Here is a 72,089-nt window from a genome sequence, read left to right as displayed (position 1 = left end):
AAAACACCAATACCCCATAACTGAAAAACCAGAAAAACCCTATATTTTTACATACCCAATTCGCCATCTATGAAGAATTAATAAATACGGATAGAAATTAGGTATTTGAAAGAAGAGATTAGGGAAGAAGATTTGGATAAACGGAGAGCGAAGAGAGTGCAGGATAGAAAGATATAACCCCAACTTCAAAACCAGCAGAAGAAAAAAAAAAAGGTATGATTTAGGGTTTAAAATTATCTGTCATCAATCTGAAACTAGGATTCAATTTTGTTGGATATAAAATGAAAGTCGGCAATTTATGGTTAGGTGTTTAAGATTTTGAATGACAAGTGGTTTTCTGAAACTTTATTTGGTTAATTGAAGATGAGATTTTGTTTTTAAAATTTTGGGGTTTCTGAAACTGAATCTTAGTTTGTTTATCATGTTTTTATGTTAGTTTCTGGTATTATCATATATTATCATTTTTTTATTTTGCTGTTACAACATTCTTAATAACAAACTTGTTGTAATGTTAGTTTGTGGCATTACCATAGATTATCATTTTCTGGTTTTGTTATTCTGATGTTACAACATGCTTATCTTTTATGTTTTGTGATAAGATGTGTAAATGATGCTTCAGTTATGCTTATTGTAATGAAAAACTTGTGGTTTAATCTTTACAAATCAATGGGTATGTGGGGGTTAAATTTTAGAATTTACAATAGACTCTGGGAAATGAGGGTTTATAACATGATTTATATTGAAGAATTAGGGCACTATATGACTAAATTGTGTATGGTGCTTATGACATTGGCTCTTGGTGGTAAGATTAAACGCTGTCATATTATCTTTTTTCCTCTGATGTATGGCCATAAACTATGATTCTTTTGCAACTTAAAACACTGGCATGTACCTATTTTAAAATTTGATCCATAAGTTGTTCCTCCTGTTGTAATTTAAGATTGCATTTATTTGGCTTGTTGAGTGTGAAGGATCTATCCTTCCACTGGTGTATACCAATGATGCTCACAGTAAAAACTAGTTGATTTTTCAATTGGTAGCGGCCAGACAACCGTAGGGATGTGGTATCCACAGATAACGCGTTTAATTCATTCATATTTTTCTACTAACTACATCTCACATGTATAATGCATTTCATCAACTTTTAGTCTTGTTTCTTTGTTAGCTTGTTTTGGTCAATAGAACTTTCGGATTATTTATGCTGGTGCTGGTATGTGTGTGTTGCACGTAGTTTTAGGTAGATAAGAACTTATTTATTCTTAATCACTATAACTTTGTGTTCGGAGTGTACTTTGAGTAACTAAAGAATTTGAATTACTACTATGTTATTACTAATCTCGACTATATTATTTTTGTAGGTTCCAAGTTATGGGTGCAGGAGGGAAGAAGAAGAAGTGTTCTCGAAAAGTGAAATTTGTTGTTCATGTGGATAAAACAGTGTTGGATGCCATAATTGAGGACAAAAGAGTGGTATCTACAGATGGTGTTGAAAGGTAGATATGTGACATTTAGCTTATTAAGGCTAACCATTCATTTTATGTGTTGTGTCTGGTCACTTTTTTTTTTTTTTATTGCTGGAGATTCACATAAGATATTTTCTGAGAATAATAATCAGTAAAGCTCGAGGAGCTGAATACTTACTTTGAGATATAGTTTTGAATCTACTTGTTCTAATATATGATTGTATGATATATTGTAATTGTGCCAACGTTGAGCATTCCCTGTCAAATGCTGAAATGTATGCATTAATGGCCTATAAGTTAAATTTGAACAATAACAATAGTTTAGTTATTTATATATAAAAGAAAGTTAGATGCCTCTATGCGAATCCTATTTTTTCCATGTTGATGCATTGTTCTTTCTAGGTGTATTTGGTATAAGCCACTTGTAAACGGGAACTAGGCCGGTCATTCCTTGAGTCACTTTTACAACTTGAATATAGGTGGTTATTGGATTAGGTTGAATGTACAACTATTTATCTTTTTTTAATGTTCTTGCTTGTCGCTCTCAAATACTTTATTCTAAGAACTTGTATGTTGTTATTGGTGTAACTATTTATTTCTGTATTGTAGGATGTTTCTTCACCCTGCCAGGTAACTGGCTCATACGTGCAATGTAAAAACATACTCAAGACCAAAGGTTTTGAAGTGGGTGCGTAACCTGCTGGCTCCTGCTGAGCAAGATAAATTTATGTCAACTGCAATTGTCCCCTTACTGCAGCTGCCCATGCAAAAGTGGTCTGGTTCCTTATTTCATTTCTTATTGGCTAGTCAGATCTCCTCGGGTGATGAAGGTGATAAGGGTAACCGTGAAGAAATGCGGGTAATGGTTTGCGGAAAGGAACTCTCCTTCGGAAAGAAAGAGTTTGCATTGATTTCAGGGCTTAGTTTTAGGAAGTCGAACAAAAAATTTTCTCGTCCCGCCACGAAGCCCTGCCTTAAGATGAAGCATTTCCCCGATGAAGGAAAACCAGTAACTGGAAAATGTTTGAAATTATTTCTTTTTGGCAAAGAGGTGGAGGAGGAGGAGGACGACGAAAAAAAATCGAGGAAATGTCACCGATCAAGCAAAAAGGAGGAGGAGGAAAAATTGCGTGAATGTCACCAATCAAGCAAATCTAATGCTGAATGTGAAAATATCAGAATCCCACTGGAATCTGATGACAAGGTGAAATTGTCGTTACTATACGTTGTCCACAGGTATGTCTTGGGAAACGGAGATGACAAAGTAGTTGAGTATGATCACTGGTACCTGGTGGATAACCTCGTCGACTTAAACTCTTATCCTTGGGGTGAAATAGAGTTCAACAGAACTTTTGACAGTAGCAATGTTGCCTTATTTTATCAGATTGAGGCCGACAAGCCTGTTGGTAGCGAGGTGACTTACAAGTCTCAAGGAATGGCCCATGTCCTGGTGGTGAGAATCAGTTGGGTTGATATTTTTTAGTTTAATTTTTTGCGATTGTTGTTTTATAGTTTTTCATTTTATCACCAAGGTTTGGGGTCTGGAAGTGTTGCCGAGATTGCTTAGCGGGTTTGGAAAAAATACTATTTTTGCAAATTGGTGTCCCCATATGCATAGTATTACATGCAATTCAGTAATACACCATGTTGATCTACTTAAGGTTTTGGAGGACTCAAAGGTATGAAGTAATAACTACCTTAGTTACTTTATTTTTTTGTTTGATGTATTGTTAATTTGGTCGAGTGACTTCATAAAATTACAGGATGAAGTGTGTAATGACATTATGTGGCATAGAGAAGATGCAAAGCGGTTGGTAATGTTGGGGTTATGTGAAGGTCCCTTGGTAAATGACGAAGAAGAAGATTCGTTAAAGAATGAAAATGCGGTGGAGAAAGAAGATCTGTTTGAGAAGGGTGGGGAAGAAAATATGTTAAAGTCTGAAAATGTTTTTGTGGATGAAAAGGTTCCGGAGGAGAGCAGCATGGATGATGATGAGGACGAAGAAGATCTGTTAGGGAATGAAAATGTGGTAGAGGACATAACATGTGCGGCACCTCATAGCTCCCAACCTGATGCTCTTTTTTCTAGGACATCAGCTTCAGTTATTGCTTCTTTCGAGTCTTTTGTCAAAAATGCAATGATTGGTCATACGGAGGATTTGAAAAAGACAGTGATTGGTGAAATGGAGGTACTTAAAAGTGCAGTGAAGGGTCAGTTGGAGGAGTTAAGCGTCCAGGTAAGTAATAGCCATAAAACAATGTTGAATCATGTGGAGTGTTTAACTGCCGAGATCAAATCAATAAAGGATAAGATTGGTGAAACCCAGACGTACAACGCATTGTCAAAGACAAAAACGGTGAGTTAATTGGAAATTCTTTGTATTAAGATAGATAGGATGTCACATCTATTATGATATTGAAGTTTTATTAATATTTATGTTGTTTTAACAGGGGACTCCACCTGGAGGACATAATGAAGAAGGAGGTTTCGATGGTGCGGCAATGCAGGAGCCAGATGTGACTCCTGGAAATGGATCCAACAGTACTGAGTTAAGTCCACGATTTCCGTACAATCCTCCAAATAACGAAGTTGATGTGAGACGACCTGTTGTAAGTATTCGTTTCATCTCTAGTTTTGTTGCTACATTAGCACGTATATCTTTCGTACTTTTTTCAGAAGACTATCATGGTATGACTTTTTGATTGTGTCTGATATGTAGGAAGAAAACATTTGTAACAACTCAATGGGGAAAAAAAAAGCATCAGAAAAATAAACTCTGCACTGGCCCTGTTGCACCCATTATCGTTCTTTCTGATGATGTTACAAAAGGTCAGGGAAGGGCTAGGAGGAAAGTAAAACATGCACCTTCCCTGTTGCCCCCGTATACTCCTCCTACATGGAAGTGGCGAAAAAGAACGTAAAAAAGGTTCCTACAGGCGAAGAGCCTGTTATCACGAATTATTTTGAAGAATACATATGGGATCAGAGAATAACGAAGCAGGATATAGATGATGTGAACAGATGCATAAACCTCGGGTTAGCCTCCTCCCTAGTATACCCTTTTGTTTCCGTGCCTTGTTGTTTCTCCTCCCTAGTATACCCTTTTGTTTCTCTGTCTTGTTGTATATGTGTAAACTAACAATCATGGTGTTGCCTTGTACTGAATCTTAATTTATCACAGCAAGGAACATGGCGATAACTATAATGGTGATGGTACATCATTGTTCTCTTGCTCTGAGTATCAACTACTATTACGTTCAACTGGTTGGTTAGGCGGTAAAGTAAGTCAGATTGCATCATTTGATATTGACGACTAAATATGATGATGAGAACATTATTTGGGTTGTGAAGTTATATGTTTATTGGTGTGCCTGCAGATTATTGACAGTGCATTGGTGCTTTTGCACAAGTCTTATCCTTCTAACAAATCGACTGGTACCTGGTCATACTTTGAAACTCACTTACCGGTAAGTTTTTGTGCAAAATAGATTGGATATTTTCTACTTATTTATATTATTGCATGAATACATTGTGACTGAGCTGCCTTGCTCGTGAAACAACAACATTTTGCGAATGGTGATTTTGCCCAAGTTGACAGATTCAGATTAGGGTTAGCAGGACGCCGTGGTTCACCACCTAGTGAGAATTTACCCTCTTGGGATAAGGTTGATGTCGTATATGGTGTAGTTTGTATTCAAAATATTCACTGGGTTGCAGTCTCCATTCAAGTAAAGGAGAAGACAATTATAATTTATGATTCTCTTAGACCGAATAGTGATAATCGCTCAAGCAAAATTCACCCGGAAGTCGGTCAAATTCGTGATTATTTAGAGAAAGCATACAACTGCGGTCCATGGTGGTGTAGATATGACTTAAAAACCCCTAAGAAAAATGATACCTGAGTCTTACTTGAAATCTGTTTTTAACCTTGAATTTTTAACCTTATATTTGGAAAATTGATCCATATACTATTTATGCAGTAACTCTTGTGGGGTGTTTGCTTTCAAGTTTATCGAGCATATGGTCAGGAAGATTCCTGTTTGTGAAGTCGAACCTGCTTTCGCTACTCGTTATCGATGAGAACTTGCGGTGCAGCTATTCAAGAAAAAATTCATAGAGGTGAATGGCACAAGTGGTGAACAGTAACCTGTAATCATATGATCTTGTAGTATAATTCCTGGCCAGCATGTTGGTCCCTGTTTTTTGGATGTGTATAGTTGAAAAAGATGTCAGTTGTAGTTCTAAATCTAAGTTAGTGGCGATGGACTCTTATACCCTGGATATATCTGTTTATATTTTGTTGATCATGTTATGATCCTTCAGTTATGTATGTATAGCGCCTTGTCTCTGCTTTTAAACGTGTCTGCTTCTAAAAATTGATGCTTAGATATTTTATCTACTCCATGTTCTTTGAAGGGAGTTAGCAGCTTAGTGTCAGCTAAATATCACTGGTTTGGTGACTTGAAATTTAAAAACTAAGAATACACAGGTAGGAAAAATGTGTATAAAAAATCCACTAAAGTTTAAAAACAATATAAAATACATAGGCAGTAAAAATATCCAACAGAACTTAGTTAGTAATTCTCCGAATTATTCCCGAATAGTAAATCATATTTTCATCATGCATATCCTATAATCTTTTTTTCTTTTCAACATGCTTAGTCCGTCTCTATCTCTATCCTGAGAGAGATCATCTCAGGATCCTATAATCTTATTTTGCTGATTTGTCTCCTTCTTTTGCTGTCTGAGCTTCCTCTACCTCTTCCTAGTCTCTCAGTCTTAATTAACCTAGGACGTGCGGCAGAATGATATGTTTTGCATGCAACCTAGTTCTGTCTTGATTTGTCAAAATTAATTGTGGCTTTCTATCCCTTCCCTGGTGGTCTTTTCAAAAAAAAAAAAAAAACACAAAACCAAGCTTATGCGGGTCCCATGACTACTCTTGAAGTCGGATCCGGGTCGAACTCTCCAGACCCGGTACCAAATACCGATTCCCCATCTTTATCTGATAATAATATCTCTATTGCAAGAAGACTATCTTTCTCTTCGCCTTTTTGGGGGGATTCTCTTGAATCCCTAATTTCACCTTCTGTTCCAGTGAGCCCTGAAAGATTCTTATCTAGGAACACCTCTATTTGTAGATAAAACCAAAATAAAACTGTTTGAAAGCATAATAGAAAAAATGGAACACAGAGAAACTTGTTTTCTGTTTGTGTATTTTCAAGTGTTCTATTTGTTGTTCTTATGGATTAACAACACAAATCTCTTGAGACTATACCTTGTTATGTGGATTCAAAACACACCTTGTGGATTCAAGGCTATTTCTTATCGTTACCGCTGCGTCAGAGAGTAGGGTCTAACTCGTGTAATATACGAACCCGGGATGATAAGAACTCATAATCCATCCTCGGTTCATCCGAGTGAGAGACTCGGGTCTAACTCATGTAATATACGAACCCGGGATGATAAGAACTCATAATCCATCCTCAGTTCATCCGAGTGAGAGACTCGGGTCTAACTCATGTAATATACGAAACCGGGATGATAAGAACTCATATGATCCATCCTCAGTTCATCCGAGTGAGAGACTCCAGTCTCACTCGTGTAATATACGAAACCGGGATGATAAGAACTCATATAATCCATCCTCAGTTCATCCGAATGAGAACCTCGTGTCTAACTCTAGTAATCTTTGAACCCGAGATGTCGAAATCCGATATATTTCATATTCAGTTCATCGAAATGAGAACCTCTGTTTATACTCTAGTAATCTTTGAACCCGAGATGTTGAAATATGATATATTTCATCTCTATTAATTCGAAATATGACAATGTGAAATATGATCGATATCTAGACGTGGACTAAAATATACACGACATTTATTAATATACTTGGTCATAATGAAGGTTGTTAATACCCCGAAAACACGAATTGAGTTTAGCAAAGAAACACAAAGAAACCCAATTTAGCAAAGAAACACAAACTTCATGATATGTATGAACAAAATAGGTTTATGTAAACCATTGGATTCTTAATCCGTATGAGACACAATAGATGGTTATTGGCCATCGATTTAGGGAGAAACCCTAAATGTCGCGAATTTTCCCTAAAGATTCACAATAATTACAACCGTTGCCACCAATATAAGCAAACCATAACCCTAATTATCACTTTTACCTGTTGTATCCCCTCTCTCTTCATCAGTTCATTTGCAAACGAGAACCAGACCAGCCAAAATATCTCCTCCTCTCTTTGAACTCTACCATTACCAACCATTTAAGCCTTATATGACAAAACCTCATTAAAATTCATTATGATTATTAACCTTCAACATCTCTCAATTGCGCAGCAGTTATGTTTGATTTTACAAAATCAGCAGGTACAGTTATGGTTTTTATTAAAAAAAAAAAATTCTCTTCTTGATTTCTTACTGGTCGATTTTCTTAATGGGGGTTTAACAATTATTTTTTCTGGTTCGTTTCCGGTAGATGGAACAGCTTAAGTTGCAGTTCAGATCTTTTACAGGTAGATCTCAACATCTTTAGACGCAGTTCATATCGGGTATACTTGATTTTATTCGACTTAGGTGATTTTTACCTTTTGTATAATACTGATGTTAGGTTTGGCTTGTTGATTTTAACCATTTTTTTTTTGGTATTTTTATGCAGATGCATGGAGTTAGGTTTTAATATGGGATTTATCGGTTTGTTGTTAGGTTAGTTACTTAAATTGAATGACTTGAACTTTAATTTGATATGGAAGTTATGTATTGGTGTTATTTTTTTTTTTTTTTTTTTTTGCAGGTTGAGAAACTAAAGAAAGAAAATGAATCCTAAGATGAATAGAGAACTAAGTTAGGAACATAGAAACACGCCCAACTGAAGCTGAGAAGAAATTGAAGGACTCCAATTTGAAGCTAGTGAATGTAAGGACTTCAATTGAAGCTGAGAAATTGATATGGAAGTTGTGGATTGGTGTTGATGATATATAATTTTTGTTTGTTTGTTGTTTTTGCAGGTTGAGAACGTAAGGAAAGAAGTTGAAACTCCTGAAGAGTTCTTTACCCTGGCCCACATTTTCGGTCCAAGATCCACTACAAATTTTAAAGAAGCGGGGCTCACTAAACCTAGGTCTCTCATAGCAAGTTCATACTCATCATTGCTAAACGCTTTTGCAGCTCTTGTAAATGCCACCGAAGCTGCGGCGCTGTGGTAGGTCTGTTTGATATTTTCTGCAAGGTCAAACATTACAGGACTGACCTATAAGTACAACATGAAGCATGCATATATATATATATATATCTGAAATGTATCATACAACAGAGTGGACAACAAAACTTGTTTGGACTGTACATATATATGTGGCCACTATTGGACATATTTTTAAGAGATTAAGGGGCATGATGCAAATAGAGAATAGATTTTAGTGGTTCACGATAAATATTTAGTAACTAGCAAAAAAAAGAAGACAAAATCTCAAAAATATTTCATACATCGTTTTATCCCAAGGACACTCTTCCTTCCTTCCTGTTCTTGAACACTCAACAACTCCCAATCTAATTTGATGGTGATTGAAATCACTCTAAAAATATCATAGATTATCATCATTTATATAACATATAGGTAATTAAAATCATGAACTATTTTCTATTAGTTGTTAATACTCTCAATTTTTATCAATTTGTTATACTACTTTTGATAGACTTGTTGCTTGCTGCTAACGCTGTCTCATGCTACTTTAGAAAACCAATTCCGAAATCCTAATGATGTCGTCATTTTGAGTCCACCAATCATGCAGTTAAACATATACTTTTTGTGTGAATCCTTTTAAAATTTAATGTCCATGGTAACTATCTTCAAGTGTCCTATCATGGTTTACTTGATGAACAATTAAAACTAGCTGAACTTCAAGTATGCAAAAATATTTTACTTGATGCAAATATAACACTTCTTTCTTAGATGGATGAGTTGCATTTGCAGGTAATGTACAAGAGATTTAGTTTAGTTGCCCATGTAGTATCTGATAGGTTGGGATTAGTGAACTGTATGGCATGTCAATGCTTTGAAAATATAGAATTTTGAAGTGTTAAATCATCCCTATTTGATGTCAAATTACGCTGTGGATATGCAATACAAAGCCTCATCATATTAAACGATCAATGAGAACGAGACACTCTAATGGGGTAACAATTTTTCTCAGGCTTCGGGGCAGCAAGAACTCAGGGATGGCCCTGGTACTACTGTCATGGACCTGAATGCTGTACCAAGTACATTATATGTAATATGATGTTATTTTCATTGACTTCATAACTCTATCTAGATACGCACATATAAAGACCTACAGTCTGATAAGTTACACTAAACACAAATCAAGGTTAATGTTGTATCCATTCAGATAACTAACATCAAATCTATTTAAACACAAAACTCGTGTGTTTATAGTATATAAAGTCTTGTTAAATACCTGAAATATGGTGGATGCAGTATACTTGATTAGCACAAGGAAATGCCATCCTTATGGCTCTACCGATCGATGGGTGCCTGTCTGTTGCCACAACAACATCTTCATTCATAGAATACTTATCGCCAAGTACTCCGACTAACTTTCTCATAAACCATTCCCAAGATTCATTATTCTCTGAATCAACAACAGCAAAAGCAATAGGATAGATCGACTCGTCGGGATCCATTCCAACGGCTGACAGTAGAACTCCTTGGCGTGGCCCTGTAAGATGTGTACCATCAACTGCAAATGCGGGTCTGAAACGGTTTTTTAATCCTTCAATACATACTCCAAAAGCAAAGAAATAATATAGAAAAGAATCATTTGAATCAGTTACAATCTCGCTAACAGTACCCTTCTTACGAGCACCAAGCATGTGACTATAACCAACGAGGTGTTGGTACGATTCATCGGGGCTACCTTTGATCAGCTCAATACCACGCTTGCAAGCGCTGTATCCCTTCCGTTAATTGATAACCACTCCATAATCCCTTTTTATGTCCTTAACCAGTTGTTGGGGCGTAAAGGCCGCATCTAGTTCTATGAATTTGTGCTTGAAAAGCTCAGCACTTCCAGTAGCGTCCGCTTTGGTTCTTAATTCAGGGTCAGTCCTTTTGTTGCTTTCACAAGTATGCACATCGTTTGCAACTGTGAGTTTCCACCACCCACAAGAATCTAAGGGAACTGCTCGCAGACGCCACTCGCATGTCTTGTCTTTGCATTTGGCAATAAACCTCTGGCTGTCGGATTTAAAAGCTATGTACTCAAAATTTCTTTCTACTTTGGCTATTGCAAGTATAAGTTTCAGCTCCCCCTTGCTTTTGAAAGCGTTACCCACACGTAGATCATTGTACTTCATATCCTTTGGGGTTTAGGAATATCCAGAACCGGCGCTGGAGTTGTTGGCGCATCATGAAGACAACGGAGTTTCTTGGCTGATGGATTCATTACTGGTTCAAGACATCTCCTAGCCTTTGGACCACTAGTACTCGTTGAAAAAATAAAACATTCAACATTAGTGTGACTATTTGGACAGGAAAAACATAATACAAAAGTACAATAATAAAAGGGACAAATAAACGTACCTTTAACACCACCATCTCCCTTCATGGTTTCATTCTTGGACTGATAATCCTCACTGGAACTCGACGTGAGATTGTTAAGAGGGTTCAAGGGAGTGTGGGGAAGCATCTTGGATCCGCTGTAATCTCCAGTAGTTGTTTTGGGAGTTACGGGAGGAATATATACTTTTACTTCTTCTCTATATTTGATTGTGTAAAAGCTTGGGACTCCACATGTCTGGCCAACATAAAAATTCAACATTTCTTCACTAACAATCTTAATCCTTTGCTTAAATGAGGTTCCCGGGACATCTACGAGTCCATACACATCAAAACACAGTTTGTGCACGGAACCTAAAACATCCATTGCTCTCTTTTTTACATCCTCAAAAGTGTACTTATCAGGTACCCCCGCAAGATGTGTCATACCTTTGTAGTCATCATTACCTTCTTTGTGCACCCATTCACCATTATAGTGGATGAGAACAGCTTTGCTTATCATTATGGCGACGACAGTTTAGGGTTCTAAAAGCAACTGCATTTCACAAAACATACTATCAGTTATATACAATATAAACTTCTTAAGCAAAAAGTGAATTACCAATCAATTCCTAAATTAACATTGAAATCACACAACTTAACCCTTGATTACAAATACTGATGATCTACTAGATCGCATGCCTATTTCAACCAACTATTTTCATGTATCCTAACCATAAAAAAAATTTAGCCGCAGTTAACACATCCTAAATAAACAGAGGCCAAAATTAAGATCATCCTGTATCATAAACCCTACATAAATTAAGTAACCAAACCAAAAAATTAAAGATAACTCATACCTTATTTCAATGCAAACTATATAAATAAACATGGATTTAAATCCCCAATGTACATATTTAAAAACCCCAACTTTGAGTTTGTAATTGAAATTAAACAAAATTTAATATCAAATTTTAAAGAGCTAGAAGTTAAGCTCACCTATTGAACACCGTATATAGCTCCTTTCTTCTCTATCTCAGTTGGATGGTTAGTAAAATATAAAACCCTAGCTTTCATGGTGTAGCAGCTGCCATGATATGAACACCATAAAAAGGACAAGAAATATATAAGATGGTGAAAGAAGAAGAACAAAAATAGAATAATAAGAAGAGGTGTCCCTGATAGAGCAGTAGAACCTCAAGAAGATGAAAGAGCAGGAAGAAGAAGAACATTGAGCAAATGAGGGTAAAGAATTATTAAAAGGTGCCGCACAAATTAACCAATATAAAGTTGCCGCCCAAGTTAACCAATAGAAAAGCACCGCTTATATTGACCAATGACAGAAGGCTTTTATAATATTATACTTAAAAGAATTATATCTAAATAAAACACATCTGACAACGGAAGTGCTTAGGTGGTCGAGTTGAGAAAGGTCCTTAGCGTAGGTTCCCGACATAGAAGGCAAAGGTCCAGACCCTGATAAAAAGGTTCCCACTTCCTTCATCCTACTTGTCACCTACATGGCGCCTAGGTGGTCAAGTTAGAAAGGTCCTTAGCCTGAAGAGACATGGTCCAGGCCCTAAACGCCGAGGGTCCGGACCCACGAAATCTTATTTAATTCCATTAAAAAGATTATTTTATTATTAAAACCAAGGTCCAGTAAAGGGTCCTGGACCAGGACAATAAAATATTAACAAAAATTATCTTATTTTAATATTTTTATTTCTATTAGAAGACTAGAGTAGGGTCCAAAAGGTGTAGTTCAGAGTCCAGACCCTCTTTAAAGGACCCCTAATACTTAAATACCATTAATAAAATTATTTCTAAATTTTCAATTCAAAGAATAAGATTTTTTTTACTTATGTAAAGGGTCCAGTAAAGGGTCCTGACCCTTTTTCAGGACCCTTGCACTGAAAACGACACAAAAAAACACTTATTTTAAGTTTTGAAAGTTGGAAATAATATTAAACAACTAAAGACACTAGTGGAAAATAGAAGTTTAACCACTGCCACGACAAGAAGTAATATCGCTAAATACGACTGTGTTCATCAGCTCTAACTTATTAGTGGTTTTTTCCAAAACGACTGTGTCTCACAAACGTTCAATTCTTTGAGAAAGATACTTCTTTCAGCAGTTCTATCAATAACACTGATTGACACAGTAGTTTATTTCGATTATCATACAAAAAAAAGGGATTTGATTCAGCTGAATCAAGCTGATTCACCTGAACCTTAAGTTAAAATCAAATATGATTAAAACAAGCTAAAAACCTAAACTTATATTTAATGAAAATTATATGAACTACTAAATCCATTTTACAACTTCAACAATCTACTATCACTTATACAATCTGAATATTGATACTATTTGGTTACAATATACATTACAAATTAATGAAATGCAACCTGGTTTTCTAACACACACAAAAAAAAATTGTCTACAGATGACACCTTTTAAGGATACTCCAACAATCTCCATTTAGCATTCAGACTTTGAAGTTAAACATGCTCAAGCTGATATGAAGAGCAACCAATTTGATATATAGCACTGGACAATCACCACTACCAGCAGTTTTATCTTTCATCGTAACTTCCTGCAAACAAAAGATGATAGTTAGTTTGGATCTAAAGCATTCAAAAAAAAAATACAGACAAGAAGTAAAACAGAGTTATAACTCTTGATCCAGTTATGATGACAAACTGCAAGGTTACAAGTTTCATTCAATCAGGTTAGGGACTGAAATCTTGTTCTTATGAATTTGCTCTATATTATACTTAGGAACAATGAAAAGAATCCACAAAAGAAAAAAGAAACTAATTACCAAGCGACTCTACTGAAAAGAATCACGCGAAACACAGGCTCAGAAAGCTATTCATGTATTAAGTATACCAAAATATGAGTATATAAGTACTCAACTAATCTTAAGCATACAAATAACAGCAAATGTTTAAAACATGTTAATTCACCGACATAAATAATTTCAGCACTCATGATATTGCTATATACAAGGTTTAGAATGGCAGGAAGATAATAATAGCATAATTACAAATAAAATTACTGAGAACATAACAAAACCTTGAGGCTCTAGCAATTCACAAAGCGCAAATAAACCCAACACTCAAGGAAAAGTATAGCGTCAATTCATCGGTTGGAGAAAATAAATCTCTGCACCTGTCACTAGCATAACTACAATCGCAAATGCTCCCCCAGCATACCATTCTTCTTTGGGACCATAGAAATGTAAAATTATTAGGTAAGAACATGATGTTCTTTAACAAAATTGAGTAACAGATATTGCAATATATCATTACCATTTAAAAAGGCAATTCATTCACATGCATTTGAATTGAAATTTAGATGAATTCTGCAACCAACATAGATTATTGTTAACAAATAACAACAAGGTTCAGCACTTATTTTATACATGTCTAAACACGCGGTAGGGTACAAATTAAAAAACTACTACCATGTACTCGTAGTACCATATATGTCATCACAACATACATACACAGATTAACTAAACATGTAGTTCCAACCAAATTAATACTATTCATGAATAGAAATGTGTAGGAAAAAAAAAAGTACAACCTATAGAAGTAAAACAATCACCTCCTATAAATTAAACATGGTAGCCAATCCTCACCTAGATGTAAATTTGTTCAATCCATCATTCAAATCCTCACCTGCTCAAATTGTAAAACTTCGCTTTCTACAAATTAAACACGGCCACAAATAGAATCACAATCAAAAGCTTATAACCAAGTTTTGTAAAAATTTGCTCTTATCATAATTCATCAAATCTTTACCTGCTCAGATTATAAAACTTTGTTAAATACACCTTTAGTTTTTTATTGGTTCCAGTAATTCCGTATCTAATTCAGCTATAGTTGATGGGGCTGTGAAAGTCCTTTCCTCTGGATTTAGATTTTACATCATATAATACAATAAAAATCAAACACCTTGATGCTTATATGATCCACATAATACCAACACCCTTGCACATGAAACAAATTTCAAATTACATCAAGGATATACAGCAGAAATTATAATCAATTACCTTGCTTGAAATCACAATACCATGGCCAAAGCAACCTACATACAAAATTATAAATTGCAAAATCCATCAATATAAAATTAAATTCTGCAAACACTGTCAATGAATCATGTATTAAGCAAAACCAAACCTGAACTAGTTCTTCTCATCATACAATTTCTCGACCAGCTTCTTATCCCTTCTCTCCGTAGCCACATCCCACATATGATTACCGATACACATCTGCTATAAAATTAACATAATCAATGAAGCATAAGAAGTCATTAGAAGAAAATTAGGGTTTTTATTTTGTGTTTCTTACCCTGCCATTTGTAGATGTAATACCTATAATTACCCATAACATAAAGAAATCCATTAATAATTCCTAGTAGAGAAGAATTGCTTCAAACCAAAACCTATTCATCACTAAATTTGTTGTTCTCTTCTTCGATATATTACTAATGATGAAATCAAAAGATGTTCGATTTATTCTTAACTTACAGAACGAAATAGAAGACGAGTGAATTAGAACCGATCAAAGAAATTGATGAAAGAAGATGATGTTACAGATCGAAGAAATTAATAAGAGAAGAAAATATCACAGATCGAAGAAATTGAAGAAAGAAAAAAATATTACATATCAAAGAAGTTTAAATAAGAAGAAAACATTATAAATCGAAGAAATTAATGCAAAGCTAGAGATCGAATCATGGGTTCAGGGAGAAACGAATCGTGGGAACGACTATGGTTTTGTTTGAATGAAGTTTCAGGGTTAGGGTTTGTTTGTTTCAGTTTGGTGAAAAAGATGAAGAAGATGGAAGAGAGACTGCATCTGGGTTAGATTTAAAAGTCAGAGAAAGAGATAAAGTTTCAGGAGATATAATCGAGGATAATTCTAGGTATAAAGGAAACAATTTGCTCTCACAGTAGTTTTTAAAATTCTACTTTTTTACATAAATACCCTCTAAAAAAATGACCGTGTTAAACACAATTTTTATTTTATTTATTTTTTTCCCGAAAAAACAAATGTGGCTCACAGCACCTGCAGTTACGTCAGCCCAACAACAGTAGTATTTGTGAAGCCCAGGAAGTGGTTATAAACTCATTTTCCACTAGTGAGATCCTCTACTATCAGGGGCATAAATGTCATATAGTGGCATTTTTGGTAGGTTTGGGGTTAGGGTGGCACTTTTGGAAACTCAATTCCAAGAGTGGCATTTTCACCAATTCAGCCTGTACATTGTGTCAATTTCTGCAATGATCTTTTTCATCATTTTTTATCACCAGTATTGAAATTTGCTAAACCTTGTTCCAATTCATCCATTGTGATTTGCCTAAAATTGAAAGATAGCCAAAACTTTGGCACATACGAAATGTTTAAAGTATATAGTGGAACTAAGAAATGGAAAACCCAAATCAATCGAACAGTTTTCTAAAATCAAAATAGACACCCTAAAAAACAAAAGAGAAACCTTTGAAATCCTTGTATATAAGCAAAAGATCTTCAACTAGTTCCTACAATCATAAAACAACAATGATTAGAATTGTAGACTTATGTAGGAAGGAGACTATACAAAAACAGTTCTGCTTTCGACCTTTTGTATTGGATCTGCAATAAATGTTCTGCAAACTCTAACCTTGTTTTTAGCAGGGTTCTTCCTGCTACTGATAATCTAGCTATGATGGATTTTTGTAAGTTAAATCCTGAATTCATGAATTAAAAAGAAAAAAAAACTAAAAGAAAAAATCAAACCCAATTTCTATCTCAAGATCATGTTTAACTCTTCAGTTTATAAGTACACGATTGAATAAGAAGACTGAGTTTACTTAGTTTTCTTCTCCACCAATACGACATCAGATCCTCCTCTCTCACTTACACTGCAAATAGAAAAAATAATAATTCAAAAAAAAAATCGAAATTTAAATCATGAACAAATAAGAAAACTGCTATGAAATCAAAATAGAAACCTGAGGGAGGGTTTTGAGGTAACACAAAAAGGGATAACACATCTGATGGTGCGACTATAGAGAGAAGAAACTGAAGCAGGAGCAGTGAAAAAGGATTTTTCCTTGTCTAATTGATCTGAGAAGAAACAACGACAGAAAAAGATAACAAACCCTAAGAGAGATAAAGTGTGAAATCAGCGGTGGTGAAAGAGACCACTTTTTTTCTTTTTCTTTTTTTTTTTCCCGTGAAAGCGTTATTTCCGATGCCGTTTTTTTAACTGAAACTGTTATTTAGTGCAACATTTATATAATTTGAGGAAAAGTGGAATGGAGAATTTTCCAGGGGGCGGGGACGCTCACCCAAGGGTGGGTATTCTCACCGCATGACGTGGAAGCTTATATGACTTAGGAGTTTAAAGGGTTTGATTTAAAAAGTTTCATATTCAAATTTCTCTAGTATGCTTTGGCCTCGTAAGCCAAAATCTTTAATAAAATATTTTCATAAAAAAATATTCCGTCTGGTGGATCCTCCAAATATAGAGTCACTTCATCTGTTGCAAGGATGTATTTCTGGTTTTATATTAGAAAAAAAAATAGAATTAAGAGAAAAATATACATTCTGAAAAAATAGTGATGCAAATAGGTTGAATGCAGCATGTACTCTAAAGAGGCACTTAATTTCCTGATGAGTGATTCCTCTAGTTGGTAAATTTATATCATAGACTAGTAGCTTAGCTATCCTGTTATGGGCACCCCTCCTCTTAATTACCCCGGTGGCCCTTGCTTTCAGTCATTGACTCTTATGTTGTACGTGAGTATAGTTATATGAGTTGTTGTATTCATAGTTTGGACGTGTAATCTTGTGAAAAATTGGGGGTCTAAGAACACCACTCAATATTTTGATTAGCAATCTGTATGCACTAACTCTGAAACACTTATTAGAGAATCAACTAGACAGTCAGACTCAATCTATATAAAAGTATCTCAAGGAGTTAATATATCTCTCTTGTTTTGATTCACTCAAGCTAATAGAAATCAACGAGTCTATAATAAAACACAAGGAATAACTTGGACGGTACCAAAGACCAATGTCCAAGTATCAATCATATCAATCAACAACCAAAGGTCCGATTTCCAATTGATTGATTCAAACGCACACCTGTATTATTTAAATTACATAAACAAATATAATGCGGAAATAGAAATAACACACACACCAGAATTTTGTTAACGAGGAAACCGCAAATGCAGAAAAACCCCGGGACCTAGTCCAGATTGAATACACACTGTATTAAGCCGCTACAGACACTATCCTACTCCAAGCTAACTTCGGACTGGACTATAGTTGAACCCCAATCAGTCTCTCACTGATCCAAGGTACAGCTGTACTCCCTACGCCTCTGATCCCAGCAGGATACTGCACACTTGATTCCCTAAGCTTATCTCACCCACAACTAAGAGTTCCTACGACCCAAAATCGCAGGCTTTAACAATAAACAAATCTGTCTCACACAGACAAGTCTATCAAATGATCAATCTGTCTCCCACAGAAAAACCCTAAAAGTTTTTGTTCCGTCTTTTGATAATAATCAAGGTGAACAGGAACCAATTGATAATCCGGTCTTATATTCCCGAAGAACAGCCTAGATTAATCAATCACCTCACAACAATCTTAATCGTATGGTGGAGAAACAAGATGTCGTGGAATCACAAATGATGAGACGAAGGTGTTTGTGATTAGTTTTTATATATTGCCTATCGGAGAACTCTCACGATCTCTATCCAATCAATATGATTGTACTGTGACGATAGAAGATGCAATATCAGATGACACAACTACGATAAAAGTAGTATCGGTCTGGCTTCACAATCCCAATGAAGTCTTTAAGTCGTTAACCTGGTTTTAGAAGAAGAAAACCAAAGGTTAAAGAAGAAACGACTCTAGCAGAGAAACTAGTATCACACGGACGTGTGGGGATGAGTTTTCTCAATGCTAAATGTCTCTTTATATAGTCTTCAAATCAGGATTTTGCGTTAGTTACAAAGCAATCAATATCCACCGTTAGATGAAAACCTGATTTAAATTCAAGCTAATATTTCTCAACCGTTAGATCGAAAACTTAACTTATCATACACAAATGATTGTACGCTTCTAGGTTTGTTAACCGCACCCAAACGTGTACATTGTTGGTTCAACAATAGTCCACCCAAAGAGGTTAACCATATGAGAATTTCATACCAACCATGTTCTTCTTCACCATAACTAGTTCAATTGACTCAAATGAACTAGTTAAGAGAGTTATTCAATTGCAAGGAAATCTTATGTAACTACACAAGACACAGTTGAAGTAAAGATGATTTGATTCACTCGATTTGGTTCATGAACTTTAATATCCACGGTTTGCAAATGCATTCCTTAGTCTTTTAAGATTATGTTCAGAAATCATCTTTAGATATATAACCTTCTCGAGTTCGTAGACTAGGTTCGCGGACTTAAGACACCGGATAGAGTTTACAAACTCTAGCAGAAATTCTCGGGTTCGAGAACTACGCCGATTCGCGGACTGGGTTCGCGGACTGGGTTCGCGCAAGTAGTTTGTCAACTCCAACAGAAATTCTCGGATTTGAGAACTTCGGCAGTTCGCGGACTGAGTTCTCGGACTTGGCACTTTCCATACTTCCGGTTCTCTTGATCAACAAAGTTCGAAAACTTCAGTTCACGGAATCCATTGGTTATGTAATCTAAACTCTCATTCCAATCATTGAAACATTCTTAGAGGACGTTATATAGTTGTTACAATATTTCCCGTCAAAGCAATTTTAAAAGTGATTGAAACATTCATGACTTTCGTCACTAGGTAAAGATAAACTTGGTCAAAGTGAAAAGCTTACCAACACATATTCGAGATATAGATAGGCGAGTTATACTCTGCTCGAAATACCAAATGTGCATGATCTAGTCTATATATATATCATACGACTTTTATCTCAAAGAGTAGGAGATAGAATAGATAGACTTTTGAGTGACAGATAAGTTCAAGTCTCCACATACCTTTTTGTCGAGAAGTTCCACCGGTTCCTTGAGTAGATCTTCTACTTGTATGATGAATCTCCATGAAGTCCTTGAGCTCAACTAAACTTACTATCCTAGTCTGAGACTTAGTTATAAGAGACTAGAAATCAAGACTTATAGTTTTGATCACTAATATTGACAAACATGCTTGAGATAGCAACGCATGCGAGTTTGACCGAGCAGTGCTCTAACATTTTGTCCTCCTTCTCTCTGCATCTTTCCATCCACTCTCCTCTAAAACTCTTTCTTCTTCATCTTATCTCTTATAAATCCTTTTCTTGTAACCCTCATTATCTCTCTTTTATTGTTGAACTGAATGCATTTGTAGTGACATCACTACAAGTGGTATCAGAGCGAGGTTTCTGGACTTCAATCATGGTTAATTTATTTGATCTATCAAAAAGAGTATAGGAGATCTCTAAATGTCAACAAGAGATACGTGATGAATATACCAAAACCATAGCAGAGCTGCTAGACCAGCAGAGATTATTATAGTTAGAATATGACGAAAACAGAGACTGGCTAACGAAGAAATGAAGCAGTATCAACAAGATCCTACAAGATTGTAGATACCTTGGTAAGAATTAGCCATCACAATACTCACCACCAAGTGCAAGAACCATCCTCAAGCATCTTGGAAAATTCTCCGATCTACTATACCACGACCAAAGATCTCACCAATAAGCTCAGGCTTCTTCAGGTGATATTCCGGTTAACGCTCAGTGTTTCTTTGTTGGATCTTAGGATTCGAGTTTTCAACATCATAAAACGAAGATCGATTTCCACGGTTTGATGGAACTAATACCAAACCTTGGATTCGTAAGTTCGCAATTTTTTTTCTCTTAGATCAATTATCTGATAATGTTAAGGTGATTGTGGCCTCCATGTATTTAGATCGTAAAGATGATGTATGGTTTCGTGATTATCAAGCAAGCAAGGGTCATGTGAATTGGGATGATTTTTTTCGATATATTTGTGTTATATTTCAAGAATTAGGACATGATGGCATTGTAGGTGAAATTAATAAATTAAGTCAGCTAGGTAAAGTTTTGGATTACCAGGAAATTCTTGAGGAATTAGAAGCACTCATGCTAGAAAATAATCCCCACCCCACTGAAGAGTATTTCACCTTTAGTTTTGTTAGTGGCCTTAAAGAAGAGTTAAGGCTACATGTGCTAGTACACTCTCCTAAAAGAGTTCAACAAGCCGTATTTCTTTCTTGAATGCAAGAAGCATTACTAGAGGGTATAACTAAGAAAAGAGGCCATCATAGACCTCCTTCAATATATGCTCTAAACCTAACATTTTTATAGAAATCAATCATCACCAACTACTAGACCAAGACTCTCTTACAAGACCACGAGCCCCACAATTTCTAGCCCTATTCATCCACTTCCTACAATAAAAAAAAATCTTTCACAAGTTGAGATACAAGCAAAAAAAGACAAGGGCATTTGTTATAACTGTGATGAGGTGTATCAGAGATGACACAGATGTGTCAGACAACAACTTTTAATGCTGGATGCTGAGGAAGATGAGCAACTTACCAGTGAGGCTGACTCACCTTTCGACAATCTAGCATTTCAAAAGATATAAAAGGAAGTGAAAATTTATGTTCATGCATTATCATGCAATGTAAAACACTCTACCATCAAGATTCAAGGTTTTGTCAATTCTCAGTGACAGTGGGAGTACACACAGTTTCTTAGATACCGAGGATTCTAGAAGATGTAACAGTTACATGGAACCAACAGATGCATTATTGGTAGCTATAGCAGATGGTAACAAACTAGTCAACGAGTCTAGAAGTCCTGCATTATTGTGGCAGATGCAAGGCCATGATTTAAAGTTTGATATTGGATTATTATCTCTGGGAGTTGTGAGTAACATGGTACTTGGATGGAAGGTGTCAGTCTTGTGGTATTTGGCATCAAGAAATTGATAGTGTCATTAACTAGAACTGGCGAAAACATCTAGTTGCATGGTGATTCTAAAGTTAGCAATATTTCCATGATGTCAAGTTCAGCTTTACAGAAATATTTTAAGAATACCAAGAATGGGTTGGTGGTTCATCTTTTTTCCATCTCACCAATTCCACCAACCACCATATCAACCCCAGCACAACCACCTATTTCCACTTTATTGGAGTCATTTATTATGTCATCAAACAGCCAACTCAGTTACCTCCTTCTAGAGCTCATGATCATCATATTCCACTTAAACCTCTATCGTCACCTCTTAATAAAAGACCATACATAATCTCATATGTGCAAAATGAGGTGGTTGAGAAGTTGGTCCAAGAAATGCTCCATTCAGTTGTGATTCAGCCTAGTCATAGTCCATTTTCTTCACCAATTTCAAAAATGATTGACATATATAGGTTTTGAAAGTGCTTTTGGAAAAATAAAAGCATTACCAAACCCAGACTAATTAAAGATGGTGTGACCACTACTCCAGTACTTGTCTTACCTGACTTCTCCAAACTATTTGAGGTAGAAACTAATGCTTGTGATTCAGGGGTATATTCTTTATTGATGCAAGAGAGAAGAGAAATTGCTTACTTTAACAAATGAATGAAAGATAACCGAGTAGTAGATACCCATTCTAGATTGAGCCACTCAACATCATCTCAGTGTAACACCATCACCCAAATCCAGCCTGCTTGGATAAGTGAAGTCACAATGTTACAACTCAGATTCCTTAGCTGATCTGCTTTCTAAACTCATGCTTCCTCCTACCTAGATTACCAAGTACTCTTACTCACAAGGAGTGATCAAGTTCAAAAATAGTATATACAATGGGAAAACAGGGGACTTAAGAAATCAAATACTAGCAGATGTACACTCTTATGCAGTAGGTGGACATTCAGGCCAACAAGCCATCTATCAAAAATATTTTTCTACTGGGTAGGCATGAAAAAAGATATGATTCAATACACTCAAGAATGTGATGTGTATCAGCAACGCAAAGATACAACACCTTGCCAACATGACTACTCCAACCATTTCCTATACCAGAACAAGTATGACATCATCATGGACTTTATCTGAAGGCAGAGAGGTCATTTTGGTGGTAGTCGACAGATTTACAAAGTATAGCCATTTCATTCCCATCAGTCATCCATTTAAAGCATCTTCTATTGCCAAGGCATTCTTAAGCACTATCTATAAACTGCATGGACTTCCTACTTCTATAATGTCAGATAGAGATATCATTTTCATAAGTGTGTTCTGGAAAGAGTTTTTCTCCAAGCTAGGCACTGCACTACAAATGAGCACATCTTCTCACCCCCAATTTGATAGCCAGTCAGAGAGAGTGAATGCTTGCTTGGAAACATACTTCAGGTGCATGACTAGCTACATGGGTTAGTTGGATACCAATGGATGAATGGTGGTTCAACACCACTGCACACCAGCCTTAAACTAACTACATTTCAGGCTCTTTATGGCTACACCTCTCCTCAATATGACCTTCAATATTCTCCATTGCTATAGTGGAAGATTATCCACAACAAAAATAAGCTATTAGAATTATCCTGAAATATACATTTGAAGAAACTCAACAAACTCAACACCGGATCAAGCAACAAGTTGATAAGAAAAGATTCGAGAGGGAATTCCATGTGGGTAACTGGGTTTACTTACGATGCAACGTTATCGTCAGACATCAGTGCAACTCAAAAGGAATCTCAAGCTAGCTGGTAAATTCTTAGGATCATTTCAGGTTTCAAATCAAAGTACAGATAATATCAATAAATATTATAATTTTGGGTTTCAAATAAAACGACCGGTTTCAAAATATTCACCCGCGTCTAATCCGCCGAGAAATGAATAGGGTGTCCACACGCCAAATGTCGGCTGGTTTGGGTAAAATCCACGGATTTGGGTGTTTTTGTTCACCCCAACGGGCTATTTCAGTGCTTGATCACTGGATATTTGCATACCTGTATTTACAACGAACGATTTTTTGGGGACTACTCAAAAAGGGTGGGGGACTACTTTGTGATACAAATGTCCACCCCTACATTATAAGGGATGTCTTAAAAGATTAGGGAAGACTAATCTTCCCTTATTCTAATTAAGGTTATAACTAACCCTAATAACCCACTAATCTAACCCACTACCCACTAATCCAACCCACTAATTAAACCCTAATTAAAATATAATTTAAAACCTAAAATCAGTTTCAAAAATGATTCTTTTTTTTCTTTATCTTCTTCCTCCTCTTCCTCTTCTTCTTCTTCTTCTTCTTCTTCTTCACATCGACGTTAATCGTCGATTCGAAAAATTTTCATCGTCGATTAATCAATCTTTATAAGAAATGTGTGCCAAGAACACACCCAGACAACCAGGATTGAGTCCGGGACTCCCACATATAGTGAATCTCCCAAAAGAATTGCTAAAGTTCAAAGAAATTGAAGAACTGTTTACAGGAAAAATCGATCATCCAACCGCAAAACAGAAGTCCGATTCAAGTGAAATGCAAATCCGCGGGTAATTTTCTTCATACCCATTCTTTTCAATTCGTTATTTGTTGAAGAAATCGATTAGAAATCATCAAAACCCATTCAAAATGGTAGTTACAGTTGATAGTTCGGTTAGGAGAATGTTTTTTGTAACCCTATAATTGATAACCGAACTTTCAAAATAAGAACAGTTCGGTGTGCTCGCAACTATAAGACTAATATCTGTTTACCGAACTATATAGTTCGGTGTGCTCGCAAAAAAATTTCTCGTAACCGAACTCAATATTTCCTTTGAAAGATTGAGTTCGGTTTTGTCGATAATTTGTCTCAGTAACCGAACTTTTGGAATAGTTAGTTCGGTGTACTCGCATAAAAAACTCTCGTAACTGAACTCAATTTTTTAAAGGTAAAGACTGAGTTCGGTTTTGGCGTTAGTTTTTTTGGATAACCGAACTTCTGAAATATTTAGTTCGGTTTCCTCGCATTTTTTTCAGGTAACCGAACTATTTTCTGTTAAGTGTTGTGTTTACTTTATTCTTTAGTTCTATTTCCTATTTCATTTGATAACACAATATTCTCTTATGTTTAGCTAATACTTTGGTTTTTGTTCATTAGAAACAAAGGACAAAGATTGAGACAACAAGTAGATGAGGATTTGAAAACTCCCACCCCTCGCGGAGCAAAGCATTTAGATTTCCGAAAGCGTGGTACCACAAATGCTAAACATGGAGGGGGCTTGTTACCCGAAGTCAACCAAGATAATGTTCGTGATGTAATTCAAGATGTCAATGAAGAGGTGATGGAGACTGATGATGAAGAAGAGACTTATGATGAAGAAGAGCAAGGAAATGAAGAGGTTGAACAACAAAGAGAAGATGTTGAGAATGTAGACGAAGAATAACTAGGATCTGACAAAGAAGGAGAAGGACAAAAGGAGGAAGACGATGAAGAGGAGAAAGAGACTGATGATGATGAAGAGCAAGAAATTGTTCCTGTTGTGGAGAAAAGGAATCCTAAGCCGCCTAGCAAAAGATACTCACACATTCCCCCTGATAATTTGTGTTTGGATCCAGTGGACCCAACTTATGGTACTCTAAATGATAGAGGGGCAACATTGTTTGGGTATAAACACTCATGGGCTGCGAAGATCTATGCGATAAAGGTATCCTTTAAGTTCATTATTTAACAAAACGTAATTTTTTTTTGGTTTAACTCAGAAAACGTAATTTTTTTGGTTTGGGACATGTTTCGTGAAGTATTAATAGTGTTATGTTCTTTTCGTAGGATCATAAGGATGCAGTTCGTGTTATTAAACATCAAAAGGCATCCAAATGGGATCTTTCTAAGGAGTTTGCCGAGTTTCAAGCGAAGGTTAAAGAATGTGTGTTATACAAAGATATTGAGTTAGCACATGCTGATTTTGACGTTGTTGCCGTATCCGCATTTCTTGAGAGGCATTATCCCGAGACATATACAATGCATCTTCCATTTGGCGAGATGGAAATTACTCCCAATGATCTCCATAATATCATCGGCCTACCATTGGAAGGTAAATGTCTTCGAGAAGGCTACAACCCCTCGATGAGTTATGAAGCTCTTGAAGCATTGGCTCAAAAATATCTAGGATGGGATGCAAGAAAGTCTCAATGTGATTTTAGACGTTCAGTGAGGTCCCCTAAAAAAGGCGATGAGTATAATGCATATGAGGCAAATGGAGCAAAAAAGAAGACGATGAAGAAACTCAAGTTGGTTAAGTTAAAGGCAGCATTTTCTGAGACCAAAAAGAAGGTGGCGAAAGGAAAGTTGGTGATGGACGCGGAGACCCTTAGGCATCATGTCACCTCTTATTGGTTATATATGCTAGGAACTGTTATTTTCCCCGACACTTCTGGAAATAGGGTGGATGCACATTATCTACAGCTTTTGGAGGATCTCGATGAGATGAACAATTACTCTTGGGCCACTGGTGTGCTTGCTTTTGTTTTAGAAGAGATGAGCAAAGGGTCGAGGATTAGGTGTAATCAAATTGGAGGTTACTTAACTCTTGTACAGGTGAGTTTTTCTACATTGTTAATTAGCAAATTATTCGCTAAATTTTCCTACTTCCAATTAAATTTTCATGTACGTGGATATTTTTGTAGGTTTGGATTTACGACCACTTCCCTAAATTGGGATTGGGTTCAGAAAAGAAACCTTATCCCTATGACCAACCTACAGCAGGAAAGTGGTTGTTTTTGGACGCACAAAATAAGTCCAAAGAAGAGCAGTTGATTTCGTTGAGGGAGAGATTGGATGAACTTACAGTGAACGATGTGGTATTTCACCAATACGGCCCTCCCGATGATGTCTCTGTAGATGAAGAAAAAGTGAATGCTTTCTCTCAAGTCGCGCCTTACTATGGACCAATTTGGCATCCTAACGGCCACGCAATATATAATCCAAGGCGAATACTAAGACAACTTTGTTGCGTCCAAATGGATCCCAACGTGGAGCAAGAAAATTTCACTTTGCAGGTTGAAGGAACAAAGAACTCCGAGAAGTATTTTGAGCCAAAACATGAACCAACTCCTGCAGTAGCACATTGGAATGCACTTACTACCTACCACGTAACACAAGATGATTTTGTACCTTGTGAGGGAGATGTAACTGCATGTGATGAAGATTATATGTAGTTTTATGAAGAAATTAGTCATCGTTTTGTGATAAATAAAGAACAACAAGCTATATCTGATGCATCGAAGGCAAAGGCAAAGGAGAGGGAGGATAAGAAAGCTCAGAAGGGGGTGACTATTTGTGGAGAAGAAGCTAAAAGGTTATGAGATAATGTGGTAAGAAAAATTTCTTTCTCTTATACATTTCGGTTGTTTCAAACTATTGGAAAAATATTTACTAGTGCTTAATATTGGAATTAGATGTTGAAGGGTTCGAAATTGTTGAAGAAATGGATGGCTAAAATCAAAACTGGAGAGCCGATGGATTCAAAAGAACAAACCGCCTACTACAAGCAGTGGGAGGGTCTCATAACTAAAAGAATGGTGGAGACAAGTAGGTCTAAGCAATTAAAGAGGGGTCGACAACAAGGTGAAGGTTCAAGTCGCGCTGTGGAAGAAACCGGTGGAGGAGACGAAACCCCAAGCGATGAGGAAGTTCGTCCCAAAACTCATGGTAAACAAGGAGGTGGCAAGAGGGGTCGTAAAAGTGGTCGTTAGTGACTTCGTATGATTTTAGTTTCAAAAACATCTTAGTTATGGATTTCGTATGGTCTAATTTGGTGTGTTTGTGTTTTTTAAACAATTACTTGAGGATTTCGTAGTTTGGTATGTATAACACTTTTATATTTGTTTTAGAAACTTGTTTGTGTTTTCAATTTTTATTGGGTTTGTGTTTTCAATGTTATAAGAATGAAATGTTGAAATACAGATACAAGTTCGGTAACCTGCGATAAAATACTGATCACCGAACTATGAGTTCGGTGACCTGGTAAAATAACACCAGCTTACCGAAGTCCTGGTTCGGTTACCTCGCTATATTTTTACTGGTTACCGAACTTATATGTAGGATGAAGCAGTTAGCTTTGATCCAATAGATATTAGTTCGGTTAGCAGATCATTATAGCTTAGGTCACCAAACTCTTATCTGGAGACTCAATTTTTTGTTATTGGACATGTTGGAAAAGACATTCTCTTGAATCATAAATCACATGGACCAGCTCTTAGGTTTGTTTTGGAGTGTTTTTGGAATCATATATGTGTTCAGTTTGGCCGTGAGCCTTCATTATAAAGTTCGGTTATATCCAATTTTTATGCTAAAACCGAACAGAAAGTTCGGCTGGAAGATCAAATTCCTATAGGTCACCGAACACTACTCCAGAGACTCAAACTTTTGGTGTTTTCCATGTCTGAAAAGGGATTCCAGTGAAGCAGAAATCATATACACCAGCTCTTAGGTTTGTTTTGGAGTGTTTTTGCAATCGTATATATGATCACTTTGGCTGTGAGCCTCCACAAATAAGTTCGGTGACGACATGTGTTTATCTGTCAACCGAACTTATTGTTCGGTTAGATCGCAAGTTTTTCACTCCTCGCCGAACTAGTTATTTTGAAATTTAAATGTCCTTTATTTGACACAAATCTAGTACATAATTTTAAAATTATGTATTATATATCAAGTAACGGCTAATTTTATAGCCGTTATACACCCAAGTGGTATATATATATGTGTTTTATGGTTAACATTTTGTTTCAAAATATCCTAAAAATGGAAGCTACTACTCCTAAATTTACTCTAGTAAAAGATCTTTCACTTTGCAGGAACTTCATATTATACTATCCAAAGAGGGGTGAAGAACGAAGAATGAGTCAAAGTTATTGGGGAAAAATTCATGAGGAATTCACCATAGACACAACAAACCCCTATAACCGTGATCAATTAGCTTTGTTCATTCGATTTAAAAAGATTAGAGAACGAGTTGTGGAATTTATGGCTTTATTTTGTATTGTAAGGCGGTATCGACTTAGGGGTGAAGGATTCGGCGAAATCATTTTAACATCACAAAACGAATGGCGAAGATGGAAGAGAAAGGATTTCAAATATGAATATCATTTCCGCCTCCTTAAAGACTTTTTCGTAACGCGTTTCGGATATTAGATGGTACGTGATTTGATTTTGGAAAATCCTGTAAGAGTTCGGCATTGTCCTGTAATTTCACTTCCAAACCGAACTTTTGTCTATTAAAGTTCGGCAATGTCTTGTAATTTCATTTCCTAACCGAACGTCAATGTCAAATTCTTAGTTAAAATGTTAAGCTACTGAACTACAGTTAGGTAACCTGTTAATATTTATCTTCGTAACCGAACCTATTGTTCGGTTACCTGGTGAATTTTGTGACATCACCGAACTTTGGTTCGGCAGACTCGATATTTGAATCCGCCAACCGAACTCTCTTCTGGCAACTACATAAATTACAAACATTTACTCAAAAATTAATAAAACTTTTCAAAAAACATATTCATTGATAAGCATACTTAGTTCCATTACATGTGTTATTTAATCATCCTCAAGTGAAATTTGACCTTCATGCACAATTTCTTCCGACTTCTTCAAAGTATTCCACATCTCCATGTTAGGCTCGTACATGATACACCAACCCAACATTATATCCGCATTAAATGCAGGCCAATAAGAGGTTGCACATATTGGAGGCAATGTACAATCGGGTTTTAACCGGAGGCCTATAAAGTGGTTGTTGTTAACCAATGCCATCACACATCTCCTTAGTTTGAGTTTCTCGACACATAAGGTTGTTTTCGGCGTGAAGGTGAAACTTGCATGTTTTGAGAAATAATGAACCACACAATTGAATGCATCGGCGATTAAGTGTCCACATATAGGCATGCTCATCCAATAATCTGATGTAATCGGATGGCCCCCATGAAGACGACGTTGATACCTAACAAATTCCTCATTGATACTACCTTCACGATCCCACAACATTGTCTTGTAAAAGGCTAGATTCTCCTTTAGTTTGGACAACAACCTTTGCCTTATATGAGTGATTGCACACCCATTATATCGCTTCGCACCTTCGATGAAAGGCCCAAGTTGTTGATTCACAACATGAAAACCACAATTACCATCCGGAGGAACGTCGTCGGTGGAAATAACATAGTCTCTAATGTATAGAGGTAGCTCATTCAAATAGTCTTTATTTGGAGCCTCAACCTTCACGTCTAGGGAATATGGTTGGATAGGGAACATTGGAGACTTAAGCTTCACGTCGACGGAATACGTTTGGTTTGGTTGTGATGGACACATCAGACCTTTTTTCTTCAAATCTCGCTCACTTGTTTCGCCTTTCTTCTCAATATTCCTACCCCGTTTCTTGGTTTTCTCCAAGTACATTGCCGCGGTATATTCATGGCCACAAGGATCTCTAGTATTTTCGTTTTGCTCACTTTTTTTCTTACGTAACACCTTTGCATATTCTTGTAGTTTCTTTTTAGTTTCTTTTTTGCTTGGTATACCTTTCGGTTTGCCTTTTGCCGGTTCATAGACATTCTCTTGCGTTTGTGGATATATGATTCTATCAATGGATCCCCTTGAACAATGGGTTATCGGCATATTTTCCTTTCATTTTAAATATACGGCTTTTTTGGAACTTCTCTTTGATTCTATCAATGTCGCGCTTGAAGTAATTTTCCATAGCATTCCACACGGTTACGAAGTTATCAACACATCCAAAGAGATTCTTCTTCAATCAATGGTGAGCCGACTCTACTAAACTTGTCGCTTGATTCCCCAAGTGTTTATATTGGTTGGTATAGGCATAAACGAACCTCTCTTTGTATGGTTCCAACCATTGGCGAAGAACATACGATACAACACCGGGGTAATCGGGAGTATCCCAATGGGAAATAAAACCCTCAAGATTTAGATAATACTCTTCCTCGGTAAGCGACCAACACAATGCTTCCCATTAACCGTTGAATGCAACCCATTTAGCATAATTTTCATCGTATTGTTTTTCAAGTTTCTCTTTTGCATCCGCTCTTTCTTTTTCCGGTAGCATCTTAATTTCTTCATATCCTATTTTTTGGGTGGACAAATTATTGGCTTGCACCTATTCATCAAACTACACCATATATGGAACGTACAAAGCATATTATGTGCTAGTGGGAACACTTCCTCTATTGCATTCATCAACGCGACATCATTATCCGTCACTATAACCCCGTGGATATCATCACCTCAGAAGATTGCCTTAACTTGTTGTAGTGCCCAAATGTAACTAGGTTCTTGCTCATCTCTTAAGAAATAAAACGCCACGGTAAACAGTGACTTTGTCGAAGTACGACCAACAATATTCAACAATGACATCTCGTACTTGTTCGTATTATAAGTGCAATCCATTATTAGAACTTGATGAAAGCTTTGAGCCAATTGGACACTCGTCGGATGCGCAATAAAGAGTTGTGTTATCTCTCCTTCTGAATCCACATCCTTTTGAACCGCGTAGTTTTTCTCTTGGGCCAAAAGAAACAATTGTTGCATTACTTTTCTATCTCTCCATTCCTTCCTTTTAATTGTCTCGATTGCATTTTTAATGGTGGACAAAGATGAGTGGTTATCCTTGTTATCCTCCTTTAGAATTTGAAGCATTTGAAGCGGTGAAATATTCATTTTCCTCATTTTAGCTACCTTGTCCATCTCTTTAGGAGTTAGCTTTGCCACCATGAAATGTCCTTCAAGATGCTCCGGACGAGGATGATTATGACAACCATTCATAACCTTGTAGTGTACCCATCCACCCTTTTCTTCGTTTAAATTAAATGATAGCTTGAATGGGCAATTAATCTTCTTTGAGAAAGTTTTGTTCTTCCTATTTGTCTTACTCTTATAAACATAACCCTTCCTCTTGTGGCTTTTATCGGGATCACCGCTTCTCTCACAAACCATTCCAAAGCGAGTTTTTCTTTCTCTCCCATTCAATACTAATACGCACATGTCTTTTTGTGCACGTTGTCTAGCCAAAACCTTTGCATCTCCCGGAGTTATGAATACCAAGTCATTCATGTAGTGATGGGATGCGTCATCGTACAAAATACCAACCGGGGAAGGTTGGTTTTCCATTGGTTCAATTGGATCACATGGAACCTACATGTAATAGCACAACGTCAATACCATAAACATTTAACACTTAAATTTCGGTAATCTAGTTTTTTTTGCGACCCTACCGAACTCAAAGTTCGGTTAACTAGTTTCCAGAAATAAATTTTGGCCTTACCGAACTATGTATTTAGATTTTGTATGTGAAAGTTCGGTTAGGAATGAGTATACATATATTCTGCGACATTACCGAACAGAAAGTTTGGTAACAAAGGTATTGATATTCACTTAACCGAACTATGCTCTGTAAACTCTATAAAAAGAGTTCGGTATAATGTTCTGGGGATTACATAATCGAACTCTAAAAAACCACCATTAACATGCAATTCGGCTACCTGCGTGTGCTCAAGTTAGTAACCGAACTACACATTAAGAACAGTTCGGTTTCCTCGCAAAAAAAATTTGGTAACCGAACTAGGTTTACGTAAACGAATTTTTTCCAGAGATTTTGAGTTTGGCCAAATTTTTGCACAATTCAAGCTACATTAACTAAATATGAGGCATACCTGAGTACCCAGAACTTCATCTTCAGGTTGTGGCTGATGAAATCCATCATTTGTTTGGTTAGCTTGAGATTGGGGAAAAAAGTTTTCATCATCTAACAAATAACTCATAGTTGGATCATTAGAAGTATTGACAAATACACAATGAGGTGAAGGGGGTTCTGATTCTGATTCTGAAGTATCATCACATGAATCACTCAAATCATAATTACTAAACTCAAAAAAAGATTTTTTGGGTTCACCCATCTTCTTCTTCTTCTTCTTCTTCTTCTTCTTCTTCTTCTTATCTCTCAATAATAATGTTATAACAAAACAATCCTACTAATATAACTCACTAATCACTAATTAATCATAACACTAACACTAATTAATCATCACACTAACTAAGTTAATCATTAAGGGTAAAATAGGTATTTTAAAAAAAAATCAGATAAGAGGTGATTGGAAATTACTACCAATAACCACCCCAACGCCCATTTTCTAACTTCAGTCTTTTAAGAGCATCCACAGTGGGCGAGTATAACCAAATTTATGGGATGAGATCGTAACACAGTGGGACGGAGTAAAGATCAAATTTGGACCAAAGATCAAATTCCAGACCAAATATGGTCGCGACCAAATCCCAAATTCTAATATAGTCGGGCGTAAATTTAAATTACGCTTGATGCTGGGCGTAAATTTAAAGTACGCTTGTTAACGGGCGTAAACCAAATTTACGTATGTTGGTGGGGCGGAATTTAAATTTACGTTTGTTGCGGGCGGAACATAAATTTACGCCTGATGGGACGGACAGAAGAATTCCGCGCGTTGCCAGGCGGACACCAAATTTCCGCCTGTCTGGGGCGGACACCAAAATTCCGCCTCTCTGGGGCGGACACCAAAATTCCGCCCCTCTCAAACGGACTTTTTTTTACGCCTGAGCAAAATTATGAAACATGAAATGAAATTTTCGAACGTTAGAATGATAAATTTTTCGAACGTTGGCGTTGGAGATTGCGTAGCAGATTTTTGACCGTTGGTAAGATATTTATATCTTTCGAACGTTTGAAATTGAATGTTAATAACGGGTTTATTTTATACCTATATATACCAGATGAATTCCTTTCACATTTTCATATCATTCGTTTGTATTCGGCAAGAAAAAAATAGTATCAGGAAGAAAAAATAGTTTTCCATATTTCAAATCATTTTGAAAATTTTCATCGAATCGTTTTTAATGTCAACACCACGAATAGCAAGAGGTCCAAATTTTACGACAATCGAAGATGTCACGATGTGTAAAATTCATTTATCAATATCTCAAGATCCCGGCGTTGGAGCCGATCAATCAGAGATTGCGTTGTGGACTCGTATCAAGGATGATATTGAAGCTCATTTACCGGATAAACCAGAGCGGTCTTGGAGTTCCTGGCAAAAACGATATCAGGGAATAAGTAAAGAAGTGGCGTTGTTTTCGGCAAAACAGGCGGAAGTGGAAGGTGAATATCATACGGGATGGGGTCCGGAAATGACCGTGAGTATTCTCTCTGTTTTGAAACAATTATTTTCTAATATTGAGATGCCCATGAACCTAATTGTTTTTAAAACATTAACAGCTCGAAGAAGTAAACAAACGGTTTAAGGAATGCAATCATGGAAGAAAATTTAGGCACGAAGAGTGCTACCCAATTGTCATAGAAAATATAAAATATAATCGTCGATCGACTTTTGTTTTTGATACGACGCACGATTTGGATAGTAGCGTGAATACCGAGGAAGATGGCACTCAAGTCGAGTCCGGTAACGACACAGATAAAGGAGACATAGAGAATACATACCTTCGTCAGATGGGAAAAAAAGCAGCTAAACGACTGAAGAAAACCGGGCGAGAGAAATCCAACAGCCAAGAGGAATTGATGGGAATAATTATTACACAGCAAGAAAATTTCAATTCTCATTACCGGGAACAATCAAGATTCAAGATGGAACAAAAAAAGGCCGAGTTTGCACAAAAACAAGCTGAGCATGCGGCTAAAATAGCCAAGGAGGTCGCAGACGATGAATTTCGCATCATGATGATGGATCTTTCCAAATTGGATCATGTACAAAAGGAGTACTTCGAACTTCGAAAGGCTTTAATAGTACGGGACAAAAGGAGCCAATTATAATCGTCAAAACGGGATAGTTCGAACCTTAAGTATTAAGTCTAATAATAAGTGATAATAGTTTTAGTAGTTTATTTACGTTTTAATATGTATTAATTTTGTCATTAGTCGTATTATGTAATATTTGGGATTTAATTTTATCTTCATTTAATTTAATCAACTTTAACTTATTTTGTAACATCTTACTTTAATTTACCAAGTGATGAGTATATGAAATAGAGTTAATACATTTCAATAAAATTATTCGTTAAAATAAAATCACATAATTTTTTCATATGGGAAACAACATTTAATTCCAATATTTTGTCCTCGTCTCCAACCTTTTAATTCCCATATTCTGCCCATATATGTTCGATTAAGTCATCGCGCAAGCGAATATGCCTATCTTTGCTGCGCATATGACGTCGGCGTTGCTCAGCTCTAATTTGGGAAAACTCCTCACTGTTGCCTCTTAATATATTAACCGGTGTCGGGTTGCTACGATGATCATAAACATGTGGCCATTCACCGGGTAGACGCTCATCCTCGACTATCATATTATGTAAGATAATACACGTTTTCATGATATAGGCAAGCACATCTGGATTCCACATTCTAGCAGGTTGTTTGATGATTCCAAACTGTTGTTGAAGTACACCAAATCCCCGCTCTACGTCTTTTCTTGCACCCTCTTGCATCGCTGAAAATATCTCTTTTTTCCTACCAAGCGGATGTTTAAACGCCATAATAATAGTAGCAATTTCTGGATATATTCCATCACCTAGATAATACGGCATGTCATAAGAATGACCGTTTACCACATAGTTCACCGGTGGTGCTTTTCCCGTGACCAGACTTCGAAAAACATATGAACGGTTCATCACATTAATATCGTTGTTAGAGCCTGGCATACCAAAAAATGCATGCCAAAACCATAGATCATACGACACCACCGCCTCCAACACGATACTTTCGCTCCCTTTATACGCGGTGTAAGCCCCTGATTCGGCAGATGGACATTTATCCCATTTCCAATGCATGCAATCTAGGCTACCTATCATCCCTGGAAATCCTCTATCTTTGTTTTGGTTGAGCAACAACTCAACATCACCAGCCGTAGGTTCACGCAAATATTCTTTCCCATACACATTGACAATCGACTTGCAGAACCTCCGAGTTGCTTCCAACACCGTGGTTTCGCCTATGCGTAAGTACTCGTCTATTGCATCTGCCGCACATCCATAAGCTAACATTCGCACCGCTGCAGTTACTTTTTGATGAGGGTTTAATCCTAAAACTCCACACATCGGGCCTTTGCACAAAATATCTGTCTTCGGCTGTAACACCTTCCACTATTCTGTTAAACAATTGTCGACGCATCCTGAATCTTCTGCGAAAAACATTAGGTGGTTGGTTTGGATACGGAGAAAAATAGTCGTTCCACAGAAGTTCAGCACCAGTCTCACGATCTCTTGGTATTTTGATACGAGTTTGAGGCCATTTAGAATTGGTAACAAGGACTCCCATACTAACGGCCATGTTATTTTGCATAATTGCTATTGAATCATCATCCGAGGAATAAAAACTACTATTAGAAGAAGAAGAAGAAGATGAAACAGAAGAACAATAGTGAGCGGTATTCTCATATGCTTCCATATTCTATCCGAATCAGAATAAGTGTGTGATTGTAAAAAGAGGTGTGTTGGTATTTATAGAGTGAGTGACGGAGATCACATGCTTCCATTTTCCATCAGGATTAATAAATAAAATAACATAAAGTATTTGACAAACTGTTTGTCAGTGAGGTGTTTGTCGTATTGAAATGACTAGTCGGTGAAATTTGATAAAGTATTCAAATAACTACTCGCTGAAATTTGATAGAAATTTGATAAAGTATTGAAATGACTACTCGCTGAAATTTGATTGCCTATTGAAATGACTACTCGCTGAAATTTGATAAAGGATTCAAATAACCACTCGCTGAAATTTGATAGAAATTTGATTGAGTATTGAAATGACTACTCGCTGACTACACATAACAAAGATAAATAACATAATAAATGTCTAGTATGACTACACATAACAAAGATAAATAACATAATAAATTCAAAGCTAAACCATATAAATAGTCATCACAGGCTAAACATTTCCCGTATCCGGAGGCGCCGATCGCGGTGGGATAAAAGCCGTTCTCGGAATGGGCCTGACCGAGGACGTTGAAGATGATCCTTGACTCATAGAACTCCACACTTGTGGTGGCAATGTGGGGGAAAAGGCGCCGAATCCAATGGAAGGTTGGATGGTGTGTGGCGTTCGGAAAAGAGACAGTTGATACTCCAATTCCGTGATCTTATTATTCTGGTTTCCTATAAGTTCATCTTTCGCTAATAGACACTCCATCCTATCTTTCGTTTCTCGTAATGTAAAATCTCGAAATTGTTTAGTAAAATCAGCATATTCTTGGAATAATGCATAACTATCGCCCTGTCATGAAAAAATGAGATAGATGAGATTTTTTTTTTTTTGGAATAGCAATGTAAAGTTGAACGAACACTTACGGGCGATAATTGTTGTTGCGGTGGAATAAGAACATGTTCATCTGGTTTTCCAAGTTCGGTAGAATAGAAGTCACCGCTGTACCCAAATGTTTGGACCTCCCAATCAGGATGTGTCACATATTTTCTGAAATTAGTAACCTTTTTCCAATACTCTAAATATACTTCATACTGCACAACTTGCACCACCTCGGTTGCATCAACAAAACCGTCCGCTAGCAGGAGTTTTGCTTGGTCATCACCCAAATGCCCAATAATTACATGTAGTTTCATGGGAACAGCAAACGAGGGATGGTTTTGCCTCCAACATCTTTCTCCTAAATAAACATTATGCTGTATAACCAAAAAGGGAATATAATTGTAGTGAGTACGTTATTAATTAGATAAATAACGAAAAATAAAAAACTATGTTATTGACGATTAATATTAATGATATAATATAAAAAATCATGTCTAACTCACAACGCCATTCCAAGAAAATATCCATCTCGAGTCCGACAGCTTCCTAGCAGACTTTCCCATCTCAGAACTGAGGACGTCGGTGTATGATTCCCATGGGTGCCATGTCACTTGGTCAATCGTCAGCTGATTCAGTAAAATCCTACAACGAATAATATCATTCTGACACCTCCTTCCATTCCATCTGGAAATTACAGGCCATTTCTGTTCATTACCGGTCATTGAGATGTCTGGTCGACATATGCCTAGGTATTCATACCCCCAAAACTAGTCCATAAAATTAATGAATCAAATTAATATATCCAAGGAAATAAACTTAAATGAAAATATACTTTACGTTGAAAATTAAAATAAAATCGATTACCAAAATACCTCTAATATTTGGAAGGGCCCGCTTAGTGCCTTCTGTTGTTTCCTACAAGCTTGTCGGAGACCTGCATACAATCTCGAAAAGGCACTACCGCCCCAGTCAAGGTCTTGTATTTTATCAATTTCTTCGAAAGCAGCTAACCATCCAGCATCAATATAGTTCTTTGCATTAGGAAAGAAAAATTGACCCAAAACATACATAAAAAAGGCAATTGCTATTCTATGGGCGAGGAGAGAATCTTCATTAGCCGCCACCAACTTATCTTCTTTGAAGTATGAGCTTAAATATGTAATTGTAATTGAGTTTGATATCCACGACGCGCCTCTTGTTCCCTGTGTGATATCCGGAAAAATCTTCTCACGGACATAGTCAAATTGGTATAGGCTCGAATCATACGGAACTACATAACCATCACCGATACTCAGTCCAGTTAACATGACCCAATCTAATGGCGTGAACCCCATCTCACCAAATGGAAAATGGAACGTGTTGGTTGTATCCCAAAACCTCTCAACAATATAATCAACAACGGCATGTTGGGTAACGCTACACTCTATGTTCAACAATTTTTCCCACCCCGCTTTTTCAATCAAATATTTAACTCTAGGACAATGTATTGAAATAAATTTATAATAATGAATTACCGATGCCAGACATCCACGATGTTTAAACTTAAATGTTGGTGCGTCTGAAAATGTAATGTCTTCAGTAGCGTGCGGCTTATCATCTTCCACTATAGGAAACCTCCCTAACCCGGGGACGTCGACCTCCTCAATTTGACCGGTAGAGATAAGTTGTAATCAGCTTCGGTAGATTTTTGTCTCTTGTTGGTCTTTTGGCGACCACTAAACCTCGATATAAACTTGTTCATTCTACGCACAAACATGTTAAATACAATTTCATAATTAAAAGACCAATCCACGAACCATAATAGACATAAATTTAACCGAACAAAATTTCAACATCATAAAATTCCATAAACATAAATTTAACCAAAAAAATAATTATCCAATTAACTATATTTATAACTATTTATAATTAACAAAAAATTCAATTAAAATACGAAACTAAATTAACAAAAAGATAAATTAAATTAAATCACGTAACTAAATTAACAAAAAATAATTATCCAATTAACTATATTTATAACTATTTATAATTAACAAAAAAATAATTAAATTACGAAATTAAATTAACAAAAAAATATATTAAATTAAATCACGTAACTAAATTAACAAAAAATAATTATCCAATTATTAATATTTATAACTATTAAATAAAACAAAAATTAAATTAAATTACGAAACAGTAACAAAAGTAATAACATTAACATTAACATACTATTGGATTAAGATGTGATTAACCCAATTTTAATAAGATTTGATTAACCCAATATGAATATCCAATTAGTAATAAAGTCTGATTCAATTTTCAACGTAAAAACCCTAAATAAATTCGAACAAAAAATACAATACATGATATTATTATTACACAAATTGAATAAAGAAAGTAGAAAATACATACCTTATAATGGAGTTTTTAGGGTTTTTGTGGAGTTTTTAGGGTATTTGTACGGTTGGTAGATGGGAATGGAGAAGAAGAATATGAACTGAAGAGGAGCGGTGAAGAAAGAAGATATGAACTGTGTAAGAAATGAACTGTGGAAGAATATGAAGTGAGAAGAAGAAGGCTCGTGTAGAAGAGATGGGTTGTGGTTGGGAAGGAGAGGCGGTATTGTGGAAGGGGCGGTTCATTAAGATTACGCCCGATTTGATCAGACGGACAGGAAGAGTACGCCATAACCCTGAACCCTAATGAAAACAGTGGGACGGAAATTTTGGTTACGCCCGTCTCAGGCGTAATAATATTTTACGCCTGACAAATTCATCACGCGGACAGAAGATGTCCGTCCGTTCAATTCATCACGCGGACACCAGATGTTCGCCCGTCTGATCTCACACGTGCTGTGTGACCGTGTTTAACTCGGGCGGAATTTAGTTTTACGTTTCTTCGAGCGGTCATTTGGAATCCGTCTGATCAACGGGCGGAATTTAAGATTCCGCCCCTTACCAAACGTAATTTACATTTACACTCGATAACAAACGTGATTTATATTTACGCCCGTTTGAAACGTAATTTATAATTCCGCGCAGAAATGAAACGTAACTAAGAAATCCGCCCGTCTTCATGCGTAAAATTGTTTTACGCGCGACCAAATTTGGTCTTCTCCCCATAACGTCACAATACAGATTAAACTCATATTTAGTCTTTTTTTTTGGTCTTTGATCTTTGAGTTTAGTCGTACCATTGCAGTCGCTCTAAGACAACCCGAAAACCCAACTACCATCCCCATTTCTTAAAACGCCTAAATTCTACTGAAATCCTCTTCCAAAACCAACCAGAAATGTTTCTGTCGATATAGTCATTGCTCTAGAGGATCAGATTACTGATACATTTTGATGTCGGTGAAGCCGATGATTAAACCGATGATTCACGATGAAGCAGCTTTAAGAGAGGATGAGAACCCTAGAAATACATACTTGTAAACTGGTAAAATCTTTGTCTTTTAATTAATTACAAAATCTCAATTTCATTACTGATTTAGGGAGCTAAACATGACTTAATTTTGTAGGGGAATATAAGATTCTAACTACTTAGAGAGATCTGTATTCATTTAAATGTATTGCAGTATTGATATGTTTGGAAGTGAATGTGATTTCTTGTTTTTCTTTAACCCTAAAACCCTAAAAATTCAATTGAGGATAAAAAGGGGGAAGGAATTAAAAGAGTGCAAATGTAACAAAATAAAGCATTTTTTTTTTCGTTTTCAATTTTACTCTCAAATTACTCTCAAATATCTGCAATTACTGAAGGGGTTTAATTAGAGCTTACAATTTCTTATTCAATCGCCTATAAGAAATATATGTTCTTGGAAATATGTTCTGACTAAATAGAGTGGCACCATTTCAAAGCGGTATATATGAATTAGGTTGATAATTTGCAACAAATATTATAGACATTATATCTTACAGCTCTTGTGCTTGCCTGCTTGGTGTTCATACTCTTCATGCACTTTGATTGCCAGATTCCAAGAAACTAAAGTAAAGGAGAAGTTTTCAAATGCAAAATCTATTTCGTCAACCCAATTGGGAATAAGAACTTAGCTGACTGGAGGAGGCTCAGGTTTCCTTGATATTTTGTATAGTATGCATCTTCAAACATTCTCGTGAAATATTTTGCTTTAAGAAAACTTGGTTTGGAAAACATAATCTCAAAGAATTAAATGTTCGTCATCCATGGCTAAAACTAATTCAGTTATGTCTTTTCATGTGTGCTGAGGTATTTATTTCTTCTGCTTGAACTATGGAATTTCAATCCAGAGTTCAGACACCATAACTCTTGCATGAAAGTCCAAGACCAACATATCGCACTATAAAGACAACAGTGTCATAAATAGGTTCGCTTTGTCATACGAATCAATTTACTTCATGTTTGTCTGTCGTAATATTGTTCTTTTTTATTCAGGGCTAAACCTTATACTACTATTACTGGTTTGTGGCCAATGTACAGGTGAGCCAACATTGACCTGGCCTTATGCTCTCTATGTACTAAATTACTGATAGGTATGGATGTCTAAAACATTTGATTCTTTTAATCCAAAGTTATGAGGTAGGCCAAGCATGAGCCATGTGTGGGTTATATAAGATTTGAAATAGATGCCTGTATTATTATAAATGTGGGGCTAAATTGACGTCTTAGGAAGTTTGGAGTGAATGTGATTTCTTGTTTTTCGTTTTTGAGTTTGATCTTAGAGATCTGCAATTACTGAAGGGTTTAGTTAGAGCTTGCAGCGGCATGAAGCTTGGCATGACCATTTCACCATGGACATTTTATTTCTTCACTATGGAAAATTGTTTTGTTTCTGTTTTCTGAGTTTATCAACTGATTTTCTTTGTGTTCCTACGGTTTCTACCTTTTCAGGCCAGTCCAAGTATTGATCTGAATAAATTACCATATTATCTCAGCTTAAGTAGAGAATAGTTTTGTATTTTATTAATTTTTTTCCATTTTTGTGACGTCATCTATATTGGTGTGTAAGCACCAGATATTTTCTTAGTTTTATTCAATCTAACTTCATAGTAGGCAGGGTGTAAAATGATCTTTTTGTTTTAAAACTTTTTTATGGATTTATGTTTAGGCAATTGGAGGTCGACCGCATTCTGTAAACGCTGCAGCAGATGCTGTTGACATGGCTTATAGGATTGTAAAGTACCATATAAGGTTGTTGAGTTAGAGCTTCATAAGTAATTTCAAGGAAAACTCGTCAAGGTCTGTCGTTTCTGCTCAAGCTAAAGCTCCTTCTGGTCTAGTATCTACTAGCAGTGCTAGAAATCCCATAGGCAGGAAGATGACTATTCCAGGTAACATATTTTCTGAAATATAAGAAACATAAAATCATGTGGTGGTTGGCCTTTATTAAAACCTTGGCTAAGTTACTTATTGTGCTAAAGCGGCGCCCAGGCCCAGGCTGATTAGTCCAGGCTGATGTATTTTGCTAGTTGTTTTAATAGATGATTGTATGTTATGGTATGGTTGTGCCAACCTAGAGGATTCCCTGTCAAGGGCTGAAATCTATGCATGAAAAGCTTAGATTCTAAACTACTGCCTTTCTGCCCAATTATCCAAGAAATTTATGTTGAACAATAACAATGGAGTATTATTCTTTCTTGTTATATTTGGTATAAGCCGCTTCTAAATGAAGACTAGACTGGTCATTCCATGAGTCACTTTTACAACTGGCTTTTTGCTGAACTTCTTCACGCCTCCCATACAAGTGGAAGGTGGTTGGTTTGGCCGTAGTTATTGGCTATTTTTAGCATGTGTAACTAGTTTCATATAAAGCTTGCATTGTTCCCATTTTTTTTATCACTCATCACTTTTTCTGTTTTGGCGTCTTAAGGCAGTCAGTTTGCCTTCCAGTCTCTGGCCAAGTAATCCAAGGCAAAGCCTGCAATGGAGACAAAGAGGGCCTCGAGGAAGGTGGGGATGACCACGACGGTATTATCTGCGTAACCTGCGGTCAGAACTTTGCATTGGATGAGTTTTTCATTTGCCAAGAAATCTGTAAATTCCTAGACGGAGGTATGGGAATATAGAGCTGAACTTATGAGCAATATGATTCTACAGCTTGTACCAACAAGCGATCGTACCCTTGGGACGGCCTGCAGGTTTGTTTTTCTGTTTCTCTATATCTCCTTCAGTGTTTTGTAGTTTTTTTTTATTAAGGATGAAGTCTTGCTATGTGTCTCCCTCGATATATAATGTCCAGATTTATTGTATGTGTATGTCCTGTTTCAATGTTCGTCAGCTTGACCAGTAGTACATACCAGATAATTTGGAGCCTAGCACTGTTGGATATTGGCAAGATTTTAGGAAACATCAGTGTGATTTCTTAAATCAGTTTTGACTGATTTTTAGAATTGTGTTTAGACTTCTATCTAAGTAAGGGTTTCCTATCTTAGCTAGTTTAGATTTCCTAAATTAGAGTAAAGCTTGGTTTCCTAATCGAAGTATTGTAAGCCTATAAATAAAGGCATAACCTTTAGGTTATAGGTATCTACATCATCTACATCAATATTTGTCTAAACCCTTAGGTTGTAGACATCTCCTCACAAAGAAGAGAAGTAATCTCTCCATTAGCAAGATGTAGATCCTCTCATGGCTTTGGGGCTGGGAGAGTTGGGGGAGATTTGAAGGTGAGTTGAGAATGTGAAGAAGAAGAACAGGTGTTGAGTGTCATGTGCATTGTGTATTCTCTGATATATGAAGTGAATTGCTGCCCGTGGACGTAGGCCATTGCCGAACCACGTAAATCTGTGTCTTTTGTGTTTATTGTGCATTAGCTTCCGTTGTATGTGTAGTTTTTCGTTTCTGATGCCGGATCCTGGAATGCCTTGAGGAACAATATGAACCTCTCGGCACAACAAGCACTGCCTTATTTCTAGGGTTAGTCTGACTAGTAGATTTGTAATGTCCATTTATATATTTCTAGTACATACTATACTGAAGGATTCAGAGCCTAGCACTGCCTCATCTCTAGGGTTAACCTGATAGTAGCTTTGTAGTATCCAATTTTTTGATATGATGTCACAAAATTAGACCAGTCTTATGGTGAACATTTGAGTCAATGTCTGATATCAACTTCATCATTTACTTATACTTATTGTTATATTTTCTAATCATGCCAGTTTTTGTATACTTGGAGTCCAGAGAATTAAAGAAAATTGCAGAAGAGATACAATCCAAGTAAAAGTGTTGGAAAAAGTGAATTTGTGATTATATATAGCAACTCAAACTATCTGGGTGTTAGCAGTTCCAAGTAGCTGACAAACTAATGAGAAGTTTGCAAATGCAAAATCCATTTCGCTAACCCAATGGGGAAATAGAACAAAGTGGCACCAAGGCTCAGGTGTTCTTGAGATTTTGTACAGTATGCATCTTCAAATATTCTTTTGAAGCACTTTGCCTTGAAACACTCTGTTAGTGAGAAGTTGGCTAGGAAAACATAATCTTAAAAAATCAAAAGTTCATCATCCACCCTTTTTATTTATTGATGGCTAAAACTAGGCTCAGTAGTCCACTATAGTTATATCTTTTTGTTCCATCTCTTTTGTGCAAACTCTTTAGAATCATCAGAAGACCTTGATTTTAATTGCTCAAATGCAACCCTCTTTTGCAGGAAATCTCTTGAAGAATTCCTGAATGCAACAGATGCAGTTACCTTCGACGATGTGAATTTTTCTTCTCCACTCAGCGTGGCATCAGGTGGAGATGGTAAATTCACGAACCTGAGCTACAATTAGGTATTTCCTCAGATGAAAGAGCAAGATTTTAGCATCTTGTGTATTTGACATGCGAGTTCCACAAAAATTCTGTTGAGATTGTTGAATGTCGACTCAATTTTCTTCAAATTATTAGGCTTGCCATGGGAGTTATCATCTGTCGGAGACACTCCGCTCTTGTGCAATTCTGAAAGTGGCATCAGCATCCACGACAACAGTAGTGCCACCGACTTTCTTATTCTGGGCACTCCTGGATCTATTTCTTGCTTCCTCTCAAAACCCTTTACATCAACTAGCAGGCTTCTTTCTTTTGCCATCAGCTGAGTTAGATCCAAAGGAAACCCATAAGTATCCCACAAGAGAAATCCATCAGAGCGCAGAGGCGCGTCTATGAACAAGTTATCTATGAACACTTGACTAACATACACATTAGACATTTGGCAAATAAGATTACATAACATTGGATTTGAGTAACCTCACAGTAGGCAGGAAAGAATCACGAGTCAGTGGAGTTAAAAGACTGCATAAGACCTGTAATTCTCCCATATATTTTCAAGACTATGTTAGTTGTTGAATTTGCTTTTCAGGAGATTCCCAGCTTTTTCTATGATCTAATGTTTTTTCTCTATCCATAAAAAATGAGAAATTATGCTCTATTTTGCACATGACTGTGTTAACAATACAGTTATCTTATTTTATTTTATGTAGGATCATAAGTCGACAAAGGAGCCCACCAAGCTTTTCGAGAGTATGGTAGTTGTTGGACTTCAGACACTACAAAACTTGATATTAGCCAGAAAGTCTAAGGGTCGGGGAAATTACGAAGTGCCATGGGTTGCAATCATTCAGCGCGTGTTGAACCAAACCTTGAACCACAAGTGCTGATTCTATTGTCAATCTAGATAGTTACTGCTGGGAGAATTGTATGGAATTAATTTGCAGTTTATAATATGGAAACTAATAAACCTGTTGGATGCAAATATAATCTTACTTTTGTTTTCAGGTTTTGTTTGTATATCCTCCAGAAAAACAGCTGCTGCTCAAATATAAGAACCTTGTATCATTCTGCTTTCCAGGAGGTCTGGAGGTTAGTGGCCTTTGCATTATGAAGCTTATGTGCTCCATGGATATATTATCATTTATTTTGTATCGGTTTCTTATTTTTCGTGCCCAGAAGTTTTGTTGCATTTTTATTTTCTCGTGGTTGACTAAAAATGTTAATATGTTGTCAGGTTCATGCTGTTGAAACTTGAAAGAACTCCTTCAATGAGTGAGTTGAGTGAAATACTCCTCGGACAGGTATAAATAGCTTCCTTCATCTTCCTACAATGTGTTTGGATCTTGGAGGACTGAGTGTTACGGACATTCTTTTAAGGAACCACATCTACTATTTCTTCGAAACATTAAGATATTGTTAAATCTACCGTCTATTTGACTATCTCTATTTTGTATGCATCTAAATAGCTCCTAATATGTTCATCAATTTTGCAGGAACATTTCAAACAAAGTGATCTATTCTTTGTATTCCGTTAACAGGTAATACATACATGGAATAGAAACTCATCTATCTGTTCCAAAATTCAAGCTATTAAAATGACATGTTGGTTCGAGTTGTTTGGCTTCTTGAACACGAACATGAGACTTATTATATAATTCTTTTTAGATATTTCTAATGACGAAACCATCACTAGTTGTATTATTAGGTTTATGTTTTTATTTCTCGATAAAAATTGGTTGTAAATTTCTCCTAGGTGGCAGATGATTCAACTTTGTATGGGTGCTGTATGCGCGTTAAATAAATTGTACAAAAACCTTCAGGACTGATTTCAATGATCTCAGAGAAACAACCTACCAGGTCATGGGCTGGTCGTCAAATTTTGACCACAAAGCGATGTCACTGCATCCTCACACGGCTTCCTTTCTTCGATTTACACTGTACAATAGGTATGATTCTCTCTAAATTGGTGCTTGAGCTTATTTTCTTGCAGCTCAGAATGTTCACTGTGTAATATCCTTTGGCGTAGTCTGGCTAGATGTGCTATAAGCCATATGGTTATGAAACTTGGAGGAAAAAAACTGTATGAACATGGTTACGTCATTGCTGAAAGTTACCTTCATTCTTCCACAGCATGTTCACTCAAGAAAGGTTGAAATGGCTAACAAAAGGCTTTAGGGTGTTAGATTTGGATTCACCGGGGGTGTATAACAAGGAAGGAGATTCACAAGAGAAATGTGAGAGTATTTTGTCACAGCATGACTGTGAAGATAGTATAATGAATGAACCCATCACATCTTCTGAAATAAGCACAGAAGGTTCTAATCCCAGGAGCGACGATGACAGCAAAGTGGGAGAGTTCCATATACCAACGTAAGGAAATGGTCATAATGTGGCTCTTCCAAACAATTCTGAAACAGAACAACACACACCTCAAACGGAATCTAGAGATGCTCATAACGTCGGCATTGATGAACTCTCTGTGAGAAAGCTACCCAACGAAAAGAGATTACCTAATGCGGTTCTTCCTCTGTTGCGGTATCATCAGTGTAAAAGCTCTGAATCTTCTTCCAGGTGGACCATGCTTTACTCCGATATTATATATTCTAATTCTATTCTGTACAAAGAGCACCCAAGAGGGAAGTGAAACAATTCTTCCCTTAATGTACTTAAGACATTCTCATTGAATATGTACTTTCGAATCCCCCAGTTTTCAAGGTTCACCATGTGACGACTGGATTTTTAGGGGTTGTGCGGATGAAGCGGATACAGAGGAAGCTTCTTCCTCTGGTCAGGAAGATCCCAGTGATTACAGTGACGTTTTTGAATGGGCCAAGGTGGAAAATCTATCTTTCCTTAGACCTGGCTGCCCTCGTTTTATCTTCTCTGCAATTGTACACAACTTAAACCCCTCCTCTTAGTCCTTCTATTGACAGATATGTTTTCCTGCATTTTCAGGCAAACAATCATGGTGATCATTACAAATAATATGTGAATATCACCAACTGTGTTGCCCTGCCCGGGGAACGACGCTTTTATTTCGACCCTTGGACCATCTGCATCCTCTGGTGTTCCACAGGCGTAGTGGATCAGTTTGTAGTATTGCTGGCTCAACCATTGACTTAAGATCTTGCAATACTAGTCTAGAAGTTGCTGAGGTACAATGCATCTGGGATTACCTCAACCAGCAATTGCATATATAACTCTTAATTTCTGGTCATTTGTTCATCCACTTAATCTTCATTTACAGTTGCACAGACTTGGCTAATTTTTCTTGGCCGTTTCTCTTGATGTCAGGCACAAACTGCCCGCTCATCAGAGGAGGAGGCAACCGCCTTATCCATATGGGCTGTTGGTTGCATATGTGGCTCCTTGCGACTTGATAATGTAAGAATCTGCAGAATGGTTAATGTGCATCCTGGAACTTTAGTGTCTTGTTGGTTTTACATTTTTCTACTTTCCAATAATCATGTAGGTGTAGAGGCGTTAATGCCCTTGTAAATTTCTTTTAACAAAATATATCGTGTCTCGATGACCTGTGAACTAGTTTGGGACGTGTCATGTGGCATATGATCCTTTCCTCTCGTTACTTCTTATACAGATGTTCAATTCTCAAAGGGAAATAATAAAAAAATAATACTGGAACTCACAATAGAATCTTGGTTTAAGTCTAAATCATTTCTGTAATTTAAAAAGAAATAGTTTGCTGAATATGATTTGTTGATCTGTTTGCATTTCAGGTGTTAACCATGTTTGCTGCGGCACTCTTGGAGAAGCAAACCGTGGTTGTTTGCTCTAATTTGGTATGTATTGTTTCCTGTAGCCAAATGATTTTGGGTTTTTCAGTTTAATATATTTATATTTTTTACTTTGTTAAAATAGTATACGATTTACTTAATATCAAGTATGTTGTTTCTTTTTTTTCAACAGGCTTCCTTTTTCCACTCTTATGTGGTCTTGATATCCTGTTGCAGTAAGTTTAATCATATTTGGTTTTCTTTGTAGGTAGGTGTTAAAAATAAATCCTCAAAAGTAATGACGAGGTTGGCAAATGGCATTCTGGTTGATGCTAACAAGAACCAGGTGTGTAACTTGTTTTACAAACATTAGCGATCTAGACTTGAGTAGTTGCGTATACCGTTGAGGTGCGAACTATTGGTCCTAGTGAACTCATACTATTTATTTACTCTGCGGAAAATAGGTACAATCACCCACAATGCCACAATTACCCAAGCAAAAAGAGTTAATCTCGTCTTTAAGTCCATACCACACAGAGCTTGTCGGCGAATGTTATTTAGCAAAAAGAAGGTACGTTTATGAATACACGGAAGTCCAGGTAGCTCTCAAAATAGTATAAACATCTCCAGTATGTTTATGTACAATCTTGACTTGAAAGTACATCTTAAAGTTACTTTTTTCCTTCATAATTCGAAAAATCACGCTCATGGGATTGCTACTAGAATGACTTATTATTTTCTTCCTTTATTGTAGACTGAAGCTGCCAAAGGCTTCCTATCGGTGCTAAGATCATGTATGGATTCTCTTTGCTCAAATTTGTGATCTCATACAATCACTAACGTTCAGTCCAATGATGATAAGGTACCAATTCTTTCTCATTTTTCAACAATTTCACAAAGTTCATTAATTAATCTGGTCTTAATACTGCATAACTTTGAAATTCAGAATGTTTCCTTCCGGTAATAATAATTGCTATATTAAGTGCTAGTGCAAAAGTTACGAAACTAATGTGTATTGTTTGGTCGCTTTTTAGGTATCTTTACTCTTAAAAGAGAATTTTATCGAATCATTCCCAAGGAGCGATAGGCCTTTTATGAAGGTACGCGCATCTTTTTCCTTGACTTGTTGCTCTCGAGTGTACGGTATTTCAGAAAGCAATGTTAAAAAGCTAGAAAATGATACCGATACTCTTTTCCCTCGACAGCTTTTTGTGGACACACAGCTCTTCTCTGTTCATACAGACCTTGTACTCTCACTCTTTCTATCAAAAGAATTAGTATCATCACCATAGGTATAGATTTTTTGGTAAGGTATATAAAAAGTAAATTATACCGTAAGATCCCGTGCCACTATAATCAAGATTTATCAAACATGGAAATGAATCAAAGTTTTGGCTCAGTATTTGGCATCTTAAAATTCCTCGTAAATGGCAATTGTTTCTCTGGAAGGTGGCTCATGGTATCCTACCTGTGAGTGAAATAATGGATAGAAGAGTTCAAATTGAAAACACAAATTGTCCAAGATGCAACTCAGATATGGAATCTGCCATACGTATGCTATTTCAATGTGGTTATGCTAAATGTGTGGAGTGCTCTATCTACAGAAATGGCACAGGAAGTCAGTTCAGTTCAAGATATCAAACAGTGGCTGAAGTCATGGTGTGATCCAGAGAAAAAATATCCTTCAGCAAGCAAGCTTCTGCTAATCTCATAGTTATTATTATGCGGTTTATCTGGAAGTCGACATGTGAACTCATCTTTGATAAATGCAGGGTCTCACCTATCAGTTTGAAACAAAGGGTAGTTACTTTTTGCAATGATAACAAAATTCATACTAAATTTAGCAATCTTATTATAGGGGCGGCATCTTTTATTAGAGGGGCGGCATTCTAATAGGACAAAAATAGGTCATTACATGATCATTCAAGGTGTCCTTTATCAAAAAAATTTGGAAATGACAAATTAACCCTCATTATTGATAACCTAGTTTAGTGATAATAATCAAGTTTATTGTTAATGATTAATTTCACTTATATTAACTCAAAATCAAAACAAAATCAGATTTTTAGAGTTAAAAAGAAAAAAGTTTAGAGGTGAAGAAAAAGAAAAACTTTTGTGATATTTGTGAAATCCTAAATTTTGATTCACTCAACCAAAATGAGTGGTTCCAGTGACCCGGTATACTTCTAAATTAGTTCCCATTAGCTTTTTCTCGCTCAAAATTATCTAAAGTACATAACAAAATCAAAACTTTTAAATTTTCAGAAGAACTTAAGGTTGCAATTTTGCTCGTGACCAACCGTAACTCTTAGTTATTGTTCGTAAGTTATCGAATACCAACCGTAACTGGTTAAATTTGGGGAAGATCTAATTGTAAAACCAGTTACGGTTGGTAATTAAATTTGGACAACAACTGTAACTAAATTACGGTTGGTAACTAATGAATCGAGACCAACCGTAACTACCCTACCGTTGGTGTGTCAACTTAACTTTTGAACCGTAAATCATTATTTGATAAATTCTTAAGATACAGGATTATTTACGGTTGGTATGGTTGTTTGAGTAACAAACCGTAACTCAATTACGGTTGATAAATATGATGCAAATACAAACCGTAACTGAACATATTTCTCAAAACTAAGAACTTACGGTTGGTATTTGAGTTAAAACCAACTGTAACATCAACCCAATCTACAGTTACAGTTCGTATTTGAGTTATTACCAACCGTAACTCACATGCAACCAGAAATTTCAATTTCAATTTTCATACAAAACCCTAATTTTTGATACAAAATTAACTTAAATCCAACACGATAAACTAAACCCTAACTGGGTTTTTCCAAACATTTTTCGAATCGTCGATTAATCGAAGACGATGAAATTTTCAATTTTAATGGAGGTTACGGTTGATGGAGGAGAAGAGAAGATGAAGAAGATGATGAAAAAAACTGATTTGATTTTTTCTGATTCATTAGGTTTAAAAAAAATTGATTTGATTTTGGTTGATTTAAGGTGAAAAGGGTAATGCAGTCAATTTACATCCCCTTTAGGACATCCCCTAACCAACTAAAGGGACATTACTATCACAATGCCGCCCCTCTAATAAATCATGCCGCCCCTATAATAAGCTTGTTCCAGTTTGCAACAGGCGCAGGAGCCAGGAGGTGAATAATAACATGAGACTAGAGAATAACAAAAAATAGAAATTATAAATAGAAACCTCCACCCCTAAGACATGTGAAAATAAATATTGATGCATCTGTTTTACCTAATACTAATATTGCTGGAATTGCTCTAATCATAAGAGATTTTACAGGTAGATTGGTGGAGGCCTGGACAATGGTAGAAAGAGCCAGAGATGTGGCTCAAGCTGAAGCGATGGTTGTTCTTAAAAAATGATTTTTTAGGGACCATGGTTTTTTTTAGGGGACCATGGTTTTATTAGGCCACCTTCCCTATAGTGATAAGGGGTGTCCTAAAACGTTGAAATGACTGACCTACCCTTAACCTAATTTAATTTAAACCAACCTAATAACCACCTATATATATATAACCACCACCTCCTCCCACCACCACCGCCCACCACCGCCGATTACCACCACCACCACCTCCGATTATCACCACCACCAACCACCGATTACCACCACCACCGCCCACCACCGCCCACCACCGCCGATTACCACCACCACCTTTGATTATCACCACCACCAACCACCGATCATCACCACCACCTCCTCCCACCACCACCACCACCGCCTATTTAAGAAATGTAACAACATCAATGCAATCACAATTAAGTTCTGTTACATGATAATTTTATCGAGTATAAAAGACGCCAGTCGCAGCCTGATTCTGCCATGGGACCACTCCGGAGGTATTTTCCAACAAACCCTTCACTTTAATTTGATTTTGATTGCTTCAACCGAATAGAAATCATCAAAATAGGGTTTTAGTAGGAGTTACAGAGCCATGTTTGGTTAGGACGATTTTCCAAAAAACCCTAGTTTACAAACTGAACTTCTTGAAATTGAAGAACACGAAGAACAGTTCGGTTCTATTGGATTTAAAACTAAGTCACCCAACTCTCTGTTCGGTTGTTTCGCAAAAAAATTTAAAACTACAAAGTAACCGAACTCCACCCTTAGAACCGAAAAAAAAAAAACAAATCCAGTCTAACCGAACTGTGTTGTTGTGGCCACTATCTTGAGTTCCAAAATAACCGAACTTAGCCAATAGAGTTTGGTTGATTCGCAAAAAATACTTTTAACCGAACTCCTTGTATTAGAACAACAGAAGTCCATAAGTTCGGTTCCTTCGCAAAATAAGGATATCACCGAACTTTAGTTTACGAAAATAACGAGAAGTCCACAAGTTCGGTTCGTTCGCAAAAATGTTAAGTTTTCTTTGTAACCGAACTCTACCTTTGAAACTTCGTAACCGAACTCTACCTAATTCGCCAAGAAATAAATTTCGTAGTAACCGAACGTTTGCCTAATTGCATATATACATATATAAGCCCAGTTCGGTTGATTCGCAAAATATGTTGAAGTTTGCGAAACAACCGAACACACAAGATGTACCCAAATAAATTGTTAAGTTCAAAGTTCAGTTACCTACCATTTTATCCTAGATAACTGAACATTACATTGTACGACCAAAACCTCCACTAAAGAGCGAGTTCGGTAACCTGCGTGTTTGGAAAACGTAACCGAACTACACTTTCAGGTGTGTTCGGTTACATGTTCCTGACATATGGTAACCGAACTGACCCAAATCTACATAAAAATTTTCATTTTTTTGAAAGTTTGGAGCAATTTAACCAACATTATCTAAGTTTGAAGCACACCTGGGTACCCAAATACCCTTCCTCCGATTGTGGTTGGTAAAATCCATCGTTTTTCATGTTTTCCTTCTTCATCTTCTCTAACTTTACTCTCTCAGTAATTCTACTTCTTTAAAAAAAAATCATCTGATTTTTTAATCTCACTAATTATCTTTAACTTAATCATCTCACTAATCATTACACTAACTATTATTAACACTAACTAATCATCACCCAAAATTAATCAGGAGGGTAATTTAGGTATTAATATAAATATCCAGATAAGGGGTGACCTAGATTTACTTCTAATGTCTTTATCCAAAATAAAACCATGATCCCCAAAAAAATCATGGTCCCCAAAAAATTGTTCTTCTTAAAACTCTTCAGTGGATTTCTCCGCTGCAGCTTCAGCATGTCATAGTGGAAGGAGATAACAAGAAGGTAATGGATAGCATAATGGTCCTAATATCACTACTACTTGGAAAGATGGTAATCTAATCAGGGAGTGTCAGTATTTAATCCAGTGTCCAGGTGATGTTAGAGTGTGTTTTAATAATAAGTTGTGTAATCAAGTGCCAGACCTCCTTGCGAAATATGCCAGAGTGAATAATTTGTTCTACGGAAATGGTTGTTGGAGCTTTCGAGTCATGTTAGTTCTAAATTAGAGTCTGAAAAATTATCTTGCAATGCTTGACTGTGCCTTAATGGCTGCTTTTAATTCTTTCAAAAATAAATAAATAATAATACTTTGCTATAGTCGTGGTAGGTTTTTGCTCTTATTGATCAGTGTAATAGAAATGTTCTGTTTTTTGATATGTTAACTGCTCATTGTAAAATAATTTTAGTTACAAATATATGTACTTTATACTTCTGTGTAAACTTCCCATAGGTAGGTATTCTTGAATACAAAGAGGAAACTCCTTATTGAAACTCCTTGTTGAAACTTAAGACATTCTTTCGCTTTGCCATTGTCGAGGAGGTTTGGTATCTTGCCACACTGTCGCATGAAGTCGATGGCTGTACATTTGAACGAGCACCAGTTATTTAAATTCAAGACTTACCAGGTTACTCTGGCTTTAGACCACACTGTCGAGTGTTTGGCTGCAGGGTTATTTCGGATACTAGTTGCTTAGATTGCATGTTAGTGGTTACTGTTCATCAAGAGTTGTTTCGGATACTAGTTGCGTACATTGCATGTTAGTGTTTACTGTTCATCTAAAATGAGTTTCTTACCTGAACCCAGTCATGATTTTCCAGTTGTTTCTTCAAATGCATGTCACATTAAAGGGCTTAGGTTGATCGTGCACAAGTGCTCCTCATGGGAAACTGCTTTTCGTATAAGAGCTACTAGTCTACATGTAGAAGAGTTAACGAAGTTTACTTAAGCTAGTTCGGGATGCAAATGTTTCTTCCAAACAAATACGTTTTCGTCATCTGTGTTTAAGGGTTTCTGTTAGACATTGGTGAAAACTAAAAATTGAAGCAACTGCTGAACTAGTGTTACTGCCGAGCAACATGCGGAGGTATATTTATAGTTTTTTAAGAACGCCCCCAATCTCCGGTAGGAGTGTGTCATTGGATATCAATTTTCTAGGTCTGCTTATTGTCTTCTCTTTGTATCTTACTTTATTTATTTTCCACGTAAAAATGAGATGAGAAGCATTTATGTTCAATAGTGTGACTTTCTTGTCTGACTTTGTAGATACCATAATCTGTACGGACACATGGAGGATGATTAGAAGCTGCAGCTGGACACAAGACTACAGCAGCACACACCATATCAACCCCAACACAGCTTCAATCCTAAGCTAAGGATAGAAGAGTAATTCTCCAGAAGATATTTTCCCTTTATAAACCAAAACGATTAGGTCTAGAGGGGGGCTTGGTCGTCAGAAGAGAGAGGAGGGTTCTGTTTCTTTCTATTTCATTTCTCTCTTCTATTCTTGCTATGGATTACTCACAGAGAAATTGACGAAGCTCCTTCAATGTAACCCAACAATCTTAATAAACACATTAACTCTTTTTCACCCGTGGATGTAGACACTCCGTTGTCGAACCACGTATATGCTTGTGTTGATTTCTATTTCATTTCATTGCACTTAATTTCGTTCATGATTTGAGTCTATATCTTGTTATAGAGTACTTTATCATGTGTTTCAATTGGTTGTGCTACCAAATTAATGGTGTTCACAATTTGGCGCTAGAATCAGGCAATGGGTAAAGGATTTATCCTACCTGTTGTTCCAGATCTGTTACTGTTTAAGTTTTTATCTCTAAAATCGGTATTCAATTTTACAAATTTTCAATTTACTGTTCATGGAAATGGTTCAAGAATCTCTTTTCTGGACTTGGTTCTTTTCAAAAATCTATTTTACTTAGATTATCATATGTGCAGACCTTTATTAACTCTTCGAGTATCTTGATGAGTATTTTTTCCTGGGTCTTTATAAGGGGTCCTCATCTTTTCAGTACATTTTTGCCCAAACACAACTTTGGCCTAATATTTGCTCTTGATGCATGGCTTTGTTCCTGCGTATTGAATGATTTTTGAGGTGCTAAGATGTTATACAAACTTTTCAGATTTGTTTCCTAATGATAAACCAGCCTTGTATTCAACTTTTTAGTATACCTCCAACCTTTCATGGAACCGTCATGTTTAGATTTGATCGCTACCCAATCTTTGGATTTGTTTTTTATAGCGATGTTGGTTTCTAACCCAGTATTGTTTGGCCTTATCATTTTATAAAAACTCTTGTCGCTTTCGTTTTGAAACGAGCATAGCCTCGCTTTGATTTTTAACCCTGCCGTCGGTAGCTTTATATTCCCCGCAGTTTTTGCCTGGGGCTGATTCTATAAAAACTGGCCTGTAGTTGCAGTCCAAGCTAATGTTGGTTCAAATGGGTTTTTCCCTTCGTGATCTTTGAATTTCCTTATTTTCATCAAATGGGTTTTTACATGGCTAATAACTTAACCAGTTTATGAGGATCGTAACCTCCTCTTGATTAGTTTTCATTTTAAAACAAGATTCGAACCATCCTGCTTTTAAGCTAGCTTTTTTACTATTTGTCAAAATGTTCTAATGAGTTCTGTGTTTGGAACTCCACTAATAACCAACAACTGAAACACTCTGAAATCATTTCTAGGTTCACCTTAATTTCTACTATTTTGTTTTCTACTGGTCTTTCCTTTTATTTATTTAGTTAAAGGACTCACTTGGAGGAGGGCTGTATACCACCGCTGTGGCTCCCTCGACATGATAAGATGCATCGTCACAAGGACTGTATGTGGTCCAATGCAACGGAAGACAAGGAACCAGGGTCATGGTATAACTCATGTCTGATGTCGACAATGGCATGAAAATGCCAGGTCTGATGTCGGCGACGATGAGTTAGCCTACCGGCCATACGATGGTATAATTACGAAGCATGCTTCGTTATCAAAATGATGACAATGTAGGCTTCCAATGCAACGGCAGACAATGAGCCAGAGTCACGGTTAACTCAAGTCTGATATCGACGTTGGCATGAAGGTGCCAAGTCCGACATCGACGACGATGAGTTAACCCACCTCTAATGTCGACGCCAAGTTTGATATCGACGAAGGCATGAAGATGCCAAGACTGATATCGACGATTGAGTGATAACAGAACCCTCCTAAGGCAGAGTTCACCTAAGTGGACGATGAAGTTCAAAGTCCACTCCGATGATGCAGCTCCAACCACTAATGGTCATGAGACCGGGAACATGAAGTATTCTAATACTTCTTCGTTCTCATACTTCACGCATTCTTACCGATGAATGCTTCGGAATTCCTCATGCATTCTTATCAAAGAATACTTGCTGCGGAATTTCTCATACTTCATGCATTCTTATCGATGAATGCTTCGGAATTCCTCATGCATTCTTATCCAGTTTTTATGGATTAACAAGCACACCACAACCAAACCATGATGACAATGAATAAAAGTCCGACGGCCAAAGTGCAACAAAAACCAAGAACCCAAGTTTTCCCATGACAATCCAAAGTCTTGCTAGGATGCTAATCCTCGAAGTGGCCAGCTAGAAAACCAAGCAAGAGAGGACCAAGAGAATTTGCAGTGATCTTTAGGCCAATCAAAAGTCGATGGATTTTGAAAGTCAATGACGATGCAAAACCAACGAAGATACATGATCTGATGACGACGGTCTTGGGAAACGAAGAGCTAAAGTCTTGTTACAATATCCAAAGTCCGCTGATGCAAACCCGGACATGACGACGGCGTATAACCTGGAAGCAAAAATGCAAAGCTCAGTTTTGGTCCAAAGATGACGCATGTGAACCAAAGTATGATTTTCAAGTTACGAAGTGCAACAGGGACGATTGCACAGGGTATTAATACTAAAGGGATTGTTCGACTCAAGGGATTACAATAAGTTATTGCAGGTCTAACCTTCTTTGGTACATCGACGAGAACGATTCTACCCCCAGTGGTGCAGCTTCGATCTATCAACACGACGGTATATCTTCGGCTCCATATCCAGATAATGCAGCTCCGGCTCAAAAGGGACTATAAATTAAGCTAAAATACCAGTTGAGGCAGCTAAAAGAGTTTGGCTCAAGCTTAGTTAAAAGCATGTGTCGGAATACAACTAGAAGCCACGGTTTAACCCAAGACTGACGTCAACGATGGCATGAAAATGCCAAGTCTGATGTAGACGACGATGAGTTAACCTACTTTCTACAAGAGTTAATTACGAAGCATACTTCAAGGAGGTCTATGACTGGCACGATCGTAATAAACGAGGTTGCTGCAGTCTAGTGACGATGATGCAAGGTCTACCAGCGTACAACTCAAGCCCAATGACTCTTCTTCCACCCCGATGACACAGAGCACCAGCCAAAGTCCGATGCCAGTAGTGCTTGCCAAAACCCGAAGCCGAATACAAATGAACTGAAGAACCGAAGACTGACGCCAATGTTTCATAACTGATTGTCATAATCTTGCAATGTCGATTCAAAATCCGCAGACAAAGATGCAAGGCCTGAAGAAGATGAGCCAAGTTTCGAAGTCATATGATGCTCGATGTTAATAATCCAAGTTAACCCGGACTACAAAGTTTCTCGTAGTTCAAAGAGCGAAGAAGGCAAGCTAAAGAGATGATTTGTCTCGTAGTTCAAGGAGCGAAGAAGGCAAGCTAAAGAGATGATCTTAAGTCCGCTGATCTTAAGAAGGCAAGCCAATGATGTGAATCCTAAAGAGATGATCTTAAGTCCAATATCGACAGTGTGGCTTGATTCACTAATTATGGAAGTATCAAAAGTTTCAGGGATTACATACCTAATACAAGGACCTGGTAACGATATGCAAATATGATGACGTTGCTTCATACTGAACACTATGGTTCAATACACGAAGCTTCAAAACACGTCATCATAATTAACGAAGCTTCAAAACACGAAGCCTTAAAACACGAAGCTTCAAAACACGAAGCTAAGGACGAAGCCTTAAAACACGAAGCTAAGGACGAAGCTTCAAAACACGAAGCCTTAAAACACGAAGCTTCAAAACACGAAGCCAAGGACGAAGCTTCAAAACACGAAACTTCAAAATACGTCATCATCATAATTAACGAAGCTTCAAAACACGAAGCTAAGGACGAAGCTTCAAAATACGAAGCTGATGACAAAACCTTCAAATTACGAAGCGAATGACGAAAGCTTTGTATCAGTACGATGGACTTGCCTTAAACTAAGCATCAATGCTTAGTATGATGATGTGAGAGCTGATGCTTCATTCTTTATAAGAATGATTCTTATACTTCCGTTCATACGCAAAGTACAAACCTCGTTCATACGCAAAATGGGATGCCATCGATGGCACCATTACGACGCCATAAAGATGCCAATTCCAACGACGAAGCACGAGTCTGATGTACCTGCGTTTCCCCACTCCAGCGATGGTGTACCTACGTTTTCTTCCCAGCTTCGATCTTCATTCCAATAACGATGCTGAAAGCAAACTTGAGAAGAGTTCGCCCGGCGCTCAGCTCTGCCCTATGATGCATACAGACTGTACTCCGATGACACCACTCGGACAAGGAGAGCTAGAGAATCTGCAATATGTTTAATATATAAGACAGCTCTCATTGTCTCGTTGTCTATATAAGACAAGTCTAATATATCATGCAATGACAACAAGGTGGTTGTTGTGACGACGTATTTTCACATGATTTATGATAAGGGTCTTTTCAACATCCCATTTTGCGTTATTTCAAGTATCCAAAGACTAACAATGAGCCAAAGGCTCAAAACTATGATCCAGAATATGATGGTCGAGCAGGACGGTCAATGTTTACGGAGCAATCTCCCTGAACTTCATATCTTCATGAATGAAGATATCCCTTAAAAAAGAGATATGATCTTCGTAAATGAAGATATCCCTTACCACAGAGATAGGAAGATATCTCTTTCGCATTCACAACGATGATCCAAAATCCGGTGGGGATGCTCCAAAGACATCAACGATGCATAATCCAATGGAGAGTGCAAAGCTTTGCAACGACGATTCGAAGACGAAGGCGTCTGTACAATAAATGAGAAGTAGCGCAGACATGATGCTTGCTGAAGACGACGATTATTGCTCCAGACACCGCACTAGTTAACTACTGAGAAGCATAAGAAGCTTGGCCAATATGGTGTCGGCCCCACTCCGAAAATATAGCTTCGGTTAAATTCCGATGATGCATGATGATGACAATACGATTCCCTACAAGCTCCTAAAGTGTCCTTGGGGTTTAATAATTTTAACCCAATCAATAAACAAAGGTCAATCTCGAGGTCTTTTTGGCGGTTTTCAAGTTGCTAATTGAAATTAAATAATTTCATAATGTTGGTATTACTAACGAGTATCTTGAAGCACAAGAAATAAATTAATTTCTTGTCCTGGACCGATCCTAAAACGAGCGGGTAATACAATATGAGATTAAATATCTCACGTGGATACCAAGTAAACAAGCCTTCTATTGTAACCTCGAAACTTTTTTCACTAAAAGATGCCCGACGGCAATACACACAGAAGCATGTGTTGGTTGTTACAGATCTCCAGCAAATCATGATTTTTGGCAACTGTAATAGAGAAAAAGTGACAGCAACGGAGAAGTTAATAAATTCTTCGTCGGGGCAATCATTTCAAAAGCACAGTTCAAGGGGCAGCTCAAATTCGACAGCCTAAGCATCCTACGTTAGAGCAGATACTTTTGCTTTCGCAAGCTTCAAGAACCACCTTCCGAAACCAAAAGGGGGCATACACACAACTAAAGAGTTTGCAAATATTCAGACTCCTTGCATCTTGTTTATATTAGCATACATTGTTATATGCATTTGATACATTTCAATTCGGAATAATGCATACATTTCCATAAATTGGATTCGTTTTTGGATACTAATGCATATAATGGAGAACCGGGGCAAGCACCACCGGTCTCATATCTTCATACTGGGTAAAGCGTTCACACGCAATCTCTCCGGACTCCCCCATAAGCGTCTATGAGTGTACGATCAGGGGGAAGGCTTCCATAAGAAAGAGATGCCCAACATGACATGCCTTTGGCAGCTCAGCGGAACGGGTGTTTGCAAAACATTCAGTTTTACACCACGTCTCCGGGAGATTTTCAACCCCCACCGTTCGGTAATCTCCTGGCCCGAGATTGGCCAACGGGGTGACAGGTTCAAACACTCATCTTACCTCAGCGATAATGGATTTACGATTCCCCACAATGCAGGGGCAAGATCAAACCATACAAATACTTAATAAATTTGTTACTGCTCATAAGATGAATTTACCTTATTTATTATAATACAATAAACTGATACGAAATGTCGTCCACTTACATTTTTGTGCCAGATAAATTTGAGTAATCCTACGAGGTCCTGTGACCCCAAATAATACGGTGTTGTGAAGTAAAAGTTGTCGACGCTACGATGTATAGGTTGTTGCTGCTCAACCGGCCTTACAAAGAATTTTCAACTTGAAGCATGCAACGGACAAGCACCAAGCCGGGTATCGAAAATGTCAATGCCAAATACCAACAAAGAACAAGCCACGAAGAGTGCTTGTACCAGTACGATAAGAATGCAGAACCTTTCGACAAGGAGCGGCCGAAGGAAACAACAACCGAAGCGTGAACGATTATGGTGAGAGGAATTTTTCTTAAGGATCGCTTATCATCGACCCTCAAGAAAAGGGGAAAATTGTATATACCATAATCTGTACGGACACATGGAGGATGATTAGAAGCTGCAGCTGGACACAAGACTACAGCAGCACACACCATATCAACCCCAACACAGCTTCAATCCTAAGCTAAGGATAGAAGAGTAATTCTCCAGAAAATATTTTCCCTTTATAAACCAAAACGATTAGGTCTAGAGGAGGGGGGGGCTTGGTTGTCAGAAGAGAGAGGAGGGTTCTGTTTCTATTTCATTTCTCTCTTCTATTCTTGCTATGGATTACTCACAGAGAAATTGACGAAGCTCCTTCAATGTAACCCAACAATCTTAATAAACACATTAACTCTTTTTCACCCGTGGATGTAGACACTCCGTTGTCGAACCACGTATATGCTTGTGTTGATTTCTATTTCATTTCATTGCACTTAATTTCGTTCATGATTTGAGTCTATATCTTGTTATAGCCAGTACTTTATCATGTGTTTCAATTGGTTGTGCTACCAAATTAATGGTGTTCACAGACTTAATAAGATATGTGAATTCTTGATTTGTGATGTCCTGATGATCTCATAAACTTTTGTAACTTGATTTTCTAAAATTCATAGATATTCAGCTGTCTGTAACGAGTGACTAACCAAACTTACAATCACCATCTTGGGTACAATCATTTTATGGGAACAGTAATGTTGTTGTCGGGATTATGAATTTATCAAAGTTTTACGGTAATGCGGATGCACAACCCAATCTAATCTTTACTCATTTGCTGCATTGGAAAAACTGTTCAACTAAAGCAACAACTACATATACAAATATCAATTTGGAGATTACGAGTAACAAACATAAAAGAAAGTTGGAGTTACATGGAACATATATCTGTAGAAATGAGACAAAATACCACTTTATAAAGCTGCAACCTGTTGTTCACACTGGAACATATATCTGTAAAAATGGGACAAAATACCACTTTATAAAGCTGCAACCTGTTGTTCACACTGGAGCTTGCGAAATCTCTATCTACACCTTTCACCTTAATAGTACATGATGGAAGAAAGCCCATCGAACGAATTGCAATTCCGTATATACTACCAGAACTGGATGATGCAACAGCAAGAAGATCTTGAGGGGCTCTTAAAATCCAGCAGGACTCCACCAGGCAACTGCCGGATGATACAAATGTCAAATGAGGAAACTCCTTGTTGAAACTTGACATTCTTTCTTCGTCTAGGAGATTTGCAATCTGCAGCCCAAAATGGTGAATGAGGTCATAGGTGTCCTTTACACGTTTAGACAGCGACTCCAGATGGTCCAGTAAGAGTCAATCCACAGGTCAGGTCGTATATTGCCAGCTCTACTAGTCAGATGAGTGAATATAACATCTGAAATGGGTTTGTTACCTGAACCCAGTCATGTTTTTCTAAATGCATGTTACCTAATATCATCTGAAATGGGTTTATTGCATGTTTCTCTAAATGCATGTCACCTAATATCATTTGAGGGCTTAGGTTGATCATGCACAAATGCTCCTTAAAGCTATACTCCTCTTCGTATAAGAGCAGCTACTTGTAGGAAGATAGCTCATGAAGTTTTCTTAAACTAGAGGAGATACTATTGGATGCAAATGTCTCTTCCAAATGAGTTCCTTCTCAGATTCTTCGTTTTTCTTTTTGCTAAATCCATTTAAACCGATTTCTCTCTTTGTCGAGTTCAAGGTTGTTTTTTTTAGGAAGTTGGTGAGAACTAAAGGCTATGAATTTTATTGTTTAAGATGCCACAGATGAATTAAAATTGGTGAAACCAAATCATTTTTGGATTTGTAATTTCAATTGGTTGTTATGAAATTTCCGAATCGGTATCGTTTAGATTGCATATAAATAGACCCATTGAATATTGCACATATTACATGCACCGATGGTAACAAAAGGTCAACTCTTTTGAAAATTTAGCTAACTGCTCGAGCATTTTCAAGTGATTGGGTGTGTAAGAAAAGCTTAAAACAACTCCATACTTGTATACTAATACATGAGTATTTCACACAAAATGCACACCGGAAGGATCAGTAAGGCTTATCGGGTTCAAATGCTACAGCTGAATTATCATGTTGTTCTAAATCCACCTCAACAGAGTCTATAACCACCAGCATCGAATCAAGACGGCAGCAGTGCAGATTCACACATAGCATGCGGATCCTTTAGGTGGTGGATTATTTATCGCAAAAAATTGACAACTTTTTAGCAGAAATATGGGATCAGTAGCTACAATGTAAGATCTACTTGTCATGTATTGTTTTACGCCCCTGTCAAAATACTATAGTTGTATCATTGTTACAATTCATTCGAACGGCCAAAAGAAAAAGCACTAAGAGTTCCAGTTTAGACATCTCTGATTATTGTAGCTTCTACTGCACCAGACTTGTCATGTGCTTCTGTTATTCTGCTCATCGTGGCAACCCAGTGATGTATAACCAAAGAAACACAGTAGTTTTAGATTATTTATATGCCACTGTTTGTGGTGAAATCATGTATCACCTTTTGCCAATTCAAAATCCAAAAGCGGTGTGTTATAAGTCTGTGAGTTTTAACATTACAATAGAGAAATCGTTATACGAATCAAAATAGAATAGTAATCATCATAGGTGTGAGAGCTGAATCTACATTATGGAGGAGTTGCATGCCGAGTCAAGTAGGATATTTGAACTTTTAAAGTCTTAATACATGACTTGTGTTTCTGCACCGTGAAAAAATGCAAGTCCCTTAGCTGCTCCATGAGCAACCTTCATTTGCAGATTCCACAAAAGTGGTTGGGAATAGGATCCTCCTACATACAAAATAGTTCAAAACTATCAGTGAAATGGTAGTAAAATAAAAGTATCAGATAACAAAGCAATCAATGCACGAAGATCTTTCTCTTGAATAGATGATTCTCTAAGCTTCCACATGGTATGAAGTCGCACAAAGTCATCAAAATCTTCGTTAAAGTGTTATAGAATTAAATTAGATAGTGATCAATCATAACTGACTACGGTCGATATCATTTTATGGGATAAACATACACTTCCCATAATAGTATTGAACTGTATGTTGGGTGCAATAATCAAAAACAAGGAAAAATCAAATAAACAAAAGTTATTGATACTTAGCTCCTTTATTATGGAAGTGATCGATTTGATGAAACGAATGAGCTCCCTATATCTCCACAACAGCAACAAGGCAAAACTTTGGAAAAACAGAGTGAGTCACGTGTTCAACACGTTGAACTTAAGACATTAGCGCCCGGCTACACTCAAGAGTGATGCTATAGCCCTCACAGGACGGATATCTCCAGGATAAAACACCCTACTACACCTACTACTAGCATATGTAGTAGATGCTCAACTTGAGCTTGGCAACTCCGAAAAAACCGTTAAGGAAAATAGCGAACTCTTAAGAAACGCTATAAAATATTTTCCCTTAGGAGTCCTTCTAAAATATAGAGCAACCCCTTTCTCATAGATTTTACAAAAGTAGTGAATTTCTTTATATAATGAAATAAAACAATTTAAGAAGAAAAACTCCCCGATGTGGGACTAAAAGGTTTATATAGTTTCTTGAAACTACTAAAAATTGGAAACTCCACGATGTGGGACTAAAAAGTTTCATTCACAAAATAAAACAATAAATTATAATTTTTTATTAAAACTTTAAAAAATTATTTTTTTGTTAATCGTTTTCCAACAATCCCCCACATGAATGAAAACTCAATAAAATATGAAAACACAGATAGATCTTGGTAAATCAACATCCCAACCTCACGATCCAAGCAGACTGATCGTGCAAGTGTTGAAATCATACGAGTCATTTCTACGTCCTCTCCCTCACACAAAAGTGTGTTGACCCCAGGGTCATACTATGGATTGCATAAATCATAATAGTATTGAGAGCTTTCATCTTTAGTTCTCACATGGTGAGACTATAGGTATCTTTCACCAAAGTGAAAAAGCATGAACTAGTGAACCCTTAGTGACCTTTAGGTCCTAAGTTCCAGTAATACCAAAACCATCAAAACGAAAATCACATAAAAGCGCATGAAATACCATTTTAGGCAGAGGTGTCCATGAGGTCTTGAACCTTTGCTTAGTGAGATATTACCGGAATTACTTGCTAGAGACAGTGAACTATGTCTTGAAATGCTAGCATTTGATGTAATTCGTGATAACAACCACGGGTGATATCTCCAAGATTGTTGCCAAGCTCGTGCAGTTTTGTCCAATTTGGCCCTGGACATATCCTGTTTCTCAGAATGCTCTAGAGAATCAAAGCTTATATTCTCATAGGAAGCGACCCACTTCCTCATTCAGATAGGTGAGTTTCCATAAAGAGTGTTACTGCTACACCTCATTTCAATCTTAAATTGAAACTATAGAACACATTAAGACTTATTAAAAGTCATCCTTCACATGCAGTCACACTATCACGTCTACACCATAGGGAAGGGACAAAGAATAAAATTCTCTGATAGTGTTTACCTTTACCCACCACAAATTAGTTGTCTCATTCGAAACCTTGATCTTGGGATCTCCAGTTAGCAAGGTTGAGTATCCTTCATGACAAGTTTAATTTATGAGCTTAAGCCCCTTCCCCCTCGATGCATTTCTAACTATCTCTTGGGATAAACCTTTCGTCAAAGATTGCGCGATATTCTCCTTGGACTTTATCCAATCAATGGAAATAACGCCGATTGAGATTAGTTATTTTCAGCTTTAGCTATTATATCTTGGCTAACACAATGTATAGATATAGCTGGCACATGCCTATGCCAGAGAGGAATGTATTCTAAAAAACATCTTAGGCACTCGGCCCCCTCTCGTGCTTTATCTAACTCAATACTCTCAGATTCCGTAATGAATTGAGCAATATATGTTTGTTTGTAAATATTCCAAAAACTAACCCTGATGCTAGAGTGAAACATATCCACTCGTAGACTTAGACTCCTCTGAGTCAACTATCCAGTTTACGTCACAAAGTCCCTCAAGGACAGCAAGAAACCTTTGATAAATCAAATAAAAGGTAATAGAGTATTTTAGGTACCATAATACTCTACTCAGTGCATCTGAATTCTATTGCTCTAGACTACAATTATATCTACTTAACTTACTCACAATATAGGCAATGTCTGGACTCTTACAGTTCATTAAATTCATCAGACATCCTATAACTCTTGAGTATTCAAGTTAAGATACTCTATTACCCTTTTTTATTGAGTCTACATGAATAATCGTACGGAGTACAAGCAGGCTTACAATCACACTGATTCTATCTCTTAAACACTAATTCAAAATAATGAGAATGACAAAGACTAAATATGTTAGATTATTTTCTAATCCTCATCCCTAAGATTACACCAACAGGGCCTAAGTCTTTCAAGTCAACATTCTCATTCAGCGCATGTTTTTAGTGGAATTAATCACATCTATGTTTGTATCAAGTATAAGCATATCATCAACATAGAAGCATACAATCACACAGGTATCCTTAACAAGTTACTTGTAAATATACTTGTCAGATTCATTAACTTAAATCCACTACACATTATCATATGATCAAATTTTCCATGTCACTGTTTACGTGCTTATTTTATAAACCATACAAAATTTTGTTCAACTTACAAACTTTGTCATCATAACCTTTCACTACAAAGTCCTTAGGTTGGTCTATGTAAATTTCTTTATCTAATTCACGATTTTAGAAAAGCTGTCTTAACATCCATATGATGTATCTCTAATTTTTTTATGACAACAATAAAAATTAGAAGCTCAACGGAAGTAAATCTCGTCACATGTGAATAAGAATCAAGGAAATATACACCTTCTTTTAGTTTATAGACTTTAGCTACCAACTTAGCCTAATATTTTTCTACAGTTCCATATACCTAATGTTTCCTCTTAAAGACTCATTTACATCTCATGGTCTTATTCTCTGGAGGTAAACTATAAACCTCCCAAGTCAGGTTCCGACGGACTGAGTCCATTTCACTAAATGAAGCTTCTTACCATAATGGGGTTTCAGTAGATATCAAGGCTTCTTTACAGGTCCAGGGCTTAGACTAAGCTAGGCATGTTATGAATTCGGCTTCATAAGAAGTCTCAAGTCTAATTGTTTTACTTCTCTTAGGCTCAACCTTAACTTTATCTTCCTTTAAGATAAGTTCTGACTATTTGAAAATAAATCTAGGGGATCAACAACACATCTCTAATGAGGTACAGGTTTAAGAATAAACATGTTCAAAGAACTCAGCATCCCTAGATTATGTAATAGTATTCACAACAAAGTCAGAAAAATCACACCAAAGTCTGAAAAATCAGAACACACAACCAAAAATCTATATGTAGAAGTATACTCAGCATACCTTATGAAGACACAATCAACATTTTTGGTTTCTATCTACTTCTTTTAGGAAGACGAATGGCAAACTTAGTCAAACACCCCCACACTTCGACGCATTCATAAGAAGGTCATCTACCTATCCATAAATCATATGGAGTTTTATCTGATCCTTAAGGGTACTCTATTCAGGATATACTAGTTAACAGACTGCCTCCCCCCACAAGGCCGCAGGTAATCCTGAACTAATCAACATGACAATTATCATCTTCTTAAGGATACAGTTGTTATGTTCAAGGCTTCTAATTGGTTTTGAACTTCAAGTTTATACATCTTAAGGCTTCTAAGGCATCATCCTTATCCCTAAGAAGTATACAAGACAGTACCTCGTACAATCATCTACAAGTTATAAACCATCTTTTACCACAGTGATTTTGGGTTGAACTCATGTCATCTAGGCCTAACTTAATTAATTCTAAAGGCTTAGAATTTATTTTGAACATTTGTGCTAAAAGTTTTAAAGCATTTGATTCTTCACAGATTTCACTTTTGTGTTCAAGTCCAAACTAAATTTGGGTACGCCTATGCTATCCAGTTAAGCATTGACTTATAAGTTTACGGTTACAAGTTACCACATAAACAATCAATCACAAAAGAAAGCACAAGAATCAACTATGTTCACATCATCAGATTTTCCGTTAACTTATATAGACCCAAAGTCCTATAACTTTCTTAAAAAATAACTCCTTGTTACAACAAGTTTTCCATTAATTAAGATCTTAAATCTTTTTCCATCTCAATAGAACAAGATACAAGATTCTTGCATATGCTGGAACATGAAAACTTCATTCATGTGAGAGTATTACAGATATGAGCTTCTGCTCGACCTTTTCCTTTTATGCAACCTCTATTGCAGATGAGTTACTCAAAAAGATTTTCTCGACATCCCCTATCCTCTGATAGGAGGTGAACAGGTCTCTGTTTCAACAAACATTCTTGGTGGCTCCAGAGTCCACCTTCTGGTCTCTCACATTGGTTGTTAAAATAACTTCCGACATCATGTGAATAAACTCGTTCTAATTTGTTTCAACTAAATTAGAATTAACTTTCTACTTATTAAGGTTTTATGTTGTCTACACTTTACTACCGTATGGCCCGGAATTTTACAAACATAACAATCACCCTTAATTAAAGTAACGTCGGATTCAGTTTTACGAAACATACCTTTCTTATGAAGACTACGGTTAGAGTTGTGTTTTATATTCCCTCCTTTGTCATCTATGGAAGATTTGTGTTCATCCACATGCGCCTGGTAGCCATGTTCCTTTTCAATTTCATGTCACAATCTTCGTTTATACTCTGACCACGAACACGGTAATTTCCCAATCACCTAATACACCACATCTCACAAACCTTAGTTCCGAAACGGAAGATAAAATATGAGTTTTGAATATAATATCTAGATTTACAAACTTCGTTTGAACCACCATATCAAAAAACTCATGATTACCCCATAAAAAATACTTTAGTTAACAACAAAAGTTTGCCCGTCAGAATTTTTCAGGAACATTTGTCTGTTTTGTAAAATATCAAAAAAATACTTTTACAACTCCAAAAATTCTGAAATTTTACATGGGTAACTATCAGGATGTCTACTACGTTGTGTCAAAAGGGTTCATCGAAATTCCTTCTAGGTTAAGAGATAATCTCGAAACTCTACAGCTGACCAAAAAATTATTTTTGTTTTTCACTCCACAATTAACATCCATGATTCACAAACCAACCGACCATTTTCGATTATTACAAATTATAATGTCTTAAGATTGTTGGGTGCAATAATCAAAAACAAGGAAAAATAAAATAAGCAAAAGTTATTGATACTTAGCTCCTTTATAATGGAAGTGATCGATTTGATGAAACGAATGAGCTCCCTATATCTCCGCAACAGCAACAAGGCAAAACTTTGGAAAAACAGAGTGAGTCACGTGTTCAACACGTTGCCCTTAAGACATTAGCGCCCGGATACACTCAAGAGTGATGCTATAGCCCTCACAGGACGGATATCTCCAGGATAAAACACCCTACTACACCTACTACTAGTATATGTAGTAGATGCTCAACTTGAGCTTGGAAACTCCGAAAAAACCGTTAAGGAAAATCGCGAACTCTTAAGAAACGCTATAAAATATTTTCCCTTAGGGGTCTCTCTAAAATATAGAGCAACCCCTTTCTCATAGATTTTACAAAAGTAGTGAATTTCTTTATATAATGGAATAAAACAATTTAAGAAGAAAAACTCCCCGATGTGGGACTAAAATGTTTATATAGTTTCTTAAAACTACTAAAAATTGGAAATTCCACGATGTGGGACTAAAAAGTTTCATTCACAAAATAAAACAATAAATTATAATTTTTTATTAAAACTTTAAAAAATTATTTTTTTGTTAATCGTTTTCCAACACTGTAATCATAAATTGAGTGTGTATTCAGATTTTGAGCTATTTTACCATGAGAGCCACAAATTTAAAGATCAAAAAAAAAAATATATCTAAGATAAATTACCCTGCCATATGCATTACTTTCAAGGGCATTCACAAGACGATCTTCAATATCTTTCTTCAAAAACTTCTGCATCGCATTGCTTTCCTCACTACATAATTCTAGCTTTAATCAACTTAATAAATGATTTATAATTACCACGAAAACAAAAACACCATTTAATGTCACCAAAATGAGTTAGCAATGATAATTTCTTGGTGTGTATCGATGCACAACCGATGTTAAGAACATGTATACGATACCTGATGGGCTCACGAATTGAATGTCTGAAATACCTGGAGACAGGACTCTTGTCTCCAATAAGTACATCCATCTGCAATAGGTAATATGATGCAACTTCACGAATAGAAGAGCAATAGTGAACAAATAGACATGAGGGATTTACCGTTTAGTCCAGAAAATCCGACCCGGATTACTGGCTGGTCCAGCGGGATATAACAATTAATGGCTAGTCCAATAAAGTTTAAAAACATGTTATTTTACCTATATGCCCTGGACCACGTGATGTGTACAGTTTCCGTCCGTTTTCTTTTCAGTTTTTTTACAGTTGCATTCTCTATCTCTTCTGCAACCTAAATTGAAAAACGCAAACTGCTTCGTCTTTCTTCACATTCAGAAAACTGCTTCGTCTCTCTTCCGCAACCTAACTCAATGGATTAATCACCATCATCATAAAAAGATCGAAAAATCACCATTATCAGAAACAAAAACTGCTTCTTCTTTCAGTATCTAACCTAATTTTCATTAAATTCAATTGAAGAAGAAATGGGTACAAGTGGAAAAATTAAGAGGACGATAACAGAAGAAATTACTGAAGTATCTCCATCACCAGTGAAAATAAGAAAGAAATCTGACGATGATTCACCAACAGAAGCGTCCCCTGCTTCTGTCGATGATTCAGCAACAGAAACCTCCCCTACTGCTAAATCTCGTACACCAGTGAAAAGAAGAAGGAAGTCTACCGATGATTCACCAACAGGAACCTCCCCTACTTCTAAATCTCCCACAACAAGAAGTATGAGTAAGGTTCCTCAGGAAAAAGGTAAATCAAATCAAAAACAAAGCCTAATATGTACTTCATATTGACATGCAATATTCCCAAAACCTAAAATATGTACTATTACATATTGAAATGTAGTGTTGTTTAACTAATACATACTAAAATTTAGTATGTCAATTTATATGTGTACTACATATCAATATGTTGTCTGCAATTTGTACTTCATTTTGACAAGTTATATGTTGTACCATACTGATATGTAATGTGTACAAAACTTTTGGTTTACAAAAATAGAAAAAACCAAAGGAAAGAAAGCAAATGCTGCTCCTGAAGCAAAAAGCAAAAGAAAAACAGCAGTGGCAACTGCTA

At 36.7% G+C, this 72,089-nt stretch overlaps 1 long non-coding RNA gene, 1 other non-coding gene and 1 pseudogene across 2 annotated transcripts; 2 read left to right on the top strand and 1 right to left on the bottom strand.

The window, feature by feature from the left end:
* Positions 1-961: 961 nt before the first annotated feature.
* On the top strand, positions 962-1,124 carry LOC113319912. Its single transcript, XR_003345884.1, has one exon. It is a non-coding gene; the product is annotated as a small nucleolar RNA snoR143 (small nucleolar RNA).
* A 13,940-nt stretch (positions 1,125-15,064) lies between these two features.
* Positions 15,065-15,416, bottom strand: LOC113317998. The gene is made up of 3 exons (XR_003344162.1): positions 15,364-15,416; positions 15,193-15,284; positions 15,065-15,100 (listed from the first exon to the last, which is right to left on the bottom strand). It is a non-coding gene; the product is annotated as an uncharacterized LOC113317998 (long non-coding RNA).
* Positions 15,417-41,917: 26,501 nt separating this feature from the next.
* LOC113316417 lies at positions 41,918-50,614 on the top strand (annotated as a pseudogene).
* The last annotated feature ends 21,475 nt before the right edge of the window (positions 50,615-72,089 follow it).

Source organism: Papaver somniferum, chromosome 10 (genome assembly GCF_003573695.1).
Source record: "Papaver somniferum cultivar HN1 chromosome 10, ASM357369v1, whole genome shotgun sequence".
Classification (NCBI taxonomy): Eukaryota; Viridiplantae; Streptophyta; class Magnoliopsida; order Ranunculales; family Papaveraceae; genus Papaver; species Papaver somniferum.
This window is presented reverse-complemented; position numbering and strand designations above follow the sequence as displayed.